This window comes from Petromyzon marinus, unplaced genomic scaffold (assembly GCF_048934315.1).
Source record: "Petromyzon marinus isolate PM22_M1 ecotype Great Lakes invasive population unplaced genomic scaffold, UKy_Petmar_22M1.pri1.0 PM_G_Scaffold_42, whole genome shotgun sequence".
NCBI classification, from domain to species: Eukaryota; Metazoa; Chordata; class Hyperoartia; order Petromyzontiformes; family Petromyzontidae; genus Petromyzon; species Petromyzon marinus.
Genome location: NW_027422994.1, coordinates 1,008,104 through 1,062,649, shown reverse-complemented (window position 1 = coordinate 1,062,649; position 54,546 = coordinate 1,008,104). Strand labels below are relative to the sequence as shown.

The 54,546-nt window shown below is 47.9% G+C and overlaps 1 protein-coding gene and 1 long non-coding RNA gene across 3 annotated transcripts; both read right to left on the bottom strand.

The window, feature by feature from the left end:
- Positions 1 to 14,412: 14,412 nt before the first annotated feature.
- LOC142917123 (protein cordon-bleu-like) lies at positions 14,413 to 38,912 on the bottom strand. The gene is made up of 4 exons (XM_076061817.1): positions 38,543 to 38,912; positions 30,073 to 30,247; positions 23,194 to 23,410; positions 14,413 to 18,121 (listed from the first exon to the last, which is right to left on the bottom strand). Exons 2-4 carry the CDS (start codon positions 30,234 to 30,236, stop codon positions 17,861 to 17,863), a joined length of 642 nt encoding a protein of 213 aa, XP_075917932.1. The 5' UTR covers positions 30,237 to 30,247; positions 38,543 to 38,912; the 3' UTR covers positions 14,413 to 17,860.
- Positions 38,913 to 47,404: 8,492 nt separating this feature from the next.
- Positions 47,405 to 50,233, bottom strand: LOC142917107 (uncharacterized). Of its 2 annotated transcripts, none has more exons than XR_012936867.1 (4): positions 50,021 to 50,232; positions 49,800 to 49,877; positions 49,322 to 49,414; positions 47,405 to 48,290 (listed from the first exon to the last, which is right to left on the bottom strand). It is a non-coding gene; the product is annotated as an uncharacterized LOC142917107 (long non-coding RNA). The 2 variants fall into 2 exon arrangements; XR_012936868.1 differs by lacking the exon at positions 47,405 to 48,290 and adding an exon at positions 48,300 to 48,640 and having other exon boundaries at positions 50,021 to 50,233.
- Between the last annotated feature and the right edge of the window lie 4,313 nt (positions 50,234 to 54,546).

The window sequence follows — 54,546 nt, the reverse complement described above, 5'->3', positions numbered from 1 at the left end:
ACAGTGTTATCCCTTCAACAAGCTGTATTTGCTTTTGAAAACAAGCTAGAGCTTTTCATCACGGATCTTGAAACAGGTCGTTTACTACATTTTGAAAAACTGAGCCAATTTAAAGATGCATGCACAGCAAGTGAGCCCATTCAAAACCTTGATCTCCACCAGCTAGCTGGCTGCACATCCAGTCTCCTACAGTCCTTCAACGCACGCTTTGGAGAATTTCGTGAGCACACTCGTCTTTTTAAGTTCATCACCCATCCAAACGAGTGTTCACTGAACACAGCCGACCTGAATTACATCCCTGGTGTCTCCGTCAGAGATTTTGAAGCAGAAGTGGCTGACCTGAAGGCCTCAGACATGTGGGTGAATAAGTTCAAGTCACTGAATGAAGATTTGGAAAGAATCACACGACAGAAAGCGGAGTTGGCGAGCAAGCACATGTGGACAGAAATGAAAAAACTCCAACCCGAAGACCAGCTGATTCTCAAAACTTGGAACGCGCTTCCTGTCACATACCACACACTGCAGCGTGTGAGTATTGCTGTATTGACCATGTTTGGATCTACGTATGCATGTGAGCAGTCATTCTCACATCTTAAAAACATCAAGTCCAACCTACGATCACGTTTAACGGATGAAAGCCTCAACGCTTGCATGAAGCTTAACCTCACCAAGTACCAACCCGACTACAAAGACATCAGCAAATCCATGCAGCACCAGAAGTCGCATTAATGGTGAGTGTTATAACAACATTATTTAAAAGAATAAATTCAGAGGCTTATTATACTGACATTTAGTTGAATTCACTTTTAAAATATATTATATGGCTCTCACTGAAATAAATTTCCAAATTTTTTGCTTTCATGGCTCTCTTAGTCAAAAAGGTTCCCGACCCCTGGTATAGAGTCTTGATGAGGGAGTTCTTCTGGGATGGATGGTGGTGGGAATCCGGTTTCAAGTAAGCATCTGTATGGGTAGGTTTCCTGTAGACAGAGTGGCTCATTGAACCATCATGTATCCTTTTAATTAAGACATCCAAAAAGGGTAGTTTGCCATCTTTTTCGACCTCCATGGTAAATCTGATGGCTGGGTGTATGGAATTGATGTGGTCGCGGAATTGGTCTAGAGCAGGCTGGCCATGTGGCCAGATGACAAAGGTGTCATCAACGTACCTCTTCCATAAGGTCGGGCGTAGAGTGGCAGTCTGGATGGCGTCAGTTTCAAATTTTTCCATGAATACGTTGGCTACAACCGGAGATAGGGGGGAGCCCATTGGGGTGCCCTCAGTTTGTTTGTAGAAAGTTCCATTCCAGGTGAAGTATGTGTTGGTTAAGCAGTGTCTCACCAGGGGGGGTACATCAGTATGCAGTCCTTGATGAACCAGGTCTTCAATGATAGCGATGGTGTCAGGTACCGGGACTTTGGTGAACAAGGACACCACATCAAAACTGACAAGCAGGTCGTCTGGGGACAGGGAAATGCCTATACTATGCACTACACTATACACTACTATACACTACACTATACACTACACTATACACTACACTATACACTATACTATACACCACACACTACTATACACTACTATACACCACTATACACCACACTATACACTACACTATACACTACACTATACAATACACAACTATACACTACACTACACACTACACTATACACTACACTTTACACTACACTATACACTACACTACTATACACTACACTATACAGTATACACTACTATACACTACACTACACATTACACTACACACTACACTATACACTACACTATACACTACACTACACACTACACTATACACTACACTATACACTACACTATATACTACTATACACTACACTATACACTACACTACACACTACACTATACACTACACTATACACTACACTATACAATACACTACACTATACACTACACTATACACTACACTATACACTATACAATACACTACACTATACACTACACTACACACTACACTATACACTACACTATACACTACACTATACACTACACTATATACTACTATACACTACACTATACACTACACTACACACTACACTACACTATACACTACACTATACACTACACTACACTATACACTACACTATACACTACACTATACACTACACTATACACTACACTATACACTACACTATACACTACACTATACACTACTATACACTACACTATACACTACACTATACACTACACTATACACTACACTATACACTACTATACACTACACTATACACTACACTATACTGTGTGTGTGTGTGACTGTGGCTGGCTCACCACTCACTCACTCACCCACTCACCACTCACTCACCACCCACTCACCACTCACCACCCACTCACTCACTCACCACTCACTCACCCACTCACTCACTTACCCAACCACTCACTCACCCGCTCACTCACCCACTCACCCACCCGCTCACCCACCCACTCACTCACTCACCCACCCACCCACTCACCCGCTCACTCACCCATCCACTCACCCACTCACCCACCCACCCACTCACCCACTCACTCACCCATCCACTCATCCACTCACCCACCCACCCACCCAACCACTCACCCACTCACTTACCCAACCACTCACTCACTCGCTCACTCACCCGCTCACTCACCCGCTCACTCACCCACTCACCCACTCACTCACTTACCCAACCACTCACCCGCTCACTCACCCGCTCACTCACCCACTCACTCACCCACTCACTCACTTACCCAACCACTCACTCACCCGCTCACTCACCCACTCACCCACCCGCTCACCCACCCACTCACTCACTCACCCACCCACCCACTCACCCGCTCACTCACCCATCCACTCACCCACTCACCCACCCACCCACTCACCCACTCACTCACCCATCCACTCATCCACTCACCCACCCACCCACCCAACCACTCACCCACTCACTTACCCAACCACTCACTCACCCGCTCACTCACCCGCTCACTCACCCGCTCACTCACCCACTCACTCACTCACCCAACCACTCACTCACCCGCTCACTCACCCGCTCACTCACCCGCTCACTCACCCAACCACTCACTCGACCACTTACCCAACCACTCACTCACCCGCTCACTCACCCGCTCACTCACCCGCTCACTCACCCACTCACTCACCCACCCACCCATCCACTCACCCACTCACTCACCCACTCACCCACTCACTCACCCAACCACTCACTCACCCATCCACTCATCCACTCACCCGCTCACTCACCCATCCACTCACTCACTCACCCACTCACCCACCCACTCACTCACCCACTCACCCACCCACCCACTCACCCGCTCACTCACCCATCCACTCACCCACTCACTAACTCACCTGCTCACTCACCCGCTCACTCGCTCACCCGCTCACTCACCCACTCACTCACTCACCCACTCACTAACTCACCCGGTCACTCACCCGCTCACTCACCCACTCACCCAACAACCCACTCACCCGCTCACTCACCCGCTCACTTACCCAACCACTCACTCACCCGCTCACTCACCCGCTCACTCACCCGCTCACTCACCCGCTCACTCACCCACTCACTCACCCAACCACTCACTCACCCGCTCACTCACCCATCCACTCACCCACCCACTCACTCACCCGCTCACTCACCCACCCACTCACTAACTCACCCGCTCACTCACCCGCTCACTCACCCACTCACTCGCTCACTCACCCGCTCACTCACCCACCCACTCACCTGCTCACTCACCCGCTCACTCACTCACCCGCTCACTCACTCACTCACTAACTCACCCGCTCACTCACTCACCCGCTCACTCACCCGCTCACTCACCCGCTCACTCACCCGCTCACCCACTCACTCACTCACCCACCCACTCACTCACCCGCTCACTCACCCACCCACTCACCCGCTCACTCACCCACCCACTCACTCACCCGCTCACTCACCCACCCACTCACCCGCTCACTAACTCACCCGCTCACTCACCCACTCACTAACTCACCCGCTCACTCACCCACTCACTAACTCACCCGCTCACTCACCCGCTCACTCACCCACTCACTAACTCACCCGCTCACTCACCCACTCACTCACCCACTCACTAACTCACCCGCTCACTCACCCACTCACTCATACACTCACCCACTCACTCACCCGCTCACCCACTCACTAACTCACCCGCTCACTCACCCGCTCACTCACCCATCCACTCATCCACTCACTCACCCGCTCACTCACCCGCTCACTCACCCGCTCACTCACCCATCCACTCACCCACTCACTTACCCAACCACTCACTCACCCGCTCACTCACCCATCCACTCACCCACTCACTCACCCACCCACTCACTCACCCACTCACCCACCCACTCACCCGCTCACTCACCCATCCACTCATCCACTCACCCACCCACCCACCCAACCACTCACCCACTCACTCACTCACCCACTCACTCACCCACCCACTCATCCACTCACCCACTCACTCACTTACCCACTCACTAACTCACCTGCTCACTCACCCGCTCACTCACTCACCCGCTCACTCACCCACTCACTAACTCACCCGCTCACTCACTCACCCGCTCACCCGCTCACTCACCCATCCGCTCACCCACTCACTTACCCAACCACTCACTCACCCGCTCACTCACCCATCCACTCACCCACTCACTCACCCACTCACTCACCCATCCACTCACCCGCTCACTAACTCACCCGCTCACTCACCCGCTCACTCACCCACCCACTCACCCGCTCACTCACCCGCTCACTCACCCATCCACTCACCCACTCACTAACTCACCTGCTCACTCACCCGCTCACTCGCTCACCCGCTCACTCACCCACTCACTAACTCACCCGGTCACTCACTCACCCGCTCACCCGCTCACTCACCCATCCGCTTACCCACTCACTTACCCAACCACTCACTCACCCGCTCACTCACCCGCTCACTCACCCGCTCACTCACCCAACCACTCACTCACCCGCTCACTCACCCATCCACTCACCCACTCACTCACCCGCTCACTCACCCACTCACTAACTCACCCGCTCACTCACCCACTCACTCACTAACTCACTAACTCACCCGCTCACTCACCCGCTCACTCACCCACTCACCCACCCACCCACTCACCCGCTCACTCACCCACTCACTCACTCACCCACTCACCCACCCAACCACTCACCCACTCACTCACTCACCCACTCACCCACCCACCCACTCACCCGCTCACTCACCCATCCACTCATCCACCCACCCACTCACCCGCTCACTCACCCATCCACTCATCCACTCACCCACCCACCCACCCAACCACTCACCCACCCACCCACCCAACCACCCACCCACCCAACCACTCACTCACTCACCCGCTCACTCACCCACTCACTCACTCACCCACTCACTCACCCACTCACCCACCCACCCACTCACCCGCTCACCCACCCACCCACTCACCCGCTCACTCACCCATCCACTCATCCACTCACCCACCCATCCACTCACCCACTCACTCACCCACCCACTCACCCGCTCACCCACCCATCCACTCACCCGCTCACTCACCCATCCACTCACCCACTCACCCACCCACCCGCTCACCCACCCACCCACCCAACCACTCACCCACCCAACCACTCACCCACCCACCCAACCACCCACCCACCCAACCACTCACTCACTCACCCGCTCACTCACCCACTCACTCACTCACCCACTCACTCACCCACTCACCCACCCACCCACTCACCCGCTCACCCACCCACCCACCCACTCACCCACTCACCCACCCACCCACTCACCCGCTCACTCACCCATCCACTCATCCACTCACCCACCCATCCACTCACTCACCCACTCACCCACGCACCCACTCACCCGCTCACTCACCCATCCACTCATCCACTCACCCACCCACTCACTCACTCACCCACTCACCCACCCACTCACTCACCCACTCACCCACCCACCCACTCACCCGCTCACTCACCCATCCACTCATCCACTCACCCACCCACCCAACCACTCACCCACTCACCCACGCACCCACTCACCCGCTCACTCACCCATCCACTCATCCACTCACTCACCCACTCACCCACTCACTCACTTACCCAACCACTCACTCACCCGCTTACTCACCCATCCACTCACCCACTCACTCACCCACCCACTCACTCACCCACTCACCCACCCACCCACTCACCCGTTCACTCACCCATCCACTCATCCACTCACCCACCCACCCACCCAACCACTCACCCACTCACTCACTCACCCACTCACTCACCCACCCACTCACCCGCTTACTCACCCACTCACTCACCCACTCACCCACTCACCCACCCATCCACCCACTCACTCACCCACTCACCCACCCATCCACTCATCCACTCACCCACCCACCCACCCAACCACTCACTAACTCACCCGCTCACTCACCCGCTCACTCACCCATCCACTCATCCACTCACTCACCCACTCACCCACGCACCCACTCACCCGCTCACTCACCCATCCACTCACCCACTCACTCACCCACCCATCCACTCACCCATCCACTCATCCACTCACCCACCCACCCACCCAACCACTCACCCACCCACCCAACCACCCACCCACCCAACCACTCACTCACTCACCCACTCACTAACTCACCCGCTCACTCACCCACTCACTCACTCACCCACTCACTCACCCACTCACCCACCCACCCACTCACCCGCTCACCCACCCACCCACCCACTCACTCACTCACCCACTCACTCACCCACTCACCCACCCACCCACCCACTCACTCACTCACCCACTCACTCACCCACTCACCCACCCACCCACTCACCCACTCACCCACCCACCCACTCACCCGCTCACTCACCCATCCACTCATCCACTCACCCACCCATCCACTCACTCACCCACTCACCCACGCACCCACTCACCCGCTCACTCACCCATCCACTCATCCACTCACCCACCCACTCACTCACTCACCCACTCACCCACCCACTCACTCACCCACTCACCCACCCACCCACTCACCCGCTCACTCACCCATCCACTCATCCACTCACTCACCCACTCACCCACTCACTCACTTACCCAACCACTCACTCACCCGCTCACTCACCCATCCACTCACCCACTCACTCACCCACCCACTCACTCACCCACCCACCCACTCACCCGCTCACTCACCCATCCACTCATCCACTCACCCACCCACCCAACCACTCACCCACTCACTTACCCAACCACTCACTCACCCGCTCACTCACCCGCTCACTCACCCGCTCACTCACCCACTCACTCACCCACTCACTCACCCATCCACTCACCCACTCACTCACCCACTCACTCACTCACCCAACCACTCACTCAACCACTCACTCACCCATCCACTCATCCACTCACCCACCCACCCACCCAACCACTCACCCACTCACTTACCCAACCACTCACTCACCCGCTCACTCACCCGCTCACTCACCCGCTCACTCACCCACTCACTCACCCACTCACTCACCCATCCACTCACCCACTCACTCACCCACTCTCTCACTTACCCAACCACTCACTCACCCGCTCACTCACCCATCCACTCACCCACTCATCCACTCACCCATCCACTCACCCACCCACCCACCCAACCACTCACCCACTCACTTACCCAACCACTCACTCACCCACTCACTCACCCGCTCACTCACCCGCTCACTCACCCACTCACTCACCCACTCACTCACCCATCCACTCACCCACTCACTCACCCACTCACTCACTCACCCAACCACTCACTCACCCGCTCACTCACCCGCTCACTCACCCGCTCACTCACCCAACCACTCACTCGACCACTTACCCAACCACTCACTCACCCGCTCACTCACCCGCTCACTCACCCGCTCACTCACCCACTCACTCACCCACCCACCCATCCACTCACCCACTCACTCACCCACTCACCCACTCACTCACCCAACCACTCACTCACCCATCCACTCATCCACTCACCCGCTCACTCACCCATCCACTCACTCACTCACCCACTCACCCACCCACTCACTCACCCACTCACCCACCCACCCACTCACCCGCTCACTCACCCATCCACTCACCCACTCACTAACTCACCTGCTCACTCACCCGCTCACTCGCTCACCCGCTCACTCACCCACTCACTCACTCACCCACTCACTAACTCACCCGGTCACTCACTCACCCGCTCACTCACCCACTCACCCAACAACCCACTCACCCGCTCACTCACCCACTCACTTACCCAACCACTCACCCGCTCACTCACCCGCTCACTCACCCGCTCACTCACCCGCTCACTCACCCACTCACTCACCCAACCACTCACTCACCCGCTCACTCACCCATCCACTCACCCACTCACTCACCCACCCACTCACTCACCCGCTCACTCACCCACCCACTCACTAACTCACCTGCTCACTCACCCGCTCACTCACCCACTCACTAACTCACCCGCTCACTCACCCACTCACTCACTAACTCACCCGCTCACTCACCCGCTCACCCACTCACTAACTCACCCACTCACTCACCCAACCACTCACTCACCCGCTCACTCACCCATCCACTCACCCACCCACTCACTCACCCGCTCACTCACCCACCCACTCACTAACTCACCCGCTCACTCACCCGCTCACTCACCCACTCACTCGCTCACTCACCCGCTCACTCACCCACCCACTCACCTGCTCACTCACCCGCTCACTCACTCACCCGCTCACTCACTCACTCACTAACTCACCCGCTCACTCACTCACCCGCTCACTCACCCGCTCACTCACCCGCTCACTCACCCGCTCACCCACTCACTCACTCACCCACCCACTCACTCACCCGCTCACTCACCCACCCACTCACCCGCTCACTCACCCACCCACTCACTCACCCGCTCACTCACCCACCCACTCACCCGCTCACTAACTCACCCGCTCACTCACCCACTCACTAACTCACCCGCTCACTCACCCACTCACTAACTCACCCGCTCACTCACCCGCTCACTCACCCACTCACTAACTCACCCGCTCACTCACCCACTCACTCACCCACTCACTAACTCACCCGCTCACTCACCCACTCACTCATACACTCACCCACTCACTCACCCGCTCACCCACTCACTAACTCACCCGCTCACTCACCCGCTCACTCACCCATCCACTCATCCACTCACTCACCCGCTCACTCACCCGCTCACTCACCCGCTCACTCACCCATCCACTCACCCACTCACTTACCCAACCACTCACTCACCCGCTCACTCACCCATCCACTCACCCACTCACTCACCCACCCACTCACTCACCCACTCACCCACCCACCCACTCACCCGCTCACTCACCCATCCACTCATCCACTCACCCACCCACCCACCCAACCACTCACCCACTCACTCACTCACCCACTCACTCACCCACCCACTCATCCACTCACCCACTCACTCACTTACCCACTCACTAACTCACCTGCTCACTCACCCGCTCACTCACTCACCCGCTCACTCACCCACTCACTAACTCACCCGCTCACTCACTCACCCGCTCACCCGCTCACTCACCCATCCGCTCACCCACTCACTTACCCAACCACTCACTCACCCGCTCACTCACCCATCCACTCACCCACTCACTCACCCACTCACTCACCCATCCACTCACCCGCTCACTAACTCACCCGCTCACTCACCCGCTCACTCACCCACCCACTCACCCGCTCACTCACCCGCTCACTCACCCATCCACTCACCCACTCACTAACTCACCTGCTCACTCACCCGCTCACTCGCTCACCCGCTCACTCACCCACTCACTAACTCACCCGGTCACTCACTCACCCGCTCACCCGCTCACTCACCCATCCGCTTACCCACTCACTTACCCAACCACTCACTCACCCGCTCACTCACCCGCTCACTCACCCGCTCACTCACCCACTCACTCACCCAACCACTCACTCACCCGCTCACTCACCCATCCACTCACCCACTCACTCACCCGCTCACTCACCCACTCACTAACTCACCCGCTCACTCACCCACTCACTCACTAACTCACTAACTCACCCGCTCACTCACCCGCTCACTCACCCACTCACCCACCCACCCACTCACCCGCTCACTCACCCACTCACTCACTCACCCACTCACCCACCCAACCACTCACCCACTCACTCACTCACCCACTCACCCACCCACCCACTCACCCGCTCACTCACCCATCCACTCATCCACCCACCCACTCACCCGCTCACTCACCCATCCACTCATCCACTCACCCACCCACCCACCCAACCACTCACCCACCCACCCACCCAACCACCCACCCACCCAACCACTCACTCACTCACCCGCTCACTCACCCACTCACTCACTCACCCACTCACTCACCCACTCACCCACCCACCCACTCACCCGCTCACCCACCCACCCACTCACCCGCTCACTCACCCATCCACTCATCCACTCACCCACCCATCCACTCACCCACTCACTCACCCACCCACTCACCCGCTCACCCACCCATCCACTCACCCGCTCACTCACCCATCCACTCACCCACTCACCCACCCACCCGCTCACCCACCCACCCACCCAACCACTCACCCACCCAACCACTCACCCACCCACCCAACCACCCACCCACCCAACCACTCACTCACTCACCCGCTCACTCACCCACTCACTCACTCACCCACTCACTCACCCACTCACCCACCCACCCACTCACCCGCTCACCCACCCACCCACCCACTCACCCACTCACCCACCCACCCACTCACCCGCTCACTCACCCATCCACTCATCCACTCACCCACCCATCCACTCACTCACCCACTCACCCACGCACCCACTCACCCGCTCACTCACCCATCCACTCATCCACTCACCCACCCACTCACTCACTCACCCACTCACCCACCCACTCACTCACCCACTCACCCACCCACCCACTCACCCGCTCACTCACCCATCCACTCATCCACTCACCCACCCACCCACCCAACCACTCACCCACTCACCCACGCACCCACTCACCCGCTCACTCACCCATCCACTCATCCACTCACTCACCCACTCACCCACTCACTCACTTACCCAACCACTCACTCACCCGCTTACTCACCCATCCACTCACCCACTCACTCACCCACCCACTCACTCACCCACTCACCCACCCACCCACTCACCCGCTCACTCACCCATCCACTCATCCACTCACCCACCCACCCACCCAACCACTCACTCACTCACCCACTCACTCACCCACCCACTCACCCGCTCACTCACCCACTCACCCACTCACCCACCCATCCACCCACTCACTCACCCACTCACCCACCCATCCACTCATCCACTCACCCACCCACCCACCCAACCACTCACTAACTCACCCGCTCACTCACCCGCTCACTCACCCATCCACTCATCCACTCACTCACCCACTCACCCACGCACCCACTCACCCGCTCACTCACCCATCCACTCACCCACTCACTCACCCACCCATCCACTCATCCACTCACCCACCCACCCACCCAACCACTCACCCACCCACCCAACCACCCACCCACCCAACCACTCACTCACTCACCCGCTCACTCACCCACTCACTAACTCACCCGCTCACTCACCCACTCACTCACTCACCCACTCACTCACCCACTCACCCACCCACCCACTCACCCGCTCACCCATCCACCCACCCACTCACTCACTCACCCACTCACTCACCCACTCACCCACCCACCCACTCACCCACTCACCCACCCACCCACTCACCCGCTCACTCACCCATCCACTCATCCACTCACCCACCCATCCACTCACTCACCCACTCACCCACGCACCCACTCACCCGCTCACTCACCCATCCACTCATCCACTCACCCACCCACTCACTCACTCACCCACTCACCCACCCACTCACTCACCCACTCACCCACCCACCCACTCACCCGCTCACTCACCCATCCACTCATCCACTCACTCACCCACTCACTCACTTACCCAACCACTCACTCACCCGCTCACTCACCCATCCACTCACCCACTCACTCACCCACCCACTCACTCACCCACTCACCCACCCACCCACTCACCCGCTCACTCACCCATCCACTCATCCACTCACCCACCCACCCACCCAACCACTCACCCACTCACTCACTCACCCACTCACTCACTCACTCACCCACCCACTCACCCGCTCACTCACCCACTCACCCACTCACCCACTCACCCACTCACCCACCCACTCACTCACCCACTCACCCACCCACCCAACCACCCACCCACCCACCCAACCACTCACTCACTCACCCGCTCACTCACCCACTCACTCACTCACCCACTCACTCACCCACTCACCCACCCACCCACTCACCCGCTCACCCACCCACCCACCCACTCACTCACTCACCCACTCACTCACCCACTCACCCACCCACCCACTCACCCACTCACCCACCCACCCACTCACCCGCTCACTCACCCATCCACTCATCCACTCACCCACCCATCCACTCACTCACCCACTCACCCACGCACCCACTCACCCGCTCACTCACCCATCCACTCATCCACTCACCCACCCACTCACTCACTCACCCACTCACCCACCCACTCACTCACCCACTCACCCACCCACCCACTCACCCGCTCACTCACCCATCCACTCATCCACTCACTGATTGGTGCACAGGTATTGTGGTTAATGCAGTAGACATGAATCCTTGTAAAAAGGTTTCAGTTTTGTTGCCATCAAAAAGGGGAAAAACCCTATTATTATTACATTTTGGAACTGGCAAAGGAGGTCTAATGATAATTTAACTTTGTGTTGCATCTGCAAAAACTACGGACCGTTCACTGTGAAGCGAATTCGCTGCGTGTCATCCCTGTTGCTATATGCACATTAACGCTCAGGTAATGGAAACCTTCACCTGTGGATGTTCTAGATTTGAAGCTTTCGCGACTGCAATGATCCATACTCTTTGGTTCTATTCGGTAAAGTCACGTCACAAACAACAACAAAATAAAAATTGAAAAATTCTCACGACGTTTCGGCCACAACACAAGTGGCCTTCATCAGGTGAAGGGACCGTGCTGTCATGAGGACAGCATTGGAGTGAAAACAGCCTCCCACACAGCTTAAAGTACGCGACCTGGGCTTGGCTGTTTTCACTCCAACGCTGTCCTCGTGACAGCACGGTCCCTTCACCTGATGAAGGCCGCTTGCGTTGTGGCCGAAACGTTGTGAGAATTTTTAATTTTTTTGCTTGTTACGTGACTTTAGCGAATAGAACCAAAGAGTACCCTGTGGATATATTGAGTGGCTCTCTTTGCGTTACAGAGCTGGGCCATGACCTGAACGACAACGCAGACCTCCCGGAGAAAAAACACAAAGGGCTTTGGAGCTTTTTGCGGCCAAAGATAAAGAAGGTCAGTACGTGACACACTTGCACCCCTGCGTATTTGAAATTGAGCAGTGGTTTTTCTTGCCGTGGTGTTCTCTTGTGACTTCATTAAACGGTGTGTTATTCTCTTGTCGAGAGGAGTGTCATGTGTAGATACACGGAGACATGTTTGTAACAAGATATAGTAATAGGTTTTACCCTTTTGACTGGCACAAAAACTGACACCTTTATTCAAGGCATCATGTTTGCAATAACCACAACACAAGCAGTCAAAATGCAAACAAAAAAGACAACTCTGAAAATAATAATATTGGCACTGTCCTTGAATTTGATTGGTCCACACCCGAGACGGCTTTTCTTAGAGCCTAGTCTCCACTGGTGTTGGACCAGAAGACGCCAAAAGGCGTACTAAAAGGGTAAAACCTATTCCTATATCTTGTTTCTGGCAAAGGAGGTCTCATAATGTAAAAGGTTTCAGTTTTGTTGCCAGAAAAAAGGTTGAAAAACCCCCTATTATTATTACATTTTGGCTACTGGCAAAGGAGGTCTAACGATGTAAACCTTGTGTTTCCTGCTCAGAGCCCTCCAGGCCAGCCGCGCCTCGCACAGGAGACCGGAAGAAGCCGGTCACCCCCTCCCGCACCGTTGGCCTCGCCTTCGACCCGGGCCGCTGGAGCCACGTCGCCGTTTCAAGCACAATGCACCATATATTATCATAGTATGTTTTTTGTTTGCATTTTGACTGCAGGTATTGTGGTTAATGCAGTAGGCATGAATCCTTGTTAAAAAGGTTTCAGTTTTGTTGCCAGAAAAAAGGGGAAAACCCAACTATTATTAAAGTTAAATTAATTAAGCCTTTCAATACGTGGTCTATTTTTTTATTAATTGTACGACGCTTGAAACCCAAGAAACTTCAAATTGCAAAAGGTGTACTATTTTCACGCACGTACCAAAATTATCAAGGTGTTTATTAAATGTTGATATAAACATGCATATTACACCATACTTGTGTATATATATTTTTTTAGGTACACCTCTACGGAGCGTTCACATTGTTCATTGTAACAATACTTCTCCACTAGATGGCAGGATTGTAAAAAAATTAAAATATTTTACACTTAAATTTCGATTTAAAGCTTTCGTGACTGCAGTGATTCATATTCTTGGCTCTTTCGGTAAAGTCACGTTGAAGGGAAACAATAAAGTAATAAAAAAGATATATCAAACAATAAAAATTCTCACGTTTTCACAACTGATGATGACCGTTTGTGTTATGGTCGAAACGTTGTGAGAATTTTTATTGTTTTATATATTTTATTATTTTATTGTTTCCCTTCAACGTGACTTTACCGAAAGAGCTAAGCTTATATATTTTACACTTCTTCAATTTCCCACCGGGTGGCGCTGGTGGCACACAAAATGCAGCAAAGCGCGCAGCAGAGAACGGCGCTGGTTGTGCCAAGGGGTTGAAACTTGCAGCCCGTCACGGTAACCATGGAGCTGTCCAAGCACGGACATTCTAAGCCTCCCAAGCCATTATTAATGCGGCCAAGAAGTCAGTTCACCCACATGGTGGCCGCACACGGGACGTGTGAACATTCCGTGCTCGATTCCAGCAGCCAGCAAGCCCAAACATGCAGCTCATAAACTCGCACGCACGCACGCACAAACAAATAACACGAACAATCCTCTGCATTAGTAATAGGTTTTACCCTTTTGACTGGCACAAAAACTGACACCTTTATTCAAGGCATCGTGTTTGCAATAACCACAACACAAGCAGTCAAAATGCAAACAAAAAAGACAACTCTGATAATAATATTGGCACTGTCCTTGAATTTGATTGGTCCACACCCGAGACGGCTTTTCTTAGAGCCTAATCTCCACTGGCGTTGGACCAGAAGACGCCAAAAGGCGTACAACTCAAAAACAGCGCACCATCAGAGTATTGAGGGCTCGGGGTGAGCATTTACATTATGAGACCTCCTTTGCCAGTAACAAGATATAGTAATAGGTTTTACCTTTTTAACTGGCACAAAAACTGACACCTTTATTCAAGGCATCGTGTTTGCAATAACCACAACACAAGCAGTCAAAATGCAAACAAAAAGACAACTCTGATAATAATATTGGCACTGTCCTTGAATTTGATTGGTCCACACGCGAGACGGCTTTTCTTAGAGCCTAGTCTCCATTGGTGTTGGACCAGAAGACGCCAAAAGGCGTGCAACTCAAAAACAGCGCACCATCAGAGTATCGAGGGCTCGGGGTGAGCATTTACATTATGAGACCTCCTTTGCTATGCATGGGTAGCCAAAGGAACGACAGAGAAATCCAATCACGGCGGCTTTAGGTTCGAAGCCAATTCATGCGCTTTGCCTACTGACACAAATTAGCACGAGGCAGAGGCGACTAAATTTCGATTTGAAGCCTTCGTGACTGCAAGGATTCATCTTCTTTGGTTCTTTCGGTAAAGTCACCATCAATAAAATTCTCACGACGTTTCGGCCATTCTACGTGGTGGTGGTGACTTTACCGAAGGAACCAAAGAAGATGAATCCTTGCAGTCACGAAAGCTTTAAATCGAAATTTAACCTCTACGGGGAGGGATTTCACACAACCTTAAGCACCTGAAGACGGCCTCTTGCGTTGTGGCCGAAACGTCGTGAGAATTTTATCGTGTTATTTTATTATCTTATTATTCTCATTCTACATGGTGGTGACTTTACCGAAAGAACCAGAGGCGACTAGACCGAGAGTGAGCAGACTGAGAGAGTTTGCCGGGCGGACTGATTTCAAGCAATGCTCACATCAGCATCTAACTAGAGATATTTGAGCAGGTGCCACGTGCACTATTTACTTTAAAAATGCTAGCAGTTATGAACACTGTCACAAAAGTAGGCACAGCAACTAGAATATACTTGTAAGAGACCTCTACGTGGATAGCAAGGCTATTTATTATAGTGGAGGGGGGGGGGGGTATCAAAACTGAAAGTCAGATGACCAGGGCATATTTCCAGGACGCTGACAAGTAAAATACCTTGAAACCCAAAAGATATACCGATGTCTGAAAACTTTAGAGGTGAAAAAATGAGTAGAATATCAAAAAATTAAAACTTCAGAAGGTGCACACGGTTTGAACCATCACCACATGGGGGTCCGCGATTCCAAATGAACTGTAATAATGATAAAAGTACGTGAAAGGAAGACAAGTGTCATTGCATTTGGAATCTCAGAAAAAAACCATAAACAGACCATAGACTATTCTTAGCTCTTTCGGTAAAGTCACGTTGAAGGGAAACAATAAGATAATAAAATATATTTTGTTTAAAATATATTTTATTGTTTCCCTTCAACGTGACTTTACCGAAAGAGCTAAGAATATGAATTACTGCAGTCACGAAAGCTTTAAATCAAAATTTAGACAATAGACTGTACATCAGAACGATTGAAATGAGAACAGAATTATTTCCAGGTATATCAGGGTAGTGTGGAAGGCATCAAAATGAAATGTAAAAAAAAATGTATTGCATGATGATATAAGAAACATTTTTACGCGTTATATATAGGCCTGTAATGTACAAAATATAGTCGCACATGAACACATACACACATATATACAGACGTCTAAAACAAATTGTTATCTTAAAAGTCATACCGATAAAATAAACAATTCTAGGTCAAATTTCGATTTAAAGCTTTCGTGACTGCAAGGATGCATCTTCTTTGGTTCTTTCGGTAAAGTCACCACGTAGAATGAGAATAAAATAATCAATTAATAAAACACAATTAAATTCTTACGACGTTTCGGCCACAACACAAGTGGCCCTCTTCAGGTGAAAGGAACAGACCTGTCGTCTGACCTTTATTGTGTTATTTTATTTTATTAATTTATTATTTTATTCTCATTCTACGTGGTGACTTTACCGAAAGAACCAAAGAAGATGAATTCTAGGTCAATAACCAGGAGGTTCTATTGACAAGTCTAAAAGAAACTGCAGGGAAGGTAGGCTTTAAGCCAGCCTTATAAAGGACCGCCATGATAAAACGAATTTTTTATTCTTTGGTTCTTTCGGTAAAGTCACCACCACGTAGAATGAGAATAAAATAATAAATTGATCAAATAAAATAACAAAATAAAATTCTCACGACGTTTCGGCCACAACACAAGCGGCTCCAGCGCTGTCCTCCAGACAGTCTCGTCCCTTCACCTGATGAAGGCCGCTTGTGCTGTGGCCGAAACGTCGTGAGAATTTTATTGTGTTATTTAATTTTATTAATTTATTATTTTATTCTCATTCTACGTGGCGGTGACTTTACCAAAAGAACCAAAGAAGGATGAATCCTTGCAGTCACGAAAGCTTCAAATCGAAACGAATTTTTTGTTCTTTTCCATCAGCTCAAAAGTAATGTTAAAACAAAACCTCTGCTCCTGTCGACGGCGTACACCTCCTTGACGCCGAGCTCGGACAGCGAGCACGACGTATCGAGCAGCTCCGTCTCGCTGGCGTCCCCGAACAGCGCCGTGTGGTGGACGTCAAGCTCGCACTCGTTGCAGATGTCGGGCAGCAGCGCTTGCAGGGCCACGCGCGGGCTCGCCAGAACTACGGTCTTCTTACGCGCTCGCGAGTAGTTCACCATCAGTCGCACCGTTTGCTGAAAAACAAATTAAGTGATGTAACACTCTGTGCTTCTATTCGGTAAAGTCACGTAGGTAAAAAAAATCACGACGTTTAGGCCACAACAACACAAGTGGCCTTCATCAGGTGAAGGGACCGTGCTGTCACGAGGACAGCGTTGGAGTGAAAACAGCCAAGCCCAGGTCGCGTCCTTTAAGCTGTGTGGGAGGAAGCAAAACGCTTTGACAAAGGAATTAGTATAAACATGAGCACGATGTACGTAGGAGGTGCATGGGCCATGACCTGAGCTTGGCTGTTTTCACTCCAACGCTGTCCTCATGACAGCACGGTCCCTTCACCTGATGAAGGCCGCTTGTGTTGTGGCCGAAACGTCGTGATTTTTGTTATTTTATTTTTTACCTACGTGACTTTACCCAATAGAACCAAAGAGTATGGATCCTTGCAGTCACGAAAGCTTCAAATCTAGAATTAAGAGATTTAAGTAGAGGATCGACGAATTGAACGCTGTCGTTAACAAATCCCCTCTTCGTTTACCCTCTTAGGATCCAGCTGTCAACGTTCATCAAATTTCTCCATTTAAAAATGAAATACTGGGCTAGGCTGTGGATTAAGGGGGACTAAAACTGGGTTACACTTGGTCTGAATTACAGTATAAAACCTCACGATGTGCTGTAGTGGAGGTTCAATGGGACAGGAAGCCCACCTCTTCACACAAATAACAATGTTATTGTATTTGTCTCTCAGCCAATGGGGCCTCTGCCTTTGCAGGAAAACTCTGCACCAGTTTCGACCTTGTGGATTGCCCTTTTAAACAAATGCTGTTTCCAGCTGTTGAGAACAGCAGCACCATTAAAGCTATGGTGGATTTAGCAGCAGAAAACAGAAAAACTATACACAAACTCAAGTTTGTGGTGGAGGATCATGGGTAATGAATACATAATACACAGACTGTAAAATTATGTTTTGTCTTTCTGTTCCCCCCCTTGTACTGTGACTCTGTACTGGGCTCATGCTCAGTCCCAACAAAAACCTTTTTGTAATGATGTTTCATCCATTCTGCCTATGGACCTTCCAGACCAATATTTTCCAGCAGTGCAGACAAAGCATGATTTCAGAAAGTAAGCTGGTTTCGAATTTCTGGATCACATCACCAGTATATAACCTGCTTAACAAATGATGCTGTGTAATATTCCATATATCCTGGATGACAGGATGCATGCATTTGTACCCCTGGGGAGAGCCTCTAACTAAGCAAATTCATCGTGTAACTTGTATGATTCACGATAAAGGTTTTTGGGTGAGATCGCGTTATTTATAAATGTGTCGTAAAACCCTCCACCACCCAACATGGCCAAAGCAGTAAACATGTGTCACGTTCACAAAAGACAAAATATTCTAGATTTGAAGCTTTCGTGACTGCAAGGATCCATACTCTTTGGTTCTATTCGGTAAAGTCACGTAGTAGGTAAAAAAATAAAACAACAAAAATCACGACGTTTCGGCCACAACACAAGCAGCCTTCATCAGGTGAAGGGACCAGCCTGTCTAGAGGACAGCGCTGGAGTGAAACACAGCCAAACTTAAAGGTCGTAGTCTGAGCGTGGCTGTGTTTCACTCCAGCGCTGTCCTCGAGACAGGCTGGTCCCTTCACCTGATGAAGGCCGCTTGTGTTGTGGCCGAAACGTCGTGAGAATTTTATTGTTTTATTTTTTTACCTACGTGGTGACTTTACCGAATAGAACCAAAGAGTAAAAGACAATTAGTTCACTACTTTAGCCCATTTGCGCGTAGAAGAGTGAATCCACAACATAATTTACAACATTGTGAATACGACGTTTCGCTGGTGATTAGATCCAGCATCATCGGGCAATTCGCCAGAATGGTGAAGCCCTCTCCGCTTGCTCCCGGTCTTAAATAGAGCAGCAGTAGGGTGACGTCATCATTTAACTCATATCAGGCGCAGCGATTAGAGGTGGATAGGGGGAGGGTATTGTAATTATATAATAGATTGGTAATTATTCAATTGTTATTAATTACTAGTAGTTTCCCCTATAAGGAATTGTAGTTGCAATATATTTAATTTAACAATAAGGGTTACGACACGTTTATAAATAACGCGATCCAACCCAAAAGCCTTTATTATGAATATTGGTCGCGAAAGCCTACGTGTTAAACTTGTAAGATGAAAATAAATGCACCAAAGGTTATCGGTCTGTATCCAGCTATATGCCTCTGTGTCTAGTATACAATAAACAACCATCACAAGATAAAATCTAAGACGTTTTGTCATTTGGTAGAATATCAACTAATGTACCATGGCCTCTGGTACAATTGGGCTTTCACAACATTTACATACTCGCTAAACATTCTAAACTAGCCCCTGATCCTGGTGTACAATGCAAAGCCACCACAGGAGAGAAGATCAAGGCCTTGTTCACTGATCCCCAGGATTAAAGCACCTGCAGTTGCTAAGCATGCTTAAATTACATTTCAGACTAAACAATGCAGAGTAGAATTGGAAATACGTAATAGATTTGGATATCATGGAAAACACATGTCTCTAATTACCAATATCTATCCATATCTCTGTTTAAGAGCATTTCATTATTGTAATTTAATTGTACTTGTGTTGGTGTCAATAAAGTAGGAAATATGGAAACAGTTGCATAAAACTATGACAGTATAGGCTGACCTGGCTATAAATCAAAAGTAAACGCATCTATGCCTCTATGTAAGGAACGAGACAGGAAGACTTCTCCACAAATCTGGATGTCGCCTGATGAAGCTGGTTGTAATTACTGGCAAAACGTCGTACTCAGATTGTAAATGTTGTGGCTTGGCTCCCCAACACACCGGTGTGCTGTACTAGTACACTACACTATACACTACACTATACACTACACTACTATACACTACACTATACACTACTAGACACTACACTATACACTACTATACACTACACTATACACTACACACTACACTATACACTACACTATACACTGCTATACACTACACTATACACTACTATACACTACACTATACACTACTATACACTACACTATACACTACACACGAGTGCTGTACTAGTGACGAATCGTCCACGTTCTGTTTACGCGACAGCCCTTACTAGTTGGCTGTGTCGGGTGGTGGCGGGTTTTCACGACACAACATTTATATATTTATACGCGGTCTAACCCAAAAACCTCTATGATGGATATTGGTCGCGAAAGCCTGCTACGTGTTAAACTGACCAACTCCAACTCTGCCTGACCACCACAGTCCTACTCAAATAGTCACACAAAGTGGCTGCATCTTAGCCCTTCGTATTATTCATAAGACTGCCGGTCTCCTTTTACCAATTGAAATCTTACTCCAACCATTCACATATTTCCAAGAGGAAATTTGACTTCCTCATTACTACCAAGTAACGAGGCAGTCAAATTTAAAAGATTTAACAAAAAGCATCGTACGCTTTTCGAAGCAGACTTCAACTTTGCACAGAAGAACGGAACGGTCCAACTCTATCTTCTCAATAAAGCCAAGTATGGCGCGTAAATACTTTGATCTAAAAGCAATCCATCCTTTTCACTGAATGCAAGTGATAAATATAATCACAGCCGGTGAAGTGACGAGAGGGAAATATTTTCCTTTAAAATTAATTAGGTTGCAATGTTTATACAAGTTGCTTAAAAGTAAAACATTTTTAAAATAAGAATGTTTGCATAGCATATTCCACCCATGGATAAGTATTATCATCATCATCCGCATCATCATTCAGTATAAATTTTCTACTGGATGAATGCTAAGTATAGCCTGGTAAAAACATGATCTGCAGGCGAACTGAGCCAAAGCAAAATGTAGTTACTCTTTGTTTTTTTATCAGTAAAGTCACGTATAAATAATAAATAATAAAATAACATAATAGCGTACGACGTTTCGGTTGCAACACAAGCAGCCATCATCAGGTACAGAAGAGCTAAGTTTACGAGAGAGAGGGGAGACACAACCTCAGATGTATACACAGACACCCAAGTAGGGGGGAACTAACACAGATACAACAGGGGACACAGAGAGAGAAGCATACCAGACAAACAGGGTTTAGCAACATTTGGAAACCATATAAAGCAACACAGTCGGTCGGTCAAAACACAATCAACGCGTAGTCCGGTTGATCACGCTATTTCAAAGATTGATAAATTGCAAGTTGTAAACTGGCGGGTAACACCAACCGGTGCATCCAGTGAGGCATGATGTGATAATGGCATTTCATCATGTTTCATTAGTCAAGATACCAAAATCCAACCAAATCCAGTCTCACAAATATTTCCATTCATAAGTAGATTTGACCCGAAGGGGTCAAGGTTTCCCGATGATAACTCATCGCGTGACGGTGTAGTCGGCAGCATGCGTGCAAGGTTCAGAAATGAATCCGGCACATTATCACAAAGGTCAAATCGGAGAGCCATGTATATAACATGGTAATCCACAGATGGACCCTAATACAAAACTGTACAAAATCCTTTTACCTGTAACAACACGTGAGACTTTCTACAAAGTGTCAACAAGCACGACACGGCCGAGGAAATGTGTGAAAGACGCCTAATGCAGAAGCTAACCAATTGAGGCAATGACGTCTAAAATGTACTTAAGGAGAATTTAACTAAAATTGTGTACTGACAATGTACACACATGCTGTGTTAACACACACCCATAGCCACACCTAGCTCAAAGTGTAGTTTCAAACTCTTATAATTCATCTAATAATAGTTATTTGCATGTACGCATGAACCGGGCCACTTTGCTTACACGTCCATTTTTCTAATCAGCTTTGTCACTCCGAGATCTCTACGCAGGTTTCAGCGTGTTTCGACTGTACAAAGTCTTGTCTACGACGAGGCCGCGTCAGCGAATCAACGCTTTACCTCCGGGACAACGGGCTGCATCGGCTTCCTGAGTCGGTCATCAGTGGCGGGCCGAGGCTTTTTAGGAGGAAGGCCGTCACTCCAAGATCTCTACGCAGGTTCCAGCGTGTTTCGACTGTCAAAGTCTTACCTACGACGAGGCCGCGTCAGCGAATCAACGCTTTACCTCCGGGACAACGGGCTGCATCGGCTTCTCCAGTCGGTCATCGCCGGCGGGCCGAGGTTTGAGGAGGGCTGTCCCAGCACCGAGGGCCCCCAGCGGTGTGCTGGGCCCGTACTGTAGAGGCGATGCATCGTCCCTCGATAGCAGCTCCAGGGTGTGGCCGTCAGGGCTCAACCGGTAGGGACCGCAGAGTTCAACCAGGAGGTCCGTCACCGTCCTGCTGCTCACACAGCAACACGTGGGCAGCAGCAGCAGCTCCAAGTCAACGTCAAAGTGTGAGTCGTGCGTAAGGACATTTGTTGTTCCCGACTGAAACCCGACTCGTAATTTAGAAACCAGAAAATTGTTCAAAAGATGCAGCGTGATATTCTTACTGCATGGCTATGAACGCTCGCGGATGCGTTTGTGTCATGTTTACATTCGATGTGTGGAGTGTAATTTAAATTACTGTTTACGGGGCCGTAGCAATGAGTATGGAATGTAAGTAAAAAATTGTACACAATGCATCTTCAAAACACTCACCATCCTAACGTATTACAAGGAGGGGGATCAATCATACGTCTTGTTCACACTCATGGATTTCAAACACGGCTTAACAAGTTAAAACGTGTTGCATGGATACAAAATATACTTTTAATGTTGTATTCAAAATGACCGTAAATGTTTTCCAAGAAATAAAATGGCGTGTTTATTATATCCATAGCGATTATTTGCGCATTTAACAAATCCCAAAAAAAATAACACACCGGCAGATGCAATCACCCAAAAGATGACCACATTACAGACAACTGGAAATAGCTCATTATAAAATTGCTTGCAAAGAGGGCAATTTGACCTCGCCGCCATGAAGATTTATGCTTCGTGAAAATAACACATTTATTTTAATGCATTTAAAACCTGCTGTGTGAGCACAGAAACATTCCACGTGGAGCCAGTTTTACCTGGGATCATTCGCCCACTCACGCAGCACGTCCACCACTCTCATTAAACTCCACTCACCACTCTTATTAAACTCCACTCACCACTCTTATTAAACTCCACTCACCACTCTTATTAAGCTCCACTCACCACTCTTATTAAACTCCACTCACCACTCTCATTAAACTCCACTCACCACTCTCATTAAACTCCACTCATCACTCTTATTAAACTCCACTCACCACTCTTATTAAACTACACTCACCACTCTTATTAAACTCCACTCACCACTCTTATTAAACTCCACTCACCACTCTTATTAAACTCCACTCACCACTCTTATTAAACTCCACTCACCACTCTCATTAAACTCCACTCACCACTCTTATTAAACTCCACTCACCACTCTTATTAAACTCCACTCACCACTCTTATTAAACTCCACTCACCACTCTCATTAAACTCCACTCACCACTCTCATTAAACTCCACTCACCACTCTTATTAAACTCCACTCACCACTCTTATTAAACTACACTCACCACTCTTATTAAACTCCACTCACCACTCTTATTAAACTCCACTCACCACTCTTATTAAACTCCACTCACCACTCTTATTAAACTCCACTCACCACTCTCATTAAACTCCACACACCACTCTCATTAAACTCCACTCACCACTCTTATTAAACTCCACTCACCACTCTTATTAAACTCCACTCACCACTCTTATTAAACTCCACTCACCACTCTTATTAAACTCCACTCACCACTCTTATTAAACTCCACTCACCACTCTCATTAAACTCCACTCACCACTCTTATTAAACTCCACTCACCACTCTTATTAAACTCCACTCACCACTCTTATTAAACTCCACTCACCACTCTTATTAAACTCCACTCACTACTCTTATTAAACTCCACTCACCACTCTTATTAAACTCCACTCACCACTCTTATTAAACTCCACTCACCACTCTCATTAAACTCCACTCACCACTCTTATTAAACTCCACTCACCACTCTTATTAAACTCCACTCACCACTCTTATTAAACTCCACTCACCACTCTTATTAAACTCCACTCACCACTCTCATTAAACTCCACTCACCACTCTCATTAAACTCCACTCACCACTCTTATTAAACTCCACTCACCACTCTTATTAAACTACACTCACCACTCTTATTAAACTCCACTCACCACTCTTATTAAACTCCACTCACCACTCTTATTAAACTCCACTCACCACTCTTATTAAACTCCACTCACCACTCTCATTAAACTCCACACACCACTCTCATTAAACTCCACTCACCACTCTTATTAAACTCCACTCACCACTCTTATTAAACTCCACTCACCACTCTTATTAAACTCCACTCACCACTCTTATTAAACTCCACTCACCACTCTTATTAAACTCCACTCACCACTCTTATTAAACTCCACTCACCACTCTTATTAAACTCCACTCACCACTCTCATTAAACTCCACTCACCACTCTTATTAAACTCCACTCACCACTCTTATTAAACTCCACTCACCACTCTTATTAAACTCCACTCACCACTCTCATTAAACTCCACTCACCACTCTTATTAAACTCCACTCACCACTCTTATTAAACTCCACTCACCACTCTTATTAAACTCCACTCACCACTCTTATTAAACTCCACTCACTACTCTTATTAAACTCCACTCACCACTCTTATTAAACTCCACTCACCACTCTTATTAAACTCCACTCACCACTCTTATTAAACTCCACTCACCACTCTTATTAAACTCCACTCACCACTCTTATTAAACTCCACTCACTACTCTTATTAAACTCCACTCACCACTCTTATTAAACTCCACTCACCACTCTCATTAAACTCCACTCACCACTCTCATTAAACTCCACTCACCACTCTCATTAAACTCCACTCACCACTCTCATTAAACTCCACTCACCACTCTTATTAAACTCCACTCACCACTCTTATTAAACTCCACTCACCACTCTTATTAAACTCCACTCACCACTCTTATTAAACTCCACTCACTACTCTTATTAAACTCCACTCACCACTCTTATTAAACTCCACTCACCACTCTTATTAAACTCCACTCACCACTCTCATTAAACTCCACTCACCACTCTTATTAAACTCCACTCACCACTCTTATTAAACTCCACTCACCACTCTTCTTAAACTCCACTCACCACTCTTATTAAACTCCACTCACCACTCTCATTAAACTCCACTCACCACTCTCATTAAACTCCACTCACCACTCTTATTAAACTCCACTCACCACTCTTATTAAACTACACTCACCACTCTTATTAAACTCCACTCACCACTCTTATTAAACTCCACTCACCACTCTTATTAAACTCCACTCACCACTCTTATTAAACTCCACTCACCACTCTCATTAAACTCCACACACCACTCTCATTAAACTCCACTCACCACTCTTATTAAACTCCACTCACCACTCTTATTAAACTCCACTCACCACTCTTATTAAACTCCACTCACCACTCTTATTAAACTCCACTCACCACTCTTATTAAACTCCACTCACCACTCTTATTAAACTCCACTCACCACTCTTATTAAACTCCACTCACCACTCTCATTAAACTCCACTCACCACTCTTATTAAACTCCACTCACCACTCTTATTAAACTCCACTCACCACTCTTATTAAACTCCACTCACCACTCTCATTAAACTCCACTCACCACTCTTATTAAACTCTACTCACCACTCTTATTAAACTCCACTCACCACTCTTATTAAACTCCACTCACCACTCTTATTAAACTCCACTCACTACTCTTATTAAACTCCACTCACCACTCTTATTAAACTCCACTCACCACTCTTATTAAACTCCACTCACCACTCTTATTAAACTCCACTCACCACTCTTATTAAACTCCACTCACCACTCTTATTAAACTCCACTCACTACTCTTATTAAACTCCACTCACCACTCTTATTAAACTCCACTCACCACTCTCATTAAACTCCACTCACCACTCTCATTAAACTCCACTCACCACTCTCATTAAACTCCACTCACCACTCTCATTAAACTCCACTCTCACGCCTTTCCAAATTGACATTTCAATGCTTGTGTAGCACCACAGATGGTACTACGGTACCACGTAGTGTAACACCACAGATGGTACTACGTAGTGTAACACCACATATGGTACTACGTAGTGTAACACCACAGATGGTACTACGTAGTGTAACACCACAGATGGTACTACTAGTGTAACACCACAGATAGTACTACTAGTGTAACACCACAGATGGTACTACGTAGTGTAACACCACAGATGGTACTACGTAGTGTAACACCACAGGTGGTACTACTAGTGTAACACCACAGATGGTACTACGTAGTGTAACACCACAGATAGTACTACTAGTGTAACACCACAGATAGTACTACTAGTGTAACACCACAGATAGTACTACTAGTGTAACACCACAGATAGTACTACTAGTGTAACACCACAGATGGTACTACGTAGTGTAACACCACAGATGGTACTACGTAGTGTAACACCACAGATGGTACTACGTAGTGTAACACCACAGATGGTACTAAGTGGTGTAACACCACAGATGGTAATACGGTACCACGTAGTGTAACACCACAGATGGTACCTCGTAGTGTAACACCACAGATGGTACTACGGTACCTCGTAGTGTAACACCACAGATGGTACTACGGTACCACATAGTGTAACACCACAGATGGTACTAGGGTACCTCGTAGTGTAACATCACAGATGGTACTACGTAGTGTAACACCACAGATGGTACCTCGTAGTGTAACACCACAGATAGTACTACGGTACCACGTAGTGTAACACCACAGATGGTACTACGGTACCAAGTAGTGTAACACCACAGATGGTACTACGGTCCCACGCAGTGTAACACCACAGATGGTACTACGGTACCACGTAGTGTAACACCACAGATGGTACTACGGTACCACGTAGTGTAACACCACAGATGGTACTACGGTACCACGTAGTGTAACACCACAGATGGTACTACGGTACCTCGTACCGTCGGGGTGAAGGGCTACGGGGCTTCTAGGATCCCAGACAGCTGAGCCCCTCACTGGGCAAGGGGCATCAAAGGGGACCTCCCCCAGCCGATCTGGGACCAGTTGAAGACCGAAGCCGAAGACCGGTAGCAGCCAGACAGGACCCTGGGGCCCCTTGCAAGGGCCCCGGGGACGCCGTGCGGGCCGGTGGTGAGACTCTGGGCCGGTGGTGGGACTCTGGGCCGGTGGTGGACTCTGGGCCGGTGGTGGGACTCTGGGCCGGTGGTGGGACTCTGGGCCGCTGGTGGGACTCTGGGGCCAGTGGTGGGACTCTGGGCCGGTGGTGGGACTCTGGGGCCAGTGGTGGGACTCTGGGCCAGTGGTGGGACTCTGGGCCAGTGGTGGGACTCTGGGCCAGTGGTGGGACTCTGGGCCGGTGGTGGGACTCTGGGGCCGGTGGTGGGACTTTGGGCCGGTGGTGGGACTCTGGGCCAGTGGTGGGACTTTGGGCCGGTGGTGGGACTCTGGGGCCGGTGGTGGGACTCTGGGCCAGTGGTGGTGGGACTCTGGGCCAGTGGTGGGACTCTGGGCCGGTGGTGGTGGGACTCTGGGGCACTGGTAGTGGGACTCTGGGCCAGTGGTGGGACTCTGGGGCCAGTGGTGGGACTCTGGGCCAGTGGTGGGACTCTGGGCCGGTGGTGGGACTCTGGGGCTAGTGGTGGGACTCTGGGCCAGTGGTGGACTCTGAGGCCAGTGGTGGGACTCTGGGCCAGTGGTGGGACTCTGGGGCCGCTGGTGGGACTCTGGGGCCAGTGGTTGGACTCTGGGGCCAGTGGTGGGACTCTGGGCCAGTGGTGGGACTCTGAGGTCAGTGGTGGGACTCTGGGGCCGCTGGTGGGACTCTGGGCCTGTGGTAGGACTCTGGGGCCAGTGGTGGGACTCTGGGACTCCCCGGCCCTACGCCCTTATAAGGGCGAGGTCAGAGGAAGCCAGAGTGTAGACCCTGGGTCGGGGTCAGGGGTCAGCCCCCCCTTAGGGTGATCACAGCGGAGGAGCCGAGAGCGTTGCCAGCGTCACGGCACGCCGGGAGTAGGCCGTGTCCCTAGGGCTGTAGCAGCCCATCAGGACTGTCGGGGAGCGCTGTGTTGTAATAAAGGAGTTGTCTATACGAAGGTGTGTCTACGGAACCCATTACGCCTGTGCCAAACTTGGGCGGCCATAAAATGCTTACCCATCCATCGCTTGATCCCCGCAGGAATGGAATGAGTGTGCGTGTGTGTGTAGCGGTTAGCGCTACGCTGCGCTATGAACCTGGCGACCCGGGTTTGATTCCCGCTCACGGCCAACACCGGTGACAATTATCTGAACGGGTCCCGGGCCTCCCCTAGGTCGACTCAGCCTCAAATGAGTACCTGGTGCGGTGGATAAAAACATTGCCACTGGGGAGACAAAGGCGGTCGGGCGTGGTGCTGGCCACCCACCCCCTCGTGTACCGTTCCGGCCTTCATAAGTGCTCACTAACAGCACTTGCCCAACAGTCTGTTAAGGCTACACGGGGGATCTTTGTCTTTGTGTGCTGCTCGCTAACAGCACTTGCCCCTACAGTCTGTTACAGGCTACACGGGGGATCTTTGTCTTTGTGTGCTGCTCGCTAACAGCACTTGCCCCTAAAGCCTGTCACAGGCTACACGGGGGATCTTTGTCTTTGTGTGTGCTCGCTAACAGCACTTGCCCCTACAGTCTGTTACAGGCTACACGGTGGGGGATCTTTGTCTTTGTGTGTGCTCGCTAACAGCACTTGCCCCTACAACTCTGTTACAGGCTACACGGGGGATCTTTGTCTGTTTATCTTTGTGTAAATAATCCAAGTGCACGACAGGCACCTCCCGTCGACTCGGGCCACGTGGTGCACCCCGCCCGGCAGGATGACGTTGAGCTCCACATTGTCCACTGGGGGGCCGTCGCCACCGTCCGGTGGGTCTAAGCTGGGGGTCCCAGTCTGGGACTGGGACCGCATCAGCGGTGGTACCGGCGCACGGGGCTTCATCTTCCTGGCTGCTGCGGAACGACAACAAAATAAAGAGCAGTGGGACGTTGCGCTGCTAGGCCGTTTTAAGGATTTATATTGTTACATCAACAAGGGGGGTTGGGTGTGCAGTCAGGGTTGATGCAGGTACATTCGTTAGGTCAAGGCGAAGCCACTCATTCTCCAACGTCGGTGGACTGGCGTTTTGTTAGGAACAACGAATGATCGGCCACTTAAGAGATCACAAGGCAATGGGGATCAATGCGTCAACATTCAACCCTGACTTAAAACTGCAATTAATCAAGTGATAGGCGTGTGACCGCCCTTACACACATCACTTTCAGATCTCGCATGGCCACGTGCACCTATATTCACAAATTGAAAGGAAATTAATGTATTCATTTAGTGGTTAGCAGCAGTAATGGATGATCATGATGCTTTAAATAAATAAAACATTTCATAAAAACGAAGCAGATGGAACCATTATATTACAAACACAGTAGCTCCATGTGATGCTTATGTAAAACGCAATATCTACGTAAATGCAATTGCCAGTTCAACGTAACACGTTTGCTACTTTGTTGCATGCAATTTCACGTTCACTTAAAATTGGGCAGTGCTCTTTGAATACATCTTGCACTGACTGTGCAAGCCCTGTACCGCCATGAAATTACTACACAGAGAAGTGATATTAAATCACTCTTGACAACAGGATGTTGATGAGTGATTAGCACGTGATGAGTCATTCATTGATCCGTTCATTTTTTTTTAAATCATCTATCAGTATGGTGGGGGGGGGGGGTGTGGTCACTCCGTCAAGTAACCAGTTAACATTATCAAGACACACCTTAGTACATGACTTAAGTGAGTTTAGGGGTGTGATCAGTACGTACGATATAATTTTTGTTTGGGTGAATAATTATCCCGAATGTTTACGATCTGACCACTTACTGCATTCTTGGCGTAATGCAGTAAGAGTGTGAGTGTGTGTATGTGTGTGTATGTATGTGTGTGTCCGGCAAAACAACCCCCTACCTCCTCGCGGTGCCGGACGGGCAACTCTGTCGTGGACAGCGCTGTGGGGGGAGATCCCATTTTGATTGGCTCCTCCCCTCATGGCATATGTGTCCACCACAGGGGCTAAACGGGGGCTCTGGATGGGTGCGAGGGGCTGGTAACCCCTCCACCTTCAATTAATTACCACGAAACCACGAATTAAACTGAAATATGTAACAACTAAGCTTGTAAATTTTGATTTAAAGCTTTCGTGACTGCAGTAATTCATATTCTTAGTTTTTTCGGTAAAGTCACGTTGAAGAGAAACAACAAAATAACAAAATATATATAAAACAATAAAAAATTCTCACGACGTTTCGACCATAACTCACACCTGATGATGACCGTTTGAGTTATGGTCGAAACGTCGTGAGAATTTTTTATTGTTTTATATATATTTTGTTATTTTGTTGTTTCTCTTCAACTAAGCTTGTGCCGGAGGCCCCGGGGGGCCAGGCGTCTATGACGTCTCCTGGCCAAACCCCAATTGGCGGAGCCAGGAGATTGAATACCTACCCTCGGGGCTACTCCAGAAACAACGAAAAGCCACTACGGGTGGCCACGTGGAATGTTCGAACGCTCACTGCAGAGGAGAGGCTGCCACTCCTCTGTCGGGAGCTGGACCGGTACCGCCTGGATCTATGCGGCATTCAGGAGGTCCGGTGGACCGGCTCTGGCTCCTGCCACCATGAGGGGTGGACAGTCCTCTACTCGGGGCAGCAGACTGCCAAACAACAGGGTGTGGGTCTTCTTTTGAACAAAAGAATGAAGGGGGCGTGGGAGCGTGGCGGTGAGGTGTGGGAAGCTGTAAGCCCCATGCTACTTTGCGCTCGCCTTCCCATCAACCGGAGGCGAGGAATGGTGGTCGTGGTTACTTATGCCCCCACCGAAGATGAACATCCGTGGAGGGATGCAGGCAAAGCCGATGAGTCAGATGCCTTCTATGACCTCCTGTCACAGGTGCTGGCTAAAGTGGCCCCTCGGGATAGAGTCATCATGTTGGGTGACTTCAATGCCCGAGTTGGTCATGATACTGGCACCTGGTCTGGAGTGATTGGAGGGCATGGGCCAGATCAGCTCAATAACAACGGTAGGAGGCTGCTAGATTTTTGTGCAGCCCATGGGCTTGTAATTACCAACACGCTGTTCCGGCATCGGCGCATCCACACAACATCATGGATGCATGCCGGGTCCAAGCAAGAACATCTGCTGGACTACATAGTGACGGACCAGCGAATGCGAGCCCATGTCCTTGACACCAGGACCTACCGTGGAGCTGATCTGCCCTCTGACCATCGACTAGTCATCTGTAAGATGCGCCTGCCATTCTTCCACTCCGGTGGTGGGTGTACACCCAGGACCCCATTCCAACCTAAAGTGGCCTGGTCTCAGTTATCTGATGAAAGTTGCAAGCGAGAATTTCATCATCGCTTGCGGCTGGGATTGGCATCGTCCCCGACTCCTCCTGATGTCGAGGGTAAATGGGCGAGGTTTAGGACTGTGACTCATGCAGCTGCAATGGCTGCTCTGGGTACGTGGTCCAGACCTCCCCAGACACCCTGGATGACAAAGGAGTTGTTCAGGATGGTTGAGAAAAAGCGACAGGCCCACTGTCATCGGCTACAGAATCCCACGTCAGAGAATGAGGAGGCTTACCGCAGCCTTCGCTCAGAGGTTCGGAGAGCCGTGAGGCGCTGCAAGGATGGGTGGTGGTCGCGGGTTGCTGAGGAGATGGAGTCTGCCTCAGTGGCCCGTGATCACAAATCTCTATTTAACTCCATCAAAAAAGTAACCTGCAGCGCCACACCTATTACCATCATCAGGGGAAAAAACGGTGATCCAATTTCCGACCCCCAGGAACAGGTTCGCAGATTTGCTGAGCATTTCTGTGAGGTTCTGGGGGAGGGAAAATCCCTCAGCCAGGAAAACATCGTGGCACAAAGTGAGGATGACCCTGCTGAGGCTGCGGTGCCTCAAATATTGGATGAAGTCACCCCCTGTGAGTGGCTGGCTGAGGTGCCATCTGCTGAGGAAGTATTGAAGGCGATCCGGAGTCTGAGACCAGGAAAGGCAGCGGGCAGAGATGATCTCCCAAGCAAAATGCTGAGGGAGGGTGGCGTTTGTGCACAGACTGCCCTATATGACATCATAACAACAGTCTGGACCACTGGACGGGTTCCGCAGGATTGGAAGGATGCCCTGGTGGTCCCCCTTTTTAAGAAGGGGGACCGCACAGACTGTAACAACTACAGGGGCATCTCACTCCTCAGTGTGCCGGGAAAGGTCCTGGCAAGGATTATTCAGCATCGCCTTGCCAGGCACGCTGAGGAGAGGCTTGCGGAGCCCCAATGCGGTTTCAGGAAAGGGCGGTCCTGCACAGATGCCATATTTTCTGTCCGTCTGCTACAGCAGAGGTGTAGGGAATTCCAACAAGACCTACATCTCTGCTTTATTGACCTGGTCAAGGCCTATGATACCATCAGTAGGCCTGGGCTCTGGGTCGTTCTTCGTGCTTTTGGAGTACCTGACCCTCTGCTCACGATCATTAAGGACCTTCATGATGGTGAGCGGGCCCGGGTAAAACTACGTGGCCGGGAGTCAGAGCCATTCCCTGTACATCTTGGGGTGCGACAGGGATGTCCTCTGGCTCCCACATTATTTAACATCTATTTTGACCACGTAGTTCGTGAAGCCTTCAATAGCTGTACCGGGGGAATCTCCATATGGTACAGATATAATGGGAGGCTAATCGATGCCCGGGTGCGGTCAAGGGATGGCTCCCTATTGCTCAACCACGTTATGTATGCTGATGATTTGGTAATAGCTGCTCAGTCAGAGGAGGAGTTGGAGACGCTGCTGCTGAGACTGGAGCGTGCCACTAAGAGGTGGGGCCTTACCATCAGCCCCACCAAAACTAAGCACCTGCCTGGGTATTTTGTACCATCGGACACTCCACCCCCACAACTCCCAATCGGTGATGGGGCAGTTGTGGAGAGAGTGGAGAGTTTCCCATACCTGGGCAGTGTGCTTATGACTGGCTCCAGTTTAACAGCAGAGGTCTCACTCCGAATCAGTCGAGCGGCAATATCTTTTCATCGGTTGCGTAACGCTGTGTGGAAGCTACCTGGTCTGTCGCTCCGCACTAAGCTTCAGGTCTTCTCGGCCACGGTCATTCCCTCCCTTCTCTACGCTTGCGAGACGTGGACCCCCCTGGTGGAACATCTTCGCCGGTTAGAAACATTTAGGCTGGCCTGCCTACGATCCATCCTGGGTTTAACCAGACTGGATTGTGTGAGGAGCTCACAAATCCTTGAAAGATCTGGGCAGGGTCCCATCGGTGAGCTCCTCCGGCAGGCAAGGCTGCGATGGCTGGGTCATGTAGCCCGCATGCCCAGCCACCGCATGCCGAAACAGCTTTTGTTTGGCCGGATTGAGGGGGCTGGGCGGGCGCGGCACGGGCTAGAGAAGAGATGGAGTGATGTGGTACAGGAGGACGTGGAGCTGAGTGGACTTGCCGATGACTGGTACCAGCGGTGTCAAGATCGGCCTCTGTGGAGGAGGCTCGTGAAGGATGCTACTGGGCAGTTGGAGGCAGTCGCCCTCCAACAACAATGGAGGGCGGAGGAGCGACGCTCACAACAGCGAGCGGAGCGCCGGGTGGCTAAAGCACAGCAGGTTGGCACAGTAGGGGGCACAGGTGGTGCATCAGCCAATCATCTCAGTCAGTCGACCCGTGGCACCTGGGTCTGCCCCGTGACCTCCTGCCAGCGGGCGTTCGACACTTCACGTGGCCTCAGGGTGCACATAGCCTGGCACAAGCGTCGTGGTGACGTCACCGCCACTTAGTGGCGAATGGCGGTTGTTGTTGTATGTGTGTATGTGAGTGTGTATGTGTGTATGTGAGTGTGTATATGAGTGTGTATGTGAGTGTGTATGTGAGCGTGTATGTGTATATGAGTGTGTATATGAGTGTGTATGTGAGTGTGTATGTGAGTGTGTATGTGAGTGTGTATGTGAGTGTGTGTATGTGTGTGAGTATGTATATGAGTGTGTATGTGAGTGTGTGTGTATGTGAGTGTGTATGTGAGTGTGTATGTGTGTATACAGTCTGTTAAGGTAATATGGGGGATCTTTGTCGTTGTTGTGTATATGAGTGTGTATGTGTATGTATGTGAGTGTGTATGTGTATGTGAGTGTGTGTGTATGTATATGAGTGTGTATATGAGTGTGTATGTGAGTGTGTATGTGTGTATGTATGTGAGTGTGTATGTGAGCGTGTATGTGTATATGAGTGTGTATATGAGTGTGTATGTGAGTGTGTATGTGAGTGTGTATGTGAGTGTGTATATGAGTGTGTATATTAGTGTGTATATGAGTGTGTATGTGTGTATGTATGTGAGTGTGTATGTGTGTATGTATATGTGTGTATGTGAGTGTGTATGTGAGTGTGTATGTGAGTGTGTATATGAGTGTGTATATGAGTGTGAATGTGAGTGTGTATGTGAGTGTGTATGTGAGTGTGTGTGTATATGAGTGTGAATGTGAGTGTGTATGTAAGTGTGTATGTGAGTGTGTATGTGTGTGTGTATATGAGTGTGAATGTGTATATGAGTGTGTATATGAGTGTGAATGTGAGTGTGTATGTGAGTGTGTATGTGAGTGTGTATGTGTGTGTATGAGTGTGAATGTGAGTGTGTATGTGAGTGTGTATGTGTGTGTGAGTATGTATGTGAGTGTGTATGTGTATGTGAGTGTGTACATGAGTGTGTATGTGTGTGTGTATGTCAGTGTGTATGTGAGTGTGTATATGAGTGTATATGAGTGTGTATATGAGTGTGTATGAGTGTATGTGAGTGTGTATATAAGTGTGTGAGTGTGTGTGTGTTTGTACAAGGATGTTGCAACCTGCTGTGTACGGTGTACACTGAAGTTATTCTATGTGTAAGCACCTTGGCAGGAGTTTCAAAGGGGGAGGAACAACAACAACAACCTGCTTGCACACACACGGACACACACGGACACACACACGGATACACACACAGACATACACACACAGACATACACACACGGACACACACACACGGACACACACACGGACACACACACACAGACACAATACAACAATGAGTACACACGTGTCAGCCAGAGTGAGCGGACACTGCTCAGATGGATCAACGTTTTCCATCATTAGACCTCCTTTGCCAGTACCAAAATATAATAATAGTGTTTTTTCCCCTTTTTTCTGGCAACAAAACTGAAACCTTTTAACAAGGATTCATGTTACTGCATTAACCACAATACCTGCAGTCAAAATGCAAACAAAACACATACTATGATCATATATGATGCATTGTCCTTGAAACTGATTGGTCCACACCAAGAAAGCCATCCCTTGGTGTGGACCAATCAGTTTCAAGGACAATGCATCATATATTATCATAGTATGTTTTTTTATTATCATAGTATGTGGTTAATGCAGTAACATGAATCCTTGTTAAAAGGTTTCAGTTTTGTTTTGCCGAATCGATTGTTAAAAAGCCACTCGCCATAACAATTACATCATCCATTGTGATTCACAGCATCTCAATACTACATTGTTCAAGCGTTATGTAACATGCCCGTATTTGTATTCAGCAAGTTATTTAAACATGCGCTTGAGTGTCATAGATTTTACACGTATGTAGAAAATGCAAAGAAATGTGTCAGGCATATTATCACACGTCCTATTAAACCGCTCCCACCGTCTGTGCACACACACGGTGGTGGTGGTACTTTATACTGTAAAACACAGCACTTATAATACACCTTTATAAATGACCGCAGTCGTAAATCGGCCACGTGTATTAACCACGTGGAGCTCATTAACACAGCCACGTTAGCCACGAAAAATCAGACACAGTCGTTCACTCGTAACTTAGAACTTGTAAAATCTATACACGTTACTTTTAAACTACGAATAAGAGTACTGTAATTACGGCAAAAATACATTAGAGGTGCTGTATATCAGAACAATAAATCAAACAATAACACAGCCACGTAAACCACAAACGCCAAAGGCCCCGTTCACCACCACCACAACTTGTGCTAAAATATTCTTGGTTCGTTCGGTAAAGTCACCACGTAGAAGGGAAACAATAAAACAATAAAAATATAAAACAATAAAATAATAAAAATATAAAACAATAAAATTATTATTCTTGGTTCTTTCGGTAAAGTCACATAGAAGGGAAACAATAAAATAATACAAATATAAAATAATACAATTCTCACGACATATCGACTGCAACACAAGCAATCATCATCAGGTGTGAAAACCACAACAAAATATTCTTGCTGTGGTTTTCACACCTGATGATGATTGCTTGTGTTGCAGTCGAAACGTCGTGAGAATTTTGTGTTATATTTTTATTATTTTATAGTTTCCCTTCTACGTGGTGACTTTACCAAAAAGAACCAAGAATAAGAATCCCTGCAGTCACGAAAGCATAAAAATCAAAATGTAACTTGTGCCAAGTTATCAGAGTTACTCATCAATCCGACTTGTTCAACGTATAGCTGCTACGGCTTCAAAGATTATCACAAACAACAATCATTAAACATAAATAAGGGAGCCCAGAACACCCCACCACCAACAACCACAACAACCACGCCATCATCAACGTATAGCTGCTACGGCTTCAAAGATTATCACAAACAACAATCATTAAACATAAATAAGGGAGCCCAGAACACCCCACCACCACCAACAACCACACCACCATCAACGTATAGCTGCTACGGCTTCAAAGATCGTCACAAACAACAATCATTAAACATAAATAAGGGAGCCCAGAACACCCCACCACCAACAACAACCACACCATCATCAACGTATAGCTGCTACGGCTTCAAAGATTGTCACAAACAACAATCATTAAACATAAATAAGGGAGCCCAGAACACCCCACCACCACCACCAACAACCACAACAACCACACCATCATCACGGACGACATAAACTTGTTTACTTCACACCACGCAACAACTTTACAAACTGTTGTTGTTGTTTACGAATGCGACCTCGCAGAACCGCAAGAGTTTGTGACGCTGTGCAAGCAAGCAGCAGCATCACCATCTATTTATAATTAATATCGTGAACAAAACAAGTACAAACTTCTCCGTCTCTCTCCACTTCCACACTTGCAACCAACCCCACTTCCTCCACGTGCTGCTGCTGCTGCTCACACAGACAGCGACAACAGCAGCAGCGTGCGACAAAAGGTAGCCATTACCACGTGCTGGTGATCACGTGCTGGTGGTGGTGGTGCTGGTCACGTGGTTGTTTGTAGTCGTGGATTTTGTCTTAACGGGGTCTCCAGACAAAACCTTGTACTCCACAGGCTGCTGGCTGCTGCTGCTGGCTGCTCCCTGGAAGCCGGGAGGCGGGCGGGCGGGGCGGGCGGGAGCGTGAACAGAACTCGACGGCAGTGTGGCCGGGACCTCGGTTACGGTCGGTCTCAGACGGGCCCCGTCACCGCTGCGTAGTCCCGTCGTCGTGTGCGCGAAGGGGCCCACGGAGCGGATGAGCGAGAGAAGGGGAGAGAGAGAGAAGGGGAGAGAGAGATTATGGGAGCTGTGAGAGAGAGAGCGAAGTGGAGTTGATGAGAGCGGCAGGAGGAGGGGGAGGGGAGGGACGAGGAGGGGGCGGTGCCGTAGTGGGCGGGGTCACACTACGGCACCGCCCCCTCCTCGTCCCTAGTGTGACCCCACCCACTACGGCACCGCCCCCTCCTCGTCCCTAGTGTGACCCCGCCCACTACGGCACCGCCCCCTCCTCGTCCCTAGTGTAACCCCGCCCACTACGGCTCCGCCCCCTCCTCGTCCCTAGTGTGACCCCGCCCACTACGGCTGAGACTTGAAGCCAACTCGGTGTGTGGGGGTGGGTGGTTACTAAAACAAACATTCAGATTTATTAGTGCAGCAAAGCGCTTCATAAACTCAAGCCGTGTTTAATTTTACCAGGGTAAGGCTCACTGGGCTCTGTTAGATCTGCTTTAATTTATTTCTCTTTCCAGAAGAGATCTGCATATCGTCGCAAATGATGGGTCAACCAAATTGGCTTATCGTGGGTAAATTTGTAAGACGCTAATGCAGGGTGGTTTAAAAAAATGTGGACCCAATTTCAAAGCGGTATATTTCACGATGGCAACAACACGTTACAATTACACAACAAGTTACAAACGTAACAGTAGGGGTCTTCCCCCTTTTTTCTGACAACAAAACTGAAACCTTTTTAACAAGGATTCATGTCTACTGCATTAACCACAATACCTGCGGTCAAAATGCAAACAAAAAACATACTATGATCATATATGATGCATTGTCATTGGTGTGGACCAATCAGTTTCAAGGACAATGCCACATATATTATCATAGTATGTTTTTGTTTGCATTTTGACTGCAGGTATTGTGGTTATGCAGTAGACATGAATCCTTGTTAAAAAGGTTTCAGTTTTGTTGCCAGAAAAAAGGGGAAAAACCCCTATTGTTACATTTTGGTACTGGCAAAGGAGGTCTAATGAAGTTACAAACGCTTTAATGAGTTATCAAGATTTACTAACCATTTTATAAATTCTCTATGTGCCCTCCACCAACATCGAGACGATAGTTGAATTCGTCCCAAACGCCTCTCAAAGCGAAGTCTTCTCTTCCACTGAAGTCACCGCTTGCCGTGATTCTGTTTTTGAGGTCATCCAGATGAGTCGCTGATGGTAGCACCAAAATCACTCTACGGGTCTTTGACGTATCACCACAAGGACAAGTCGCAGGGTGTGGCCGGTGAATGACTGAGGCTAGGGGATGTTTGTGCGCTGGCAGAAGCATCTAGCGGTTATCATTTTAAACTCTATGCCCCGCCGTTTCAAGTGGTATTGCCCGATGACGTTGGATGTAATTACCAGCGTAACGTCACAGTACTAATCAAACTGTAAATGTTGTGGATTCACTCTTCAACCACCACCGGTGTGGGGCTAAAGTAGTGAACTAATTGTCTTTTTTCAACGTGACGCTTTTTTTTGCTGATTGGCCGTGTCGGGTGGTGGAGGGTTACGACACAGTTATAAATAACACCATCTAACCAAGAAAACCTTTATTGTGGATTATTATGAAGAGTTCGTGGTTTGCAGAGATGTAGCGATTTCAAATCGGGTCAATGTATTTGAAACACCCTGCTCTAAAATCCTGACCCGAACCTTAATAACAATACGATTATATTAAAACATTATAGCAATGCATTGATAAAAATTACATATTTACAGTGGTGGTAAATATTCAACATGCAAAAATAATGTGCGGTGCTTCGAAAAGTATTGCATTTGCATCTTCCGGCATAATTATGAAGACAACCTAGACTGGATCAGCCCATCATCTGTCGGGGGTAGATACAATAGGTAACACACTGTGGAGGAGAAGTCAACAGTGGTTGCCTTTATGTGTTTACTTGCCCCCGCCATAGTAACGTCGAATTTCCACCACGTGGCTCAGAGCTCTTAAACGGGAGATGAGCACCGCCTAAATGCTCACTTTGTAAAAAAAATATTTTTGAGATCAGAACGCATCAGTACAAATACAATATTACAGTAGAGTTCACATTGCAGCAGTACACAGACAAGTCACAATCATTCATTGTTATTATTTTATCCAGGCGAGATTGCAGGATTCAATCCATGCAACCTATCTTGGCCACGGATCAGTAACGAAGGGATGGGGAACCTTACGACTTCGGCTGATTGTTGATCCTTCAACAACAGCCTTGTGCCATTGTAATGTTTTTTATTTAACGTAAAGGCATTTATAATGTTTTTTAACTTTATATTTTGAAAAGTAATGTCCGTTTGTGTTGACCCTGCAACCACAGCCTTCCGATTAATTATTAGACGGTTGGCTATTTTATCATTCGTTATTTTACAATAATTAACTTTACTTCTGAACAATCACTTCGCTGTCTCCTGTAAATCGTTCATTGAATGTTTTTGATCTTTTTATTCTGAATCTGCTCGTGTAAAATCGATGTTTTCATTTTATTAAAAAATTTGAGCGATGCATCAATGCGTTTGTTTTTGTCAATTTCCCCGTGTCTAATCGGCACCAGTGATTCTGTCAAATTCGCTTCAGAACGATGGACCCACAAATCAACTTTGGTTACAGCCTGCTTTGTCGAGTCTTAGAAGATGTGCAGTTTGTGGATTAACGCTCCACGATTAATTGGTGATGTACAGTGGGATGATGTATGAAGAAATATTTCATACTGTGGGAATTGCAGGTTAAACTTCACAGACTGTACCCAGTCTTTGGGGGGTAGGGGAGGGAAAATGTCCTTCCTTGTTATAGTAATAGGTTTTACCCTTTTAATTGGCACAAAAACTGACACCTTTATTCAAGGCATCATGTTTGCAATAACCACAACACAAGCAGTCAAAATGCAAACAAAAGCGACAACTCTGATAATAATATGCACTGTCCTTGAATTTGATTGGGTAAAGCTATTACTATATCTTGTTACTGGCAAAGGAGGTCTCATAATGTAAATCTTTCCTTGTTGTTAAACTCCAACCCTCGCTGTGACCCTGTTGAAGCAACGCTGGATGGCGCCCTATTCCCATTGTAGATCCTGAACTCGCGCTGTGCAGAGTGGTCCTGATGTCTTGTGACTCCCAAAATTAATTGACCCCTAACATATTTGTCATTTGCATGTTAAATGTTGGGTTTTAAATAAAGCCTCCCATTACAATATTAAGCTTTAGAGAATTCAATTAAGAACGCGAGACATTTGGACCACCCTGTATCTGTAGCCTGGAATTCCACGTTGCTGATGGTGGCCAGTTTACATTGGTTGGCTTCTCACAAAGTGATGCTCAATATACACAATAAATATGAAAATAATGGAAGATAAAAACATCTCGCATTCTGAAGGATTTCAGCTCAAAGTTCAGCTTTAAATGTGACCTGTTTTGTTGCCAGAAAAAAATGGGAAAACCTATTCTCATATAAATCAGCTAATGAACTGTCATTCCACTGAATTTGTATCTGAGATATAGACAGGGTTTTCATAATAAATTGATGGTGGATAAAACCAGCAAGTGGCAAATTCCGCAACAGGTTACTTTATAAATTTCTATAAATCTCGGAATGAAATGTGCGTGTGTGTTGCGGTTTTTCTGTTTAATTTTTGTTAAAAAAAAGTTACTTATTAACTTTGTACCCAGTGGTGTTGACAAGAATCAATGATCAAAGTTAATGACACACCCACAAATGAAAAGACGGCTGATAAGTTAAAGAGCCAAGCTCCATACTCTTTGGTTCTATTGGGTAAAGTCACGTAGGTAAAAAAATAAAATAACAAGCCAAGCTCCATTGGAAGTCGACAGTGACCAGTCATTTTATTGTCGAGATACGTTACACAAGTGCGCTACTTGGCGGGCTGCAGGCCAACAGTGGCCGTTGAAGATGAGATCAGATTGCTTCATTGATGTTTTGTTTCATCATTAGACCTCCTTTGCCAGTACCAAAATATAATAACAGGGGTTTTCCTCCTTTTTTTCTGGCAACAAAACTGAAACCTTTTTAACAAGGATTCATGTTACTGCATTAACCACACACAATACCTGCAGTCAAAATGCAAACAAAAAAACATACTCTGATAATATATATGTGGCATTGAAGCCTCGACCCAATTGGTGCTCGACCAGATGACGCCAAAAGGCTCAAAAGAAAGCCGTCCCTTGGTGTGGACCAATCAGTTTCAAGGACAATGCATCATCATATATTATCATAGTATGTTTTATTTTTGCATTGAGACTGCAGGTATTGTGGTTAATGCAGTAACATGAATCCTTGCAAAAAGGTTTCAGTTTTGTTGCCAGAAAAAAGGGGGAAAACCCCAATTATTATTATAGTTGTTTTGTTATTACTGGATTGGAGTCTCTCTCGGAGCCATGCCAGCATCACCACAGTTTAAACACTCGCACACAGATCATACATTCGAGATTTTGCCTCTACGGTGCAGTGTTCTTTAGATGGAAGCTTTCAATTTACGTGTGTACAGAATGTGAAAATTCCAGTAGCTAAATATATATTTGTGTGTGTGTGTAAAGAAGGATGACCATTGTGTGGGTGGAAGGCACCTAGCCCTGAAAGACACTGGTAACTGTCAGTCGATAAGGTATGTTACAATATACAGGAGTACTATCTGTATACTTGATGTATACTGCACGTACAAAACCCCTTTTGGCAATGTGCTGTTTGGATGAGGGCCCTCTCCACGCTGTCTGGGTCATGGACACGATTTTGCAGGATGGTAAAGGCAGAGAGTCATAGACGTGGCAGTTTTAGAAGTGCAGCACAATTTATTTTACTTCGCTGTCATCTGCTGCCCACAAAACTCGTCTTTAATAAGTGTCGTTTGTTTTTTATTAACATAAAATAGTCACGTTCCACAAGGTGCTCCAGATGTCTTGTGACCCCCCCCCCCACACACTTAATTATCTTCATACGGTATATATTTTATGTAAGGTTTATTTAGAAACAGAAATTAATACGCAAATGAAACACATTTTCCGGGGTCAGTTAATTGGGGGTTATAAGACATCTGGACCGTCCTGTATAGTACACAACAGAGAGTCTGCTGTATTGTCACGTGGCTAAACTCTTAGTACTGGTCCTGATTTAAGATGGTATATACAGCATGGGGCAGTAAAGACACATTTGAGAAAAGCATACTGTATACAGTAGTGTATTGTTAAAGTTAATTAAAATAACATACAGTATATCTCCATATATATAAAAGGCAAAGTTGTGATTGTGTCAGTTTAACACGTAGCAAGCTTTCGCGACCAATATTATTCATAATAAAGGTTTTTTTTTACCCTCCACCACCCGACACGGCCAATCAGCAAATAAATGAGTGAACTAATTGTCTTTTGTCAACGTGACACTTATTTTTTGCTGATTGGCCGTGTCGGGTGGTGGAGGGTTACGACACAGTTATAAATAACGCGATCTAACCCAGAAAACCTTTATTGTGGATTATTATGAAGAGTTCGTGGTTTGCAGAGATGTAGCGATTTCAAATCTGGTCGACCTATTTGAAACACACTGCTCTAAAATCCTGACCCAAACCTTAATAACAATACGATTGATTAAAACATTATAGCAATGCATTGATTAAAATTACATATTTACAGTGGCGGTAAATATTCAACATGCAAAAATAATGTGCGGTGCTTCGAAAAGTATTGTATTTGCATCTTCTGGCATAATTATGAAGACAACCTAGACTGGATCAGCCCATCATCTGTCGGGGGTAGATACAATGAGTAACACACTGTGGAGAAGTCAACAGTGGGGTTACTTGCCCCCGCCATAGTAACGTCGAATTTCCACCACGTGGCTCAGAGCTCTTAAACTGGAGATGAGCACCGTCTAAATGCTCACTTTGGAAAATTTTTATTTTCGAGATCAGAACGCATCAGTACAAATACAATATTACAGTAGAGCTCACATTACAGCAGTACACAGACAAGTCACAATCATTCATTATTATTATTTTATCCAGGCGAGATTACAGGATTTAATCCATGCAACCTATCTTGGCCACGGATCAGTAACTAAGGGATGGGGAACCTTACGATTTCGGCTGATTGTTGATCCTTCTACAACAGCCTTGTGCCATTGTAATGTTTTTTTTTAATGTAAAGGCATTTATAATGTTTTTTAACTATATATTTTTAAAAGTAATGTCCGTTTGTATTGACCCTGCAACCACATCCTTCCGATTAATTATTAGACGGTTGGCTATTTTATCATTCGTTATTTACGATAATTAACTTTACTTCTGAACAATCACTTTGCTGTCTCCTGTAAATCGTTCATTGAATGTTTTTGATCTTTTTATTCTGAATCTGTTCGTGTAAAATCGATGTTTTCATTTCATTAAAAAATTTGAGCGATGCATCAATGCGTTTGTTCTTGTCAATGTCCCCGTGTCTAATCGGCACCAGTGATTCTGTCAAATTCGCTTCAGTACGATGGACCCACAAATCAATTTTGGTTACAGCCTGCTTTGTCGAGTCTTAGAAGATGTGCAGTTTGTGGATTAACGCTCCACGATTAATTGACGATGTACAGTGGAATGATGTATGAAGAAATATTTCATACTGTAGGAATTGCAGGTTTAACTTCACAGACTGTATCCAGTCTTTGGGGGGTAGGGGAGGGCAAATGTCTTTCCTTGTTATAGTAATAGGTTTTACCCTTTTAACTGGCACAAAAACTGACACCTTTATTCAAGGCATCATGTTTGCAATAACCACAACATAAGCAGTCAAAATGCAAACAAAAGCGACAACTCTCATAAAAATATGCACTGTCCTTGAATTTGATTGGGTAAAACCTATTACTATATCTTGTTACTGACAAAGGAGGTCTCATAATGTAAATCTTTCCTTCTTGTTAAACTCCAACCCTCGCTGCGACCCTATTGAAGCAACGCTGGGTGGCACCCTATTCCCATTGTAGATCCTGAACTCGTGCTGTGCAGAGTGGTCCTGATGTCTTGTGACTCCCAAAATTAATTGACCCCGAACATATTTGCATATTAAATGTTGCGTTTTAAATAAAGCCTCCTATTACAATATTAAGCTTTAGAGGAGACATGAGACATTTGGACCACCCTGTATCTGTAGCCTGGAATTCCACGTTGCTGATGGTGGCCAGTTTACATTTTTTGGCTTCTCACAAAGTGATGCTCAATATACACAATAAGTATGAAAATAATGGAAGATAAAAACATCTCACATTCTGAAGGATTTCAGCTCAAAGTTCAGCTTTAAATGTGACCTGTTTTGTTGCCAGAAAAAATGGGAAAACCTATTTTCATATTAATCAGCCAATGAACTGTCATTACACTGAATTTGTATCTGAGATATAGACAGGGTTCTCATAATAAATTGATGGTGGATAAAACCAGCAAGTGGCAAATTCTGCAACAGGTTACTTTATACATTTCTATAGATCTCGGAATGAAATGTGCGTGTGTGTTGCGGTTTTTTCTGTTTAATTTTTGTTTAAAAAAATTGTTACTTATTAACTTTGTACCCAGTGGTGTTGACAAGAATCAATTATCAAAGTTAATGACACACCCACAAATGAAAAGACGGCTGATAAGTTAAAGAGCCAAGCTCCATTGGAAGTGGACAGTGACCAGTCATTTTATTGTTGAGATACGTTACACAAGTGCGTTACTTGGCGGGCTGCAGGCCAACAGTAGCCGTTCAAGATGAGATCAGATTGCTTCATTGATGTTTTGTTCATCATTAGACCTCCTTTGCCAGTACCAAAATATAATAATAGGGTTTTTCCTCTTTTTTTCTGGCAACAAAACTGAAGCCTTTTTAGCAAGGATTCATGTCTGCATTAACCACAATACCTGCAGTCAAAATGCAAACGAAAAAACATACTATGATAATAAATATGTGGCATTGAAGCCTCGACCCAATTGGTGCTCGACCAGATGACGCCAAAAGGCTCAAAAGAAAGCCGTCCCTTGGTGTGGACCAATCAGTTTCAAGGACAATGCATCATCATATATTATCATAGTATGTTTTATTTTTGCATTTTGACTGCAGGTATTGTGGTTAATGCAGTAGACATAAATCCTTGTTCTATGGGAGCCTTTAACATTGAAGTCTATGGGAGCCTTTAGCATTGAAGTCTATGGGAGCCTTTAACATTGAAGTCTATGGGAGCCTTTAATATTGAGGTCTATGGGAGCCTTCAACATTGAAGTCTATGGGAGCCTTTAACAGTGAAGTCTATGGGAGCCTTTAACATTGAAGTCTATGGGTGCCTTTAACATTGAAGTCTGTGGGAGCCTTTAACATTGAAGTCTGTGGGAGCCTTTAACATTGAAGTCTATGGGAGCCTTTAACATTGAAGTCTATGGAAGCCTGTAACATTGACGTCTATGGGAACCTTTAACATTGAAGTCTATGGGAGCCTTTAATATTGAAGTCTATTTGAGCCTGTAACATTGAAGTCTGTGGGAGCCTTTAACATTGAAGTCTATGGGAGCCTTTAACATTGAAGTCTGTGGGAGCCTTTAACATTGAAGTCTATGGGAGCCTTTAACATTGAAGTCTATGGGAGCCTTTAACATTGAAGTCTATGGGAGCCTTTAACACTGAAGTCTATGGGAGCCTTTAACATTGAAGTCTATGGGAGCCTTTAACATTGAAGTCTATGGGAGCCTTTAACATTGAAGTCTATGGGAGCCTTTAACATTGAAGTCTATGGGAGCCTTTAACATTGAAGTCTATTGGAGTCTTTAACATTGAAGTCTATGGGAGTCTTCAACATTGAAGTCTATGGGAGCCTTTAATATTGAAGACTATGGGAGCCTTTAACATTGAAGTCTATGGGAGCCTTTAACATTGAAGTCTATGGGAGCCTTTAACATTGAAGTCTATGGGAGCCTTTAACATTGAAGTCTATGGGAGTGTTCTATGTTGAACTTCTTTCGCTCCGTACGTGGCCAGCCATGCAAACCCACTGGCGGCATTCACAAAACAGACCCAGCTCCCGTACCTCTGATTAGCACGGTTGGCCACGTAGGGTGCGAAAGAAGTTCAGGGCACGTACAGCCCTCGCGACAGGGAGCTTCGAGGCGCGTCGTCAGGGCCGTCATTTGCGACATGGCCGGATAGCTTCTGAAAAACAGCTGCACGGCTCGGTGGGCATCAGGCGGTGAAATAAACAAAAAGAGTCTCCAGTGAGCGGAGAGCGAGAGGAGAGGCGGAGAGGCACGGACGCTCAGGCGCGGCGTTCGGTCTCACCACAGGATGGTGGCGGGCGGCCACACCAACACCGAGCACTCCATGTACACCGCCTCTCCCTCTCTCGCTCTGTACATCCTGTCTGGCTCCGACAGCATCTGCAGGGCGCTGGCTATGTGAGGCTGTCGTCGGGGGGCTGCCGCGTCCCCCCCTACGAGTCGTGGAGGGGGGGGGGGTCATAGAAGGCGATTCGCACAAAGTGGGTTTTTTAAAAATATAAAAAAATCGATTTTCAGAACCCTCTCTCTCTCCCTCTCGCCTGCAAGGTTCTGCGGCTCGCAGTGGTTGTTTCTCGCGTTGGCCTCTCGTCACCGTGGCGGTCGCGTGGATTTCTCCCTCCGGGTCCTTCCGGGCGTCTCTCCCCCCGCGCCGCACTCAGAATCGACGTCGCGCGTTTCAAAGCGTTTGGGCCGCAAAACAAAAAAATGTCCGCGCCCGCTGACGACGGCGACGGCCCGGTCGCCGGTGAAAAAGCGCCACGTAGCTCGGTGGGGCCCTTACCTGCCGGTCAAACACAAAAACAAAGTTTTTCGCAGTTTTAGTTTTCCTAACGAGGGGACGCCGGCCCGGCCCCCGGGGGTCGACGTGGGGGGGGTCACGCTGGGGTCGCGGGTCGTGAGCGACAACTCCGTTGTTGTCCGCCCGGCGGTGGGAGTGAGCTCACCGCGGTGCTTCCCGTCTAGGCGGGTGGCACGTGGTGGGGTGAAGTGTGGGACACTTCAAGAGGTTTGGCTGGCGTGGCGGAGGAGTGGGGTCCAACGTGCCCTGCCTAGAGGGGAGCTCCCTACAGCGCTCTGTGCAGTGAAGGACCTCCTCCTTATCCTCCTCCCCCTCCTCCTCCTCGTCCTCCTCATCCTCCTCCTCATCCTCCCCCTCATCCTCCTCCCCCTCCTCCTCCTCCTCCCCCTCCTCCCCCTCCTCCTCATCCTCCTCCCCCTCCTCCCCCTCCTCCTCATCCTCCTCATCCTCCTCCCCCTCCTCCTCCTCATCCTCCTCCCCCTCCTCCTCCTCCTCCTCCCCTTCCTCCTCCCCCTCCTCATCCTCCTCCTCCCTCCTCCTCCTATTCCTCCTTCCGCCAACAGGGGCACGAGCAAGTACTTGCAGTGCTGCACCTTAACAAACTGCGTACTCAACTGGGCCCTGTACATGTGTATGTGTGTGTGTGATGTCGCAACCGTGCACCTTTCCGTCGTGTGTCCGGAGGTTGCTGCTTTGCTGCATACACCTGATGTGAGCTTCTTTGGTACCGTACGTGGCCAGAGATGATAACCGCAGCTGTGGGCGAAAATACAGCAGAGTGTTAGTAGGGTCTCTGTGTGAGTAGTGTGTGGGTCTCTGTGTGAGTAGTGTGTGGGTCTCTGTGTGAGTAGTGTGTGTGTCTCTCTGTGAGTAGTGTGTGGGTCTCTGTGTGAGTAGTGTGTGGGTCTCTGTGTGAGTAGTGTGTGTGTCTCTCTGTGAGTAGTGTGTGGGTCTCTGTGTGAGTAGTCTGTGGGTCTCTGTGTGAGTAGTGTGTGGGTCTCTGTGTGAGTAGTCTGTGGGTCTCTGTGTGTGAGTAGTGTGTGGGTCTCTGAGTGAGTAGTGTGTGGGTCTCTGTGTGAGAAGTCTGTGGGTCTCTGTGTGTGAGTAGTGTGTGTAGTGTGTGTGTCACACAGATACCTACAAGTGTTTCGAGTACTCGACCCCGCTTGAACGTCGAAGTGCTTCGTTGAAGCCATCATTTGCAAGAGCCGGAGCGCTTCTGAAAAAAAAAAGCGCCACGAAGCTCAGTGGGCATTGCCTGGTGAAGTCAAAAGAGTCGAGTTTAGTCGATGGCCTTTAGTGGGAGTAGCGTTGAGAGGGGGCATCGTCTCAAGTGTGGTAGCGGCGCTGTTTGCTACTCACGGTCAAGGGGCAGGGCGAAGGGGTTGTGACGACGGTCGCCCAGCACAACGACCAGCAAGGCCACTAAACGGGTGGTGGTGGAGAAAGTCTCCATTGGGGGGAGGTGGCAGATGGTCGGCCTGGCAGCTTCCTTCACTTGGCTAGGAGGGGTGAAGGGGAGGGAGTAGGAGGAGCAGTGGGAATGATATTTATTTAGACTGCAAGAGGAGGAATCCAAAGCGCTACGAAGCTCTTTTTGTCACAGATGTCCAGCTGTGGCACTGGGTCAGAACATGACAACAAACACAAAACAAAAACACGGCGTGAGTGCAGAGTTACAGGAAGAGTAAAACAAATCACTTTAAAAATATATATACTAATAAAACTAACCAATGTTTAATGTTGCCACGGGAAGCACACCACCGTGCTACATAGCTCTTTTTTAAGAAGAGACCTTGGCCCATAAATGGTGGGCTGATATCAAGTGGACATTCAGGGCAAAATACTCTAAACGCGTGGCGTTTCGGAATGCGGAGGGGGAAAAACCGGAGGACTCTGGGAGAAAAATCCACGCGGCCGCGGGGAGCGAGAAACGTCAACCCCAAAGAAAGAGCAGGGAGTGTCAGGGTCGGTATCAAACCCCACGACCTCCTGTACACCAGGTGACAACCATGCCGGGTTAAAGACCTCCTCCTTCACAAGGGACAATTGGATGCATGCCTAAGGCTCCCTCGCTGATGGACACGTTCCTCCTGTGTTGAGCAAAATGTTTAGGTTCTCATCGTTTCGCAGAGGCTGCATTTTTTGCCACCGCAGAAAACGAACGTTGGGGGAAACGCCTCCTCGCATCGGACTCTTTCTTTTTTTGCTAAAGTCACATAGGTAAAAAAAATCTATAAAATAAATAAATGAAAAAAACAACTCAATTAAAATCACGTTTCGGAGGCAGCAGCACAAGCTTCCGTCTTGAGGTGGAAACCGTCACGGCAAAATTGCTGCATCAGGTGAAGAGAACTCTAAGACACCCGAGATTGTATACAGGTTAAGGGGGGGGGGGAGAGACAAGAAGGGCCGTGGGGGGGGGCTAAGTTAAGCCACCTTCTGTTATGCTGCAGGGGGTTGGGGACGGAGAGATGGCCGTGTGCAGGTTGAAGAGCGTTACACACGTGAACCAGAGGCAGAAGGCAGTAGTTAAGCTGACAAACTGGTTGCCTTGCGGAGCATACTGCTGTAAACTATAAGGCTGCTAAAGTTTAACTTGGGTTTAACTTTATTTTTTTTACCAGCGCGACTTTACCGAAAAAAAGCTAAAGACTATGAATCCTTGCACATCACGAAAGCTTCAAATCTAGCGCCTCACATCGTGTTAGTTTGGCACCGATGTTCGTGCTGATGTTTTAAACTAGATCAATAAAACAACATTGATTACAGCCCCAGCTCAGGTTATTTTCCCATCAATGAAACAGCCCCTGGAGTGAGAGCACCTTCCAGGATATAAACCAACACTGCCGCACGTCTGTCCAAGAGCTGTGTAAAGAAACAATTGAGTTGAAAAAAATGTCAAGCCGACAGGGAAAGGGGCTCCTGGCAAGTGTGACCACCAGCCAGGTCGATGTATTGGTAATGAGAATGTGCAATTGTTTTTGTCCTTGGAAACACGAACTATGAATAAAACGAGATATTCTTAGCTATTTCGGTAAAGTCACGTTGAAGGGAAACAATAAAATAATAAAATATATATAAAACAATAAAATTTCTCACGACGTTTCGACCATAACACAAACGGTCGTCATCAGGTCGAAACGTCGTGAGAATTTTAATTATTTTATATATATTTTATTATTTTATTGTTTCCCTTCAACGTGACTTTACCGAAAGAGCTAAGAATATGAATTACTGCAGTCACGAAAGCTTCAAATCAAAATTTAAAACGAGATACTCACAGAGTTTACGCTTCTGAATGTGCCCTTGTTCAAGCGGTTCACTCGGCCTAAGAGGCAGACGCATGGTAAATTATTGGGCGGCACTTTGTAAGCTCCTAAGGTAGACAAAGTGAGCTTGAACACGACGCGCTCGAGTGAAGTCTTTGAGCGACGCATCACCACGTTGACACGCGTGCATCGCAAACAATTAAAGTTTAAAACACGCAGCAAAGATTCGTTACAAAAAGCCGAGCGGCAGCCTTCACGCATCCTTTGGAAGCTTGCTAACCCACAACATAACCTAGAGACCATCTTCCAGGTCTCCATGGAGACCATCGCATGACAGCAGCATCTGTAGCCGGCCAAAGTGCCGCCTCGGCCGGCTGGGCAATCTAGCCGAGACCGGTGACACTCCCGGAATAGGCCTCAACGCGGCACTCACCAGCGCAACGCTGCGTAGGTGCTGGGGAGGGGGTCTTGAGCTATATCCTCCTTCGTGGTGAGGTTACAAACAAAACAATGTCCTCGTGTTGTCGTGGTGGAGGAGGAGATTCGACGTTCCGTGCCTCGAATCACGGGCAGGCGACTCGGCGGGGCTGTTATCACGTGAGGCCTTAGCAGGGCGCTTTTATAAATCGTAGTGTGGATAGGCGAACACGCAGTGCGAGCGAGGCTCAGATTCTGTAGAATTGATAAACACTGCCCATAGACTCAGCACTGCCCATAGACTCAACACTGCCCATAGACTCAGCACTGCCCATAGACTCAGCACTGCCCATAGACTCAACACTGCCCATAGACTCAACACTGCCCATATACTCAACACTGCACCATAGACTCAACACTGCCCATAGACTCAACACTGCCCATAGACTCAGCACTGCCCATAGACTCAACACTCCCCATAGACTCAACACTGCACCATAGACTCAACACTGCACCATAGACTCACCACTGTGATCTCTACATTGGGTCAAACTTAACATATCTTAATGTTCGACGGCTTGTGCACCAGATCTTATTTATTCACGATGTACTTACAAAAAATTCCGCAGACTACCTACTGGATCTCCTCTCTGTTTCAAAGAACAAATTTGACCTCAGGTCTTCGCTCATTTACCAGCTTCACATTCCCTATTGCCGTACAAAAACAGGAGGAAGGGCCTTTGCTATTGATGCCCCCAGGGTCTGGAATGCTATTGCCAATAAACTGCAACTTGAATCACTACCTATGAGATCTTCACTCAAAACTGCTCTAGAGGAGTTGTACACCCCTAGCTGCCACTGCTATTCAGTGGCCTAAAATACGGCTCTAGATTTTGGTGTTATAATTTATTTATGTAGTTTATTGTTAAAAATTCGGTCACAGTCCCTATGATCACTGTTACATTGCATGTATCGCTTTTATTTTGGTGATTTCGAAAACGTTTTTTTTTTTGGCCATGTTTTTGTTTATTGTAGTACGGAATTAGACTGATGTCCTTAATCTTAGTTGTCTTGTGGTTGTTGTTGTTGTTGTTGTTATTTTGACTTGCATCCCACTGGGATTTTTTGCACACAGCGTTGGTGTACGGTGCTATTTCAGGAATATTTTTTATGTTTTTTTCCCTGGATTTTCTGTTTGCACAGTCACATAATCACTTTAAGATGTTTTCTTGTTCATGTTTTTTTGTTTGTTGTGGTTGCACCCGATTCAAGAGCCGAATGGCTCACAGGGCTATACCAAGTAAATGAAACTATGAACTACGACCTCCTGTAGACCAGGCGAGGTTTTTCAAATTTCCCGCGCTTTTTGTGACTCCGGGTCACGTGGCCCCGGCTGCCTCCCCCCACCCTCGCGCCCTCGGCAGCGCCTCTCAGTCCCTGAAGGCCACCGCGAGGTTGTTTTGTTAACAAAGTAAATAATCTCCTCATCGTGTACATGTACACACATGTGTGTGTGTAGAGAGAGAGAGTCACGAGTGATAGATAATTAATAATTAAGCTGAAGTTAGCCGTCCAAGTGGGAACGTGAAGAGTTTGCAGCGTTGGTTTTGGTGACGGTTTGTTTTTGGCGGGAAAAGTGGAAACGGCTGCGCTGGGGGCTCGCGTGAGGTAAACTTTTAATTAAACACAACTCTTAAATTACTCGCCTAATGTTTATTTTATCATCGTAATATACACGGCGTTTAATATTTGCGCAGGTTGAGCACGTTTAGGGCGACGGGGGGGAGCGGTGGCACAATGGTTAGCACGCATTGACCAGCGTGGTGAAGTATGGTCAGGTCGCATTGACCAGGGTGGTGAAGTATGGTCAGGTCACATTGACCAGGGTGGTGAAGTATGGTCAGTACACATTGACCAGCGTGGTGAAGTATGGTCAGTACACATTGACCAGCGTGGTGAAGTATGGTCAGTCCACATTGACCAGGGTGGTGAAGTATGGTCAGTACACATTGACCAGAGTGGTGAAGTATGGTCAGTACACATTGACCAGAGTGGTGAAGTATGGTCAGTACACATTGACCAGGGTGGTGAAGTATGGTCAGTACACATTTACCAGAGTGGTGAAGTATGGTCATTCCACATTGACCAGAGTGGTGAAGTATGGTCAGTACACATTGACCAGGGTGGTGAAGTATGGTC

Coding starts and splice junctions, on each gene's coding strand:
- LOC142917123 (XM_076061817.1), bottom strand. CDS start 30,236: ATGAAGCCCCGTGCGCCGGTACCACCGCTGATGCGGTCCCAGTCCCAG. Junction 23,411..30,072: donor GTGGCCCGAGTCGACGGGAG/GTGCCTGTCGTG, acceptor CTGTGTGAGCAG/CAGGACGGTGACGGACCTCC. Junction 18,122..23,193: donor TGCAGCCCGTTGTCCCGGAG/GTAAAGCGTTGA, acceptor TTTGTTTTTCAG/CAAACGGTGCGACTGATGGT.